This window comes from Mustela putorius, unplaced genomic scaffold, assembly GCF_011764305.1.
Source record: "Mustela putorius furo isolate JIRA1106 unplaced genomic scaffold, ASM1176430v1.1 tig00004039_pilon_pilon_pilon, whole genome shotgun sequence".
In the NCBI taxonomy this organism is placed as follows: domain Eukaryota; kingdom Metazoa; phylum Chordata; class Mammalia; order Carnivora; family Mustelidae; genus Mustela; species Mustela putorius.
In genome coordinates this window covers 4,071,525-4,142,941 of record NW_025422174.1, presented here as the reverse complement: position 1 = coordinate 4,142,941, position 71,417 = coordinate 4,071,525, and the positions used below count along the sequence as shown (strand labels likewise).

General features: G+C 45.0%; 1 protein-coding gene across 2 annotated transcripts; it reads left to right on the top strand.

The window, feature by feature from the left end:
- The first annotated feature begins 15,053 nt into the window (after positions 1 to 15,053).
- Positions 15,054 to 65,788, top strand: LCMT1 (leucine carboxyl methyltransferase 1). 2 transcript variants are annotated; one of them, XM_045072496.1, is made up of 11 exons: positions 15,062 to 15,387; positions 28,080 to 28,171; positions 30,816 to 30,937; positions 35,650 to 35,726; positions 37,656 to 37,717; positions 42,994 to 43,096; positions 53,867 to 53,987; positions 58,047 to 58,148; positions 59,273 to 59,364; positions 63,638 to 63,735; positions 65,569 to 65,788. In XM_045072496.1, the coding sequence occupies exons 1-11, from the start codon at positions 15,278 to 15,280 to the stop codon at positions 65,589 to 65,591; spliced, it is 1,002 nt and encodes a 333-aa protein (XP_044928431.1). In that variant the 5' UTR covers positions 15,062 to 15,277; the 3' UTR covers positions 65,592 to 65,788. The 2 variants fall into 2 exon arrangements, 1 of the variants encoding a protein (XP_044928431.1); XR_006604476.1 differs by lacking the exon at positions 59,273 to 59,364 and having other exon boundaries at positions 15,054 to 15,387.
- The last annotated feature ends 5,629 nt before the right edge of the window (positions 65,789 to 71,417 follow it).

Below are 71,417 nucleotides of genomic sequence, written 5' to 3'. Positions count from 1 at the left end.
CCCGGCCTCCATCTTGGGTCCGCGCTCCAGCCCCCGCGCCGCTGCCGCCGCCGCCCACACTCACCTCAGCTGCCCATCCGGGCGCCGCGGGCCGTCGACCTAGTTTCCCTCAAAAAGTCTCCGGGCGCCGCGGGCCGTCGACCTAGTTTCCCTCAAAAAGTCTCCGGTGTGCTATTCCCGAAGTGTGTGTGTGTGTGGGGGGGGGGTCGTTACCGGGTGGTCGCCGGCGGCTCGGGAGCGGGGGCCGCGCCTTCAACGCAGCTGCGATCCTAGCCCGCCCTCTGCTGGCATCTTCCACACGCCAGGGGCGCCGCGGCCGACTCGGGTCCGGACCGCCCTCTGCCGGCCGCGCGCAAACGCTTTCCTGTGGGGGTCGCACGCATGCGCACCAGCGGGGCGGGGAACCGTGGCCGCAGCGTGGAGGCCCCGCCCCCGCGCGGGGGCGCACCGAGCTCAGCCAGTGGCCACGAGCGGGCCCCTCTCGGTGAGGACGTTGTAGATGGTTCTGCGGCCGCCTGAGGCTGGCGGAAGGACGGCCACGGTGGCGGCTGCGCGCCCCGCTAGCGGAGTTCCTGCCTGCCATTCGGGGAGCTTTCCCGAGACCTGGGAGGCCTTTCACCGGCGCCCCGGCCCAGGTCTCGAGACTAGCGCTGCTCCGCCGCTCCGCCGGGGTCGTGCTGTCCGCGTCCGACGCCGGGTCGCCCGCTGCGGAAACGGGAAGGGGTAAAGGAGCCAGAGCCTTCTCCCGCCTCTCCGGGGTGGGAAGAGGGTCTCGGAGCTTAGCAGGGCGTTGACTGCGGGAAGGCTGAGCGGGGCTGGAGAACTGTTCAGGCCCTCCCTGCCGGTGCAGACGCTGCAGCGCCTGCTCCGGGCCGCCCGGCGTCGTCCGGGCCGCCGGAAAGCGGACTGCGTAAGGCGGCAGCGCCGGCCCGTCGGTGAGAAAGGAATGTCGTGGCTAGACCGGGGAGAGACAGCCTCGGCTTTGGAATGCGGCTTCTCTTCCCACCGCAGAGGGCTACTTTGGGTGGCTCGGAAATGGACGTGAGAAGCGACTAACGTGAGACCGTGATCAAAATGTGCCCTTGAACGTCGCCTCTTCCTAGCCGCGCGTTTCCGTGACGGTGGCGCCTACCTTTCACCTGCTCACCACGTTTCAGTGCAAAAGTGAATCCTTAATCTCCCGGCTCATCAACCCAAGTTGTGACTGAATTCTCTGTTGGTAGAGCCAGCTCTGTTTCAATACTGCCTTAGAAGGGCTCAATTCCTTTACAGTCCTCAGAGTCCATCGTCAATACATTACCCCGATTTCTGGTTTCTTTTCCAAAAAGGGCACAAAGTGTGTGTGGCGGTTTGACCGGAGGAAGTCGCAACCGACCTAAACACACGCACGCACTAATCTCTGATTTCTTTTATATTCTTTGCAAAGACTGTTTACAGCTTTCCTTGTTATTAAAGGTGCCAGGTGCGATGTATACTAAAAAGATAACTTCATTTAGTTTCCAGGGATCAAAGCAATGTGATTACAAATTCTCCAGTTTGATATTCTCTCCATCTTGAAGTATCTGTAGTCACATTGTGTTCCTGATCTCAAAAATTCTCACCAAATCAACCTGTTCTCCTCTTTTTCCCAAAGCCGGTCTTCCTTGGACGGTGTACGCCACCCCTTCTCACTTCCCTCCACCACTACTTTTGTAAGGTCTTGTATCTTCAATGTCCTTATCCAGCAGCTTCTTCCTTTTTGCTTTTCAACACACCGTTACCGCTGTCTTTTTTTTTTTTTTTTTTAATTTCAGTGCTACTATTCTCTCCAGGTACTGTATTATTAACTTTTCTTTCACACACATTTCTGAAAAGAAGGAGTCACTACCTTCATTTGCACTTTATCCCTTAGCTTAATCAGACTTCATAACAACAAAATGAACTTACACTTTAAGATCGACAGAGTTATAATTTCCGACCATTTTCTCCTTCCTCATTTTCTTGGCATATCCAACCCCTAGCCCCTTCTTAAAATCCTACTTCCCTTTATTTAAGGACAATTCCTGATTTCTACAAGCTACCTGATTTACTGGTCTTATTCCTTTGCTAGCTCCTCCTCTTCATCCCACAGTTCAACTCCTAATTGTCCTCAAACACATTCTTGCACTTTTTTTTTTAAGATTTTATTTATTTATTTGACAGAGATCACAAGTAGCTAGAGAGTCAGGCAGAGAGAGAGGGGGAAGCAGGCTCCCCGCCGTGCAGAGAGTCTGATGTGGGGCTCAATCTCAGGACCCTGAGATCATGACCTGAGCTGAAGGCAGAGGCTTAACCCACTGAGCCAGCCAGGTGCCCCCACATTCTTGCATTTTAAAAGTCTCCCAAAATTACTGGTTCTGACTTTTCCTCAGCTAAGATTCCTCATGTTCCACTTTCTTGCCAGTTCAAAATTTGCTCCAGTTCAAAATTTAAACATTTAAAATAATGCTTTCTTAAAATTCAGATTTCCCGATTTCTCTTAACATTATAATCTCTGTAGTAATTAAGAACAAGGACTTTGAAACAATACTGCTCTAGAAAGCTGTGTGACCTTGGACAAATCTCTTTGTACCTCAGTTTCCTCAGTTGTTGGAAAAAACAACGGTACCTATCTCATAGAGTCACTATGAGCATTAAACAAATTAGCAATTCTATAGAAATGCCATTGGTATTACTGCCATGTTATTTTTATCTTGCTAAGAACTTTTTAGCCATTTTAAAAAATATCCAAGGGCACGGGGCGCCCGAGTGGCTCAGCGGGTTAGGCCTCTGCCTCCAGCTCAGGTCATGATCTCAGGGTCCTGGGACTGAGCCCCACATCGGGCTCTCTGCTCAGCGGGGAGCCTGCTTCCTCCTCCCTCTCTGCCTGCTTGTCATCCCTCTCTGTCAAGTAAATAAATAAAAATTTAAAAAAAAAAAAAAACTTGTCTTTTTCCAGTTTGGATAATCTTTGCACAAATAAAATTTCAGAATTATCCTATTGACCTTTAAGTTCTGCTTGAAGTGAAAGACAATCAGCCAACTTGTTCTCATAATGATAATGATGGTGTTCCTTTCATGGAAGTCTCTTTTTATTTTAATGATTTTATGGTTTTAGAGCAGTTTTAGGTACAATAAAGGAAGGTATGGAAGGAGGCAAGAATGGAGATTTCCCCTCTACCCCCTGCCCACACATGCATGGCCTCCTTCTCCATTATCACTATTACTCACCAGAATGATATATTTGTTACCAGAGATGAACCTATATTGACACATCATAATCACCCAAAGTACATAGTTTACCTCAGGGTTCACCTTTGGTGATTTATATTCTGCTGGTTTGGACAAATGTATAATGATATATATCCATCATTATAATAACATACTAGTATTTTCACTGTCCAAAAAAATCTGTGCTGTGTATACTCATCCTTCCTTCTTCCTGACCTCTGGCAACCTCTGGCAACCACTGATCTTTCTATTGTCTCCACAGTTTGTCTTTTCTAGAATGTCATATAATTGAAATCATACAGTATGTCGCCTTTCAGATCGGCTTCTTTCACTCAATAATGTGCTCTAAGCTTCCTCCATGTCTTTTCAGGACTAGATGGTTCATGGTTTTTTAGTGCTGAATAATAATCCATTGTCCGGATGTACCACAATTTATTTATCCATTCATCTACTGAGGGATATCTCAGCTGCTTCCAGGTTTTGGAAATTATTAATAAAGCTGCTATAGGCATTCCTATGCAGGTTTTTTCCTGAACACAAGTTTTCAACTCATTTGGATAAATACCAAGGAGTGTGTGATTGCTGGATCATATGGTAAGAATATATTTAGTTTTGTCAGAAACTGCCAAATTGTCTTCCAAAGTGGCTGAACCATTTTGCATTCTAACCAGCAATATATGAGGGTTCCTATTGCTCCACATCCTTGTCAGCATTTGGTATTGTCAGTGTTCAGGGTTTTGGCCATACCGCTAGATACGTAGTGGTATCTCATTGTTGTTTCAGTTTGCATTTCGCTGGTCACATCTTTTCCAATGCCTGTTTGCCACTACATATCTTCTTTGGTGAGATACCTGTTAAGGTCTTTGTCCCATTTGTGTGTGTGTGTGTGTGTGTGTGTGTGTGTGTGCTGTTTGTTTACTTACTGTTGCATTTTAAGAATTCTTTGTATTCTTAAAATGTGCACTGTACATTTGTGAATGTACCATGTACAGTGTACTACACTGAATGTACTGTGTCCAGTGTACAGTTTACATTGTACACTGTAAAACTAGTGTGAATAGGAGCCAAAGATTCTTATACATTCCTTAAGGTAGAGAATAAAATATCAGTAAAATAACCAATTGCTTACTCCAATTTTCTTGGTGTTTTTAGAATTTCCACATCATTGCCTATTTTAAAAGATCTGGAACCAAGACTGACCCACTTTAGGGAGTCATCCTCAATAGGATAGATACAAAATAAAATATTGTTTTTATTTAAACAGGAAAAAAGAGCATCTATTTTTTCCAGTCAAAAAAATGCACGCATGGCAATAAAAAAAAAGAAACATTAAATTATAACAGAACATTAGCACAAAAGAATTTATGATGAAAAGCAACAAATATATAACCCTTTCTACTTCTAGGATCAATCCCCAGGGCCAACCTCTTTTACATGTTTTTGTTTGTTTGTGATTGTTTAAGCATTTCTAAATATGCTCGTATCAGCTTTACGCAGTATCTAATGACTCCTGGCTGTAAAAGGTAAGGATTAGGCTAACATCCACTTCAGCGTTTAATAGTTACAGCCATTTTAGCTTTTTTTGTTGGTTATCTTTGAAACTTTTAATAATATACTGTGAAACTCTAGATAATATTTCAACCTTAATTAGAAAGTATTTCAATTCTCCAGTTTTACTACTTCCATTCTTTCTTCTCACATTCCACTCACCTCCCTTCAACATAATAGTCAATAAGTCTATCCTAGTCTGTCCTCTGAGTACTCAAAGTTAGCAGCAAACTTCCAAGCTAAGAAGAGTGCCAAAATCACATTTTCTTCTTCACAAAACTTCTGTCAGAACCACTAGAAAGTCAAAGGAAAATGTGCAGAACATGAAGATCAAATGGATTCTCTTCCCTTACTATCAATTGCCCAAATATTTATGCTTCATATGTGAGCCACAAACCGCTTATACGGCTTTGTTTTTCCTAGAGTTTCAGATTGCCTCCCTCTCCCAACTGTGTATTTTACCTAATTTTTCCTATCAAGTCTTCATTTTCTCTACTCCTTTAGAGATTCTCTTTCTTCTGCTCCCTGGTACTTATCCCTAATCATCGAATGAAACTGGACTTTTGCCTCCCCTTAACCTAATTTTCTTTAACCCTGCTACCCACCTTTCCTTTTCTCTGCTGCATGGTTGGAGCCACTTTTTCTAGAATCCATTTCTACTTTTTTGGTTTATCTTCTTGTTTTTCTGGAGAATATCCTCAATAACTACTTATAAAAGAATCGGAGGGAAACTTTTATTTATTTATTTTTTCAAGATTTATTTACTTATTTTAGAGAGAGAATGCAAGAGCGGGGGCAGCGGAGTAAGGGGAGTAAAGGGAGAGAGAGTCTGAAGCAGACTCTGCGCTGAGCACACAGCCTGCCTTGGGGCTCAATCTCATGACCCTGAGATCTCAATTTGAGATGAAACCAAGACACGGACTGTGCCACTCAGGCGCCCTACTTTCAGTCTTTTAACATTTGCAAACATTTTCATTCAGCCTGGTCTGTATACCTGATTTACTTTCCTTGGAACTCTAAAGGCATTGTCTGGTGTACTCTAGTGTTCAGTGTTATTAATAAATTGGGTGTAAGTGTAGCCTTATTCTTGATAAATGACTAGTTTCTTAATTCTCTCATCACCAGAAGTTCATACATGTTTAATTTACTTTATTAGCTATAAGTCATCTCTGGGTTAAGGGCGCCTGGGTGGCTCAGTTGGTTAAGCAACTGCCTTCAGCTCAGGTCATGATCCTGGAGTCCCAGCATCAGGTCCCACACTGGGCTCCCTGCTAGGCGGGGAGTCTGCTTCTCCCTCTGACCCTCTCCCCTCTCATGCTTGCACATTCTCTCTCTCAAATAAATAATAAAATAAGTCATCTCTGGGTTGAAATATTTTATGAAAACAAGGGCTCCTAAGTGGCTCAGCTGATTAATGTTCAACTCTTTTTGATTTCGACTTAGGACTGTGAAAGCGAGCCCTGCCTGCGCTCTGAGCCCGGTACGGAGAATGCCCAAGATTCTCTATCTCTCCATCTACCACTGCCCCCTCCCCAACTTCCCCCACTCATGTCCATTCTCTCTCTAAAAAAAAAAAAATCTATCTATCTATCTACACACACACACACACACATATTTGAGTATGTTTTATATAATGAAAACATACTCAAATCACTTCCTATATAATCTTTCAGTGCATGTTTTTTATAATCAATTTATTCCTAAAAAAAGAACTTTTTAATAGAAATACTATAGGCACGAAACCAATTGAAAAATAAAAGTAATTTGCCTTTCCTTTCCCTTGACATCTTATTTCCCCTTTCCAGAGGCAGACTGTTATTCATTTCCAGAAGTTTGGGACTTTCTCTTTTATCTGAATGTTGTGACATTTCTAGGGATAAAAATTTAATAGCAAGCCATCAGGATCAGAATTGCAGATTTTTCTTTGTGAATTAATGTAAGCAATCAATGACTACAAATATCCTGTCGATAACACTTATGGAGACATTTATGGAGCTCCTGCTAGTATATAGGGCAGAGAATTGGTGTGATTTTTTGTTTGTTTGTGTTTTGAGCTTTTGTTTGCTTAGGTTTGGTTTGGTTAGAGTTTTACTGAGGTTAACTACACAAATTCAAAGTATGACTTACTAAGCTGTGACACATACATAAACCCACAGAACCATCACCACAATCAGGATAATAAATATATTCATCAACCACAAAAGTCGCCTCATAGCCAGCCCTTTGTAATTCATTTCCCCTGCCTCACTTATTCGTCCCATCCCCACGCAGCCACTGCTCTGCTTTCCGTCTACTGGTCTGCTTTCTATCACTATCAGGTAATTCCATTTTCTGGAACTTTATATAAGTGGAATAATACCCTTCTGTACTCTTTTTGTTTTATTTTTTCACTCAGCATTATTGAGATTCAACCATGTTTTTGTGTTTATCAATCATTCATTCCTTTTTAGTGCTGCTGTGGTATTGCATTGTATGATTACATTACAATTTATCCACTATCTGCTGATGGATATTTTATACACATTTTTTTGTCTTCTAATAAAGCTGCTGAATACTCAGACACTGTGATTTTGTTTCACTGGATTTGGTCTTTAGGTGGACTATAAAAAGACTATAGAGCAAGGGCCAGTAATTCAAATACCTACAGGAGTCAGACAGATAACCTAGGTAAGTACCGGGAAGCAGGGGAAACTCAAAATCAACAGTTTAAGCCTTACGGTGAATGACAAACTGACACTTGGCCTCCGTGTTGGGAGGGGTGGAGATTATGACTTATGGGGTAGCTCAAAGCCAGTTTAGACTGATTTAGACAGGCAGCTTATTCTCAGAGCCAACTGTTTCTTGCTATGTTGTCCAATGCTGCCAGGTTTTCTCCCCAACACCGCCTTTTTTCTTTTTCTTGTCTTCAGGAACAGTCACAAAACCAGATTTTATGTAAAGTTTCTTGATTTATTTTTTAAAATCTTTAAAATGGCACTATCTTCAGGGCACCTGGGTGGCTCAGTGGGTTAAAGCCTCTGCCTTCGGCTCAGGTCATGATCCCAGGGTCCTGGGATGAAGCCCCGCATCCGGGTCTCTGCTCAGCAAGGAGCCTGCTTCCTTTCCTCTCTCTCTGCCTGCCTCTCTGCCTACTTGTGATCTCTGTCTGTCAAATAAATAAAATCTTAAAAAAAAAAAAAAAACTACAGTCTTTTCAGTAGCATACAAAGTGGCTTTCATTTCCTATAGTGGGAGACTAAAGTAAGGTAAAGAGTAAACTCAGTCATAGTGGCTAAGCTACAAAGATTAAATTTGTAATCAAGACAAATATACTAAGCCAAGGTCAAGGCCCTGGTTGGGGGGAGGGGGAATGGGACTTAATACATTAGATGAGGATATTCCCAGACGTGGCCCAAAGTTTCATATTAAGATCTATTCCTCCCACGTTGTTCTGAGATAATGCAGAGATCTCTTCCCATCAAGGCAACAAATGACCTCCCTCAAAAGATTTGCTCTTGGATGTCTACTGTCCAGTAGGCCTTAATGATGTTCAGTCTCAATGTTCTAGATAGGATAACAGAGGAAAGGAACTATACCCCAAAGGAACTGTAATTAATATCTAGTCAGCATGAACTGAGACTGAATGTGTAGGATTGAACTTTGAGGGCACTTGATGAAAGGAGAGGAACATAAGGTGGATAACAGAGAAGTCATCAATGATGAAACAGAGAAGTTATCAATGATAAAAAGGAAAGGAACATAAAGCGGATAACAGAAAAGTTAGATTTGGGTGCAATCTCCCAGTACTCAAGATTTAACATCATCATAAGAACCCCAGGAGACCATGTGACTTACTATTAGGATAGTTTCTAGAAGCATGGAAAAGGTGATGGCCCAATACAACATGAGGTTAAAATACCAGAGTTGCCATGGGAGACAGTGGAACGAACAAAGAATTGAAAAGATCAGACAGTTGGTTATGCTGGAGACCATACACTATGTAAAGATGAAAAACATGCCAGATGATTCACTTACAGAAGGTCAGGAGGCTGTACCATATGTCAAGGACATAGAAATGTACTGTTGTGAGGGACACCTGTCTCATTAGGAGCTTCAGTGATGACTCTCTATGGGCCAGATCTGATGGCAAAGGAAGCCATTAAAGAACTGGGTTTACTGAGAGCAATAGGTAAAATATGACCCCAAAAATTATAGAGTCCAGATTATGGTGTTTAATGTTCAGAAGCCAAGTTAGACAATTATTGTAATATAAAGTCAGAGGAGCAATCCAAGGGAAGTGATCTACAAAGAATCACAGAGATAAGTAATAGAACATGGTGTCCCTAGGGGAAACATAGATGGATATCCAATGAGGGTACTACTACATCTGATGATACCGTTTCTGTCTTCAGATGAATTTAAAAAAATATATAGCCAGGAGACTGAGTCAATCACCCCAATCAACATCATGATTCCTTGCCGAGTTTCAAAACATGAATCTGTTTTTCTACCTGGAGCTTATTAACTCAAGAAGAGATCATGTCCCCATGAGGAGGGAACCTGCAACACTATGGGAAATGTACACAGTAATGATTTCTTCAGTATTTCCCCAAAGATTATTCCAAAACATCTGTACCTAAGACCATTTATTCAGACAACTATGCACTGGGAAAATGGGGATATGTAAATATTTCAAGGACTGTGACCACAGAGTCTGAATTGACAATGATACTTAGAGACCCAAAGAATCAACACGGTCCCTTTCTTAGAGTACGTGCATATTGGGGGGGTGGGGTGTGTGTCAGGTAATAAATGGAATCCTATCCGAAGTCCAGGCTACAGGAAGCCCACTGGTCTACAGACCCATGTGTGAGTTATTTCTTCTATCCTCAAATACATAATCAGAACATATATATTTCATAGATAATACAAACCCCTCATTGGGTCCTTGGCCTATGAAGTAACAGCTATGAGGAAGGCCAAATGGAAGCCTCTGAAATGCACCCTAGCCAAGAAACAAATTAAAAAACAACAACAACAACAAAAACACAACAGTATTGCTGGGGGGTGGGGACAGTGGAAAATAGAGCTATTCTTAAAGAGCTTAAGGATGCAAAGGTGGTGAACCCCAACCATACCTCCTGACTGAGGAGCTGAGCTCTGCACTGTTGGAAGGTACAGATCTCCAAAGGGAACACAGCAAGACTTCCCCTGAACTTATGAGCTATGGCTGCCAACCTGAGCTCTTTGTGTTCTTTGAATCCAGGAACCAGCAGGCAAAAATAGGAGTCACCATTCTGGCATGAGAAGGTTATACAACAGAGGCATGGAGGAATATGCTTGGCATTCAAGAGACCCAACTGGACACTTCTTGGTGTACCCTTCCCCAGTTTTGACCAGAAATGCACAAGTGTGGCAATTTCAGTCTAAAACGGGCATAGTGACCAGGAGTTCCTCCCCTTCAAGGATGAGGGTCTAGGTCATGTCACCAAGTAAGCCACTGGGACCAGGGAGGGTGATGACTGAGGGTAAGAGGAATCTAGAATAGACAGAGCAAGAGGGAGAAAATGAGTATCAGTTATAACCCTCAGACTAGCTGCAAGACCAGGAATTGTAGTTTGTTTCATCAACCTTCTTTTTTTTTAAAGTTTCCCAAAGAGAAAGGGGCCCACACTAACAATAATGTTGCTACTCCCAGAACATATATGAAGAAATATATCTGAACATAAAAAAGGGTAGACTGCAGTGGATACTGACCATAATATGCTACCCATATCCGTCTTGAGTGAAGGATCTGTTACCCTAACTTCTGGGAATGCTATGAGCTGCTTCAGAGATTGCCTCCAGTGCAGAGAGGCTTATTTCTTCCTGGGATGGCCCATACCCAGTGACTCATCAATACCAGGGTGTAAAAAGGCCTGTCCATCTCAGTCCAATTTGGGATAGCTCTGAGAGGCCATTCTAGCACAAGAACTCCCTATGATGTCACCTGAGGCTCACATTTGGCATGCATCCCATTTTATACATCCATATATATTTTTATAGAAATTAAAAATATTCTTTGTTTTCAAACAATATGCAGACATAAAAACATCACAGCATAGTAATAAATGTTAGAAACCAATATAGAAGATTATAGATACAGTTTGATACCAATTTTGACATTATTTGGGGGATTGTTTCTTAACGGCATATATACAGGGCTATGTATATATTCACACACACATACCTATAAATACTCACACAAAGGAAAAGACTGGGAGAAAAGGTATCAAAATGTTAACAGTGGATATTTCTGAATGCTAGAATTGCAGATCCTTCTAAACATCTTTAATACCTTTTCTAACTAAAAAAAAGTAACAGACACGTATGCGGTTACTAAAGAAAGAATCTTGCAGAAGAGTAACTAAACCTCTCTCACATTCCAGATGTCCAGATCCCTCTCCAGAGGAACCATTTTTACAGATTTCTTAGGTCTGACTCCAGAAATACTCTGTACCTATATATTAGCATGGAGGTTTGTAATCTCCCGTTTATACTTTCTTATTTCTTATACAGATAAGAGCATACTGTTAACATTGTCCTACATCTTCCTTTTCCCCTAACAACTGGACTTGGGATTATTTATCTCTATATATCTACAGTTGGCCCTCGAATATAGCACAGGTTTGAACTGTGTGGGTCCACTTAGGTGTGGATTTTTTTACAGTTCAGCACTATAAATGTATTTCTCTTTCTTATGATTTTCTTAATAACATTTTCTTTAGCTTACCTTATTGTAAGAATACAGTATATAATATACAGAGAATACACAATCTGTGTTATGTTCGTATTATCAGCCAGGCTTCCAGCTGGCAGCAGGCTATTAATAGTTAAGTTAGGGAGAGTCAAAATTTATATATGAATTTTTCACAGCATGAGAGGTCATACACCCAACCCCTATGTTGTTCAAGGATCAACTGTACTCTCTAATGGCTGAATAGAATTTCATTGTATGGATGTACCATGTAGACATTTAGGTTGTTTTTAGTCTTTTACTGTTATAACATTCTTATATATCCACCTTTTCAAGCATGGGGGGTACACCTGCAGGGTAAATAGAATTGCTCGATCAAAAGTTACATGTATTTTAAATGTGTCATTATTTTTAATTGCCCTTCAAGGAGAGAGTACCAATTTATATCCACAAGCTACAAAAACAAAAACATAAAAAGATTTTTATTTATTTATTTATTTGACAGAGATAGAGAGAGCACAATTAGGCAGAGAGGCAGGTGGGGGGTGGGGAGCAGACTCCCTGCTGAGCAGAGAGCCCGATGTGGGGCTCCATCCCAGGACGCTGAGATCATGACCTGAGCCGAAGGCAGAGGCTTAACCCATTGAGCCACCCAGGCGCCCCACCCCACTGACAATTTCAAGAGAAATTTAAGACTTCCGTAAGAATGTTTATTGTAGCCTATTCACAATGACCAAAAACTTGGATACAACGAAATGTCTAATCATCAGATGAACAGATGAACAAATCGTGGTATACGCACACTACATACAAAGGAGGAAACTACTTTATACTGACGAAGACTCCTTCCTTGACCAAACTCTAGCCAGACTGCTCTGAGCCCTCTTCTCAAGCCTGGTTCATCATATACAAACTTGAACAAACATTAACATAGTTTCTAACAGCTCCAGGTCCCACCCTGCAACACCAATCCCCCTTAGTGCCTGCCTGAGGAAGCTCAAGGCATCTACTCTTTGTTCAATCAACACTGAAAAGTCAGGCCCTTGTCTCCCAGTGAGAAAATACAAGTGGTTTCATATGGACCAATACCTATTCTACTTTTTGTGATGTGTTACTTCTCTGACATTATTTGTCCCTGGCCTTACTTCTTCATTCTCTCCTTAAAATGCCTTCTTACAAATCGAGGTGGAGTTTCATTCATGTGGGACTCTTTTCCTGATTGCTACAGTTATTACTGATTAAAATCTGTCCTCTCCACTTTAACCAGGATCAGGCTTTATCTTTGGTAAGTGCACACAACATGGATAAATCTCAAAGAACCCGCTGAGTGAAAGAAGACAAAGGAATTACACATGGCAAGATTCCATTCACACGTTGTTCAAGACTGGTCAAATCTGGGGCACCTGGGTGGCTCAGTGGGTTAAGCCACTGCCTTCGGCTCAGGCCATGATCTCAGGGTCCTGGGATCGAGTCCCGCATCGGGCTCTCTGCTCGGCGGGGAGCCTGCTTCCCTCTTTCTCTGCCTGCCTCTCTGCCTACTTGTGATCTCTCTCTGTCAAATAAATAAATAAAATCTTAAAAAAAAAAAAAAAAAAAAAGACCAGTCAAATCTAATCTACCGTAGATCCTGAAATCAGAAAATGACCAGCGGGGGTAAGGAGACTAACTACAAAGAGATACGAGGGTAACTTCTGGCGCTTCAGATCCCCAGTTGATGCACTTTTTTTAAGTAACCAAGTTTGTACAAACTGTTACCAACAGATATTAAATCCATTATTAACAACTTTTCAAGAAACATAACTGTAATATGCTACTGAAGAGTATTTTCTTTCTCTCTGATCATTTCAGTGGCACATCAGATTCCCTTAGCAAATAACAGTCAATAAGAGAAAAACTATTTCTGATTCAACAGTGCTACACATGGGGTCCACAGCCCCTACAAACTGGAGAAGAAGTGAAGTTGGGTCGAAGCCATTTACATTCACAAATATCACCACAGACTGTCCCCAAGTCTTCAAAACGTCTGTATTTATCTATTTTTTGAATCAACCACTACTAATGCCTCTAACATGTCATACATGGCACTAAGTCTTTTATTACTGTTAAATCCCATTTCATCTTTACCATCATCTATGACGTGGGATTATTCCCATCCCCATTTCCCCCATCAGGAAACGGAGATAAAGAAGTGCTTCGGTAACCCAGCTCTTCAGTGGCAGAGCTAGGATCAGCTTGGCACTGGACTCCATGGTTAAAACCACTTTGCTAAGTCCTCAAGTACCTACAGAAAGTGCAAGTCGTCACCCCAAACCTTGGTTTTCCCCACCCTACAGTCCCCACGTGGCCCCAGCCTCAAGGACAGTCAATTCTTTTAACAGCTCACACTCCCGTCCTGTTCTAATGGAACACACACCCACATCCACCATTTGTCTTAAGACTTCCGGTCGCCGCTGAAACAGGATTTCCAAACTTACAAACTCAAACACACCCTGTATTTCTCAGCACTCAAAGGAAAAACTGTAATTATGTATTTAACGGGTACTGACTTGCTTCCTGTCTCGTCCAAACACTGGTCAGACCTATCGATCATGTGTTCCCAATCACCACCCAATACCACCCAAAAGGAAAGGGCCCCACCGCAAAGGGCCCCACTACACCCCTGAGAACGGAGACTCCAGCGGCCTCCACCCAAGAGCTCTGGAAAGGACAGGCTCCGCGCACCAGTCTTACCCGGGCCCGGGCCCGCACTCCCTCCGAACCACCCGCCGCCCCGCCTCGATCGGCCTGATCTCAAGGTCACAGCGGGGATCCTGACCACCCCCAGGGGAATGTCATCTACTCAAGAGGGAGAACCCGAACTTCTCCCCCAGCAACACGACACTTAACTCCCTTCACGCCGGTCTTCCAGCAAGACCTTAGCCCCCAACAAGGCCGACACCCCGTCTGCCTGGCTCCGGGCGCACCCCCAGCCCCGCCATCCCCAGGCCCGGCGCACGGCACAGGGGAGACCATCAGCCGCTCCATAAAACAAAGCCCCGCTCCGGGCTCTTCACGGCAGCCAAAGGAGGGGCGCACGAGCGTGTTCCTGAGACACGGGCCCGCCTCCCAGCCAGGTCCCCGCTCCCAGAGGACGCCGGCCCCGAGCCCGCGCCCCGCAGGTATCTCTGAGCAAAGCAGCATCTTCACAAGCGCCGCGCACTCCCTCGTCGTCGGTATCGAGGAGAAAAGCAGGAGGCGAAAGAGGGCGTCCTCAGTCCGCTGTCCTTGCACGCGCGGGTTCCGGGGTGCTGATGCTGTGCCCCGCGGAGAGACGGAAGCGGGGTCCACCCACACCGAGCGGAACCGCCAGCTTCTGAGGCGCAGGTGAGAAGCGCTGGCTCCGCGGACGCAGCGGCGCCGCTCCCGTCAGCTACGCTAACAACCTTGCCGCTCATTGGCGCGTCTTCCCGGTCGCTGATTGGACAATTTCCCCTTCCGCCTGAGGGGGCTTCTGTGTTGTGTGGGTGGGAAGGCAAGGATTATCCAGTGACACGGAAGCCAGGCCGAGGAGGTTTAAAAAAAAAAAAAAAAAAAAACCCGGGCCAATAAGCTTCTGGATCGACGCGCCAATGAGCAAGAAGGTTTCTGGAATCTGACGTGAGTGACGTCATTGAGCCGCGCCAGCGGAGAGCGGTGGAACCCAGCCCATTTCTCCCGTCTTTTCGGCGTTTGCCTGGCTCCCTCGGCGTCTGGGGACCTCCGCTTCCATGTCCCCGGTGGGCACGGCATCGCGGAACCTCCACGCCCATGGCCACTAGCTTGAGGTCGCCCGCTTTCCCCTCATGTTCTTCCGCCTCGACAGGCACAGACGACGAGGGAGTGCGCGGCACTTGTGAAGATGCTTCTATGTGCAAGAGGTACCTGCGGGGCGCGGGCTCAGGGGCCGGTGTCCCCGCGGGGCGCGGACTCAGGGGCCGGTGTCCCCGCGGGGCGCGGGCTCAGGGGCCGGTGTCCCCGCGGGGCGCGGGCTCAGGGGCCGGTGTCCCCGCGGGGCGCGGGCTCAGGGGCCGGTGTCCCCGCGGGGCGCGGGCTCAGGGGCCGGTGTCCCCGCGGGGCGCGGGCTCAGGGGCCGGTGTCCCCGCGGGGTTGGGGCCTCGGTGGGAGGCGGGCCTGTGTCTCAGGAACACGCTCCTTCGCCAAAAGGTAGCCGTCCCCTCGTGCGCCCCTGGTTTCCAACCTGTGAAGAGCCCGGCGCGGGGGGCTTCATTTCTGGAGCGGCTAATTAATTATCTCACCTGTGCCGTGCGCCGGGCCTGGGGAGAGCGGGACTGGGGGTGCGGCGCGAACCAGGCAGACGGGGTGTCGGCCTTCTTGGGGCTAAGGTCTCGGTGGAAAACCGGCGTGAAAGGCGTATGTGTCGTGTTGACGGGGAAGAAGTTCGGGTTCTCCCTCTTGAGTAGATGACATTCCACTGGGGGTTGACAGGATCCCCATCGTGCACCTGACATCAGGCCAGTCAGGGCCCGGGGCGGGGGTGGGGGGCGGTCGGAGGGAGTGCGGGCCCAGGACCGGGTAATATTGGTGCCCAGAGCCAGTCCTTTCCAGAGCTCTTGGGTGAAAGTCCCCCGGGGTCTCCATTCTGAGGGGTGTAGCGGGGGCAGCGTGGTGAGCACAGATGGGTCCCATATAGGCAAGCGCGAGGCCGGAGTGTAGTTCCTGCAGCAGAAATTGGTGAGAGCGTACTTTGTGGCGGGCCCTTCCTTTTGGGTGGGTGGTGGGTGTTCAGTGATTGGGAACACATGGTAATTAGGACTGAGGTGTCTGAGGTTCTCACCCCCTCTTTGGACGACACAGGAAGCAAATAATCACCCGTGAAATCCGTCGTTAAGCTTTTTGTTTCGAGTGCTGAGAAGGACAGCCGTGCATTAGAGTTTGTCGTTTAGGGAATGATGTTTAACTGGAGAACAGAGGGCTAAGAGCAAAACACAGAGGCGCGGGGGTGGGCTGGGGTGCTGGTTTCGGTGAGAGCAGGAAGGAGTGTGCACTGTTAAAGGAACTGAGGGAATGTTCTTGGAATTGGGGCCAGGTGGGGATTGTAGGGTTGGGAAAACCAAGGTTTGGTGTTCAGACTTGCAGGTTTTGTAGGTGCCTGGAGACTAAGGATAGTGATTTAAAACGTGGAGTCCAGAGCCAAGCTGATCGTCGCGCTGCCACTTAGGAGCTGTGTGACTAAAGCACTCTTCATCTCAGTTTCCTGATCTATGAAATGGGGATGATAATAAGCCCACTTCATAGCTGATTGTAAAGATGAAATGATATTTAACATTAATAAAAGACTTAGAGCCATGTCTGTCGTGTAGTAGATGTTACTGGTGTTTGATTCAATAAATAAATACATACATAAGTACCGAAGACTTTAGGTTGTCTGTGGTGTATTTTTGAACTGAAATGGCTTCTACCCAACTTCATTTCTTCTCCAGTTCATAGGTGCTGTTGACGACATGTGTGGCACTGTTGAATCAGATGTAATTTGATTCCACACATCAAAATTGTTGAAATCAACAATTTTGTTGATTTGCTAAGGGAATCTGTTATTTGTAATGACTGTTATTTGCTAAGGGAATCTGATGTGCCACTGAAATGATCAGAGAGAAAGAAAATAGTTTTCAGTAGCATATTACAAGTATGTTTCTTGAGAAGTTGTTGATATTGATTTATTTAATTGTTGGTAACACTTTGTGCAAACTTGCTTACTTTAAAGAACGTAAATCAACTGTGGAGTAACTCAGATACAGCAAAAGGAGAGAGAAGTAGTGTTAAGTAGAGCTTGCCTATTCGGGACTCTCTGTGGGAAAGTTTTTATAATTTCTCTGTTCCTCTCTGCCTCAGTTTCCAATGCCGCCCCTGTGTCTGCAGACAGCTACACATTGTAGGGGAAGTTTGGGTTTGGAATCGCAGAGACTCTAAGGTACTCGTACCCAGGCCAAAGGGCACATCAGCAGAGCCTCTGGGGCTTTTTAAAGAAAAAAGAGGAGGATTCTTAGATCCTCCTCTAGACTCACTGAGTCAGAATCTTCTGGGATAGGTCCCGGGCTGTAAAGACCAGGTATGTTTGCGATGTGGATGCGTTTCATGACAGCTTTTTTGGCACTGGGCTTTCCTTCATTGGAACCACATGCAAGAAGATTGGGAAAATCCACAAGTTAACGTTTGAAACCATTTTGCAGGCCTCTGTCCTTCAAGTTCCATGATTTTGTGATCTGCATCTTCACTGTGGTGCGTTAAATGCTTAAACCTTGTCAGAGTCATGTTATTGATAACACAGGGATTCCTTGCATGAATCATGGACAGATCCCTTTCTGCCCCAGTCCTCTCTTTGGAGTGGGGATAAGAATGGTAACTAGCCTTTGGGCTGTAAGGACTAAATGAGAAATAGATCCATGGCAGTCGCACAGGATCTAGCACAAGTGAAGCCTTCCACAAGTTATTATGACTACTTTTGATTTCCCTCCATTTTTTTTCTGATTGAATTCTTTTTTTAAGAGATTGACGTCATGCATGTGACAGGGGATGGTTAGAGGGAGGGGGAAAGACTCTCAGGGAAAATCCACACTGAGTGTGGAGCCCAACATGGGGCTTGATCTTGTGACCCTCAAATCATGACCTGAGCCAAAATGAACAGTCAGATGCTCAAGCAACTGGGCCATCTGTGCGCCCCTTCACTTCCCTCCATCTGAATATCATTGGGATGACTCTGTCCTCGCTGTGGATCACACTGGTTCCTGCCTCAATAGATTATGGTGAAAAATCCCTAAAATAATGTTAAGAAACCCAGTTAGCCTCCCAGGAGACCTAAGGTGCTACAGGTTTGGTGTGTTTCCTCCTTCAGTACAGAGCCCTCCTGGGACCAACAGTGAACTGTCTTGAGATGGCTGCTGGGAAGATGAAATGTGAGGGGCTCCCCGCAGTGCCTGGCACACAGCAGGTGCACAAGACGGGTAGTTAGTGTCGGCACCATGTCACCTTCATGATGAACTAGTGCTCTCATTCCTACCATTCTACAGTTAGAACACTTCTCCTTGGACATATTGGGCTTATATAGTATTCTATTCTAATAATTCCATTACATTTTCCTCATCTCTCCTCTCCTTATCTTCCCCATCCTGCTCTTCCCCTAAGGCTAGTCCCTCTTTTTTTTTTTTTTTTTTTTTCCTGTGACCTCCACTCCCAACCCCTCCCCGTGTCCTGGGAAATTAGAAGTCCATAATCACCAGCCACCTCTGTTTCCTCAACCTCTCCGTAGCCATTTCATCCTACTCTGTGCTATGATCCCTGGGGGGGGGGGGGGTGGGCATCCATTCTTGATGACCCATAGGGTGTTCTCTGTATTCTCATACCCTGCATTGTTCAGGTCTGGGGGGTTCAAGATTGGTGTCCTCCTCCTTCTTGGTTCCCATGCCATTTCTTTGAGATCTGTGGTCCCCAGGGAGAGCACTCTGGCCTCCTCATCATTACTGTTTTCTCCCGACCACCTGCAGTTATTAAACTAATTCATGGAAGACTTGGGTGCTGGGCCCACAGTCTTCCACTCCTGATACAGGCCTCGGTGGCCTCCGTGTGCTCATGGAGGACCCAGCTTCCACACAGGGTACTCATTTTCTCAAAATCATTTTCTCAAATGCCTACTTTGGCGTGATCACTTCTGCCACCACTCCCAGCGTGGTGCCCTGGATTTCCACCCTGGTGCTGCACCACCTCGCACGTGAGCAGTGCTGCTCCTTTCAGCCCTGATCTCTTCTTTCCAGCGTGTTCCTTCTATCATTTCTGCTCTGCTATCTGCGTGCTCTTCCCGAGGACCTCCTTGAATTTTTCTGTCCTTTATTCTCCCTCAAGGCGCTCATCTCTCAGCTGAGCTTGACGTTCCCAGCCCATGATTCAGCGGTTGTCCTGGCAATGCTTCTACCACCCTTGTCTTTCGTCCGAGTAAACCCCAAACCCTGGGTAAACCAAAGCATCCATGTTCACCTCGAATCCTGATGGTGGGAATCACACAGCAGGGAAGCTCGGAATGACTGAGTTCTTGCGAACCAGCCTTACCTGTGCCCTCATGGAGCTCCCTCATTCTGTGGTTCTCCGGGCAGCTCCCTTTCCCACTCTCCGGAATCCTTCCAGCAGACTTTTCCCACCCTCCTCAACCCTGTGATTGACGCCGCCCTCGTCTTTCATTCTCTGTGTAGCATGGGCATTGGGATGGGTAGTGCTTCACAGAGAAGATGGGAACCTTCAGATTGGAACTCCGTGAGCATCCATCCAAGAAAGGGAACTGTCCTTTCCTCTTGTGACAGTGGTCAGCATCCTCCCCAGAGGTCACTGGGAGCACACCTGTCCTTAAGCACAGTGGGTTCGTTACTCATTGTGGGGGAGAGCCCACATATTGGGAACTGTGGCGCTGATCAGTGAGAAATGGGTGTTTGAAAGAAACGTACTGGATTTGGGCTTTGGGCGGATGTTTTTGGGAGTGTTCAAGGAAGCAGGGCTGTGCTCTGGACTGAAGGCTGACAGGAGGCGAGATAGTTCTAGGTTAGCTAGCTCTATCGGTCTTTTCTAGAAGAAGGTGTGAGCAGCGTGAACAGTGTCATTCACAAGGAAGGCGCTCCCTCGTATGAGCCGGGAAAGGGGATGATTGGTGTTTTGTGGTGGGCACAACAACCTGGCTTTGTGTGTTTGGACAAGAGAGGAGGTGGGCCTATTTTTCTCCCTTCTTCACCACAGCCAGGTCACCTCGTGTTGCTGTTCTGCAAGGTCCTTTGTGTCAAACAGTAGAAGCACGTGGCCTCTCTGTACGTGCCGGGCCGACTCCTACCAGCCGTGCAGCCTTGCTCATGGTGCCAGCCCACCTCCTCAATGTCAGCACTGCTCTTCCTTCTTGCCCAGTGGAGGAGGGAAGTCTTCACAAGACAAACAGGTGTTTGCCAGACAGGGGAAACTAGCCTGGACACTGAAGTCCAGGGCTGTGTCAGCGGCACTTGACGTTTTGTCAGGGAGCGGGTAGCAAGAGAGTGTTCCAGAGAGGCTGTCAGAGAGTGAAATGCGGGAGGACTGAGGGGTTCCAAGTCGGGGAGGTGACATGCTCTGGGTTTTCGACCATCCCCCAGGAGCCGTGTGGGAGCCACACTGGTGACAAAGGGCAAGTCTGTTCCCTTTTCCTTCCCTGTGGCCACACCCCTTGCTCAGGTCCCTTCTCCTGCCTGCTCTGTTGTAACATGTCCTCCTCGTCCTACCTGCTTCTCGTACAGCTCCCTCTCCCAACCACATGCTCCTGCTCTGGCGAGGGTAATCTTTTTGGAATCCCACATCTTCTTTTGTTACTGTGTTACTGGAAAGCTTTTTTTTTTTTTTTAAAGATTTTATTTATTTATTTGACAGAGAGAGATCACAGTAGGAGAGAGGAAGGGAAGAGATCACAGAGAGAGGAAGGGAAGCAGGCCCTCCGCTGAGCAGAGAGCCTGATGTGGGACTCGATCCCAGGACCCTGAGACCATGACCTGAGCCGAAGGCAGCAGCTTAACCCACTGAGCCACCCAGGCGCCCCTGGAAAGCTTTTGATTCCCCATTGGCTCCAAGGTGGAATCTGCACTGTGTGGTGTGACTCTCTTTGCTTTTCGTGATCCTCCCACGGTACCCTGGGTCTCCTGCTGCAGACTGGTGATCTGCATTTGGATGTCTCAGAGTTATCCCAAATCCAGTCTTTCCAAAACTATTCTCGAGATCCCTTTCACCACCACCCCCTCCGAGCTCTGTGAATGGAACCGCTGTGTCCTTCTTCTCCCACGTGCAAAAGGGAAGAGTTACCTTGGCACTCTGCTTTTACTTCCTTTCCCTCTTCTGTGATCGTTCACGCAGACCTGTGATTTTATCTGCTAAATATTTCCGGGATCTACCTCCTTTTCTCCACCTCTCCTTCTGCCCTCTCAGCCTGATTAGTGGCCATTTGTGGTCTGAGCCATGGTGCTAGTGTGATCGGTGAGCTTCCTGGTGCTCCTACCTCCCCCAAGGACATCTCCTCCTGCCTTTTCATGTGTTTATTGGGCATTCCCACATCTCTTGTGAACTGTTCATGTCTTTTGGCCATTTTTGTTGTTAATGTTTTTGGTTTTGACTTACTGGAGTTTGTTATATATTCTGGATAGGAATTCTTTGTCAGGTAGATGCATTGTAAATCTATATGGATAGGAAAATGAAAATTTTAAATATTTTACAGTAGCATCTAAGACAAACTGGTTGGCGTGACTGGATGGCTCAGTTGTGGAAGCATACCTGAGTTTTGATTTCATCTCAGGTGTGGAACTCAAGGTCATAAGTTCAAGCCCATGCTGGGTGTGGAGCCTGGATACAAAACAAAAAACAAAAAATAAGGAATGAATCTCATGGAGGACAAGAAACACCTTTATACAGAAAAGTATAAAACATTGTTGAGAGGAATTCACGAAGACCAAAATAATTGGGAGATAAGCTTTGTTCATGCATCAGAGGATTTGATGTTGTCGAGATTTCTGTTTTTCACAGCTTGATTCTTGCAAACAATGCAATCCCAGTCAAAATCTTGGCCCTTTTTTTTTCTTAGAAGAAATGAAGAAGTTGATTCTGAAATGTGTATGGAAAGGCAAAGGGTATGGAATAGCCAAAAAATTCTCCAAAAAAGAACATAGTTGAAGAAGTTACACTGCTTATTCTTGCTGAATTTTAAGACTGATAGTAAAGTCACAGTAATCAAAGTCTTTGACATAAAGTTGGATCAGTGAAACAGAATAGAGTCCAAAAATAGAGCAAGCACAACAAGTATTGTCAATTGATTTTTGCTCAGAGTGTTAAGTCAGTTAAGTGGGGGAAAGGGAAGTCTTTTTAATGAATAATTCTGCACGATATTCAGGCAGAAACAATATGGACCTTGACCCCTCCCTGATTCTGAGCACACACCTTAATTTGGGATAGATTATAAACCTAATTATAAAAACTAAAACCAGGGCAGCTGGGTGACCCAGACTCTTAAGAGTCCAACTCTTGATTTTGGACTCAGGTCGTGATATCAGGATCATGAGATCAAGGCCAGTGTCATGCCCTGTGTTGGGCTCCATGTTCAGCAGGGTGTCTGCTTGAGATTCTTTCCCTGTACCGCTCCCCCTGTGTGCACTCTCTCCCCCTCTCAAATAAATATTTAAAAAAGAAAAAAAAGCTAGAACCAGAAGACATTTGTATGAAAACATGGGAGAATATCTTGACAACCTTGAGGTAGGTAAATCTTTCATATACAGAACACCAGAAACACTAATTACAACAGAAAAATAGATACACTAAGAAAATTAACAAGCAAGACAGACTGGGAGAATATATTCAGAATACATGTTCTTATATGTTTAATTTTTTCTGAAGTATGTTGGCATTATTCATATCCGTGGCATCCCATTATTCTATCTATGCTAACTTTTTTTTTAATTGTTTGTTTAAGTCAGATATGCGACACTGTACCACGGGAAGTCTCTGATTGGCTTCTCCTTCTTATTCACTCTGTCGTAAATGTTGATTCCTTTTCAGTTGAAGTCTTGCCCAGACTATTCAGGGTCTCCTCGCACAGAGAAAGTCGATCTTAGATCCTATTAATCCTTGTGAAGTAGTTGGCTATTAGGTGAAGCTGGAAGACAGTACCAGTAGCTTTCTTTGAGAGGAGATGATAGCTTATGGGTCTTAGTTAATTGAGGCCCACCGTTGTTTTTTGGTTTTTAAAATATTTTATTTATTTATTTATTTAAGAGAGTGAGTGCGAGGGGAGGGGAGGGCAGAAGGAGAGGAGGAAGCAGACTCTGCTCTGAGTGTGGTCCCTGAATGCGGGGCTCTGTCTCACAACCCTGAGATCATGACCTGAGCCGAATCAAGAGTCACACTTAAATGCCTGAGCCACACAGGCGCCCCTGTTTTTCATGGGGTTTGTTTTGTTTTGTTTTGTTTTCCTTATATGATTAAACACTTAAGGCCTTGCGGATCTGCTGAGGAAAGCAACAGAGCTCATAAGAAGGGAAACAGACTTAAAGTCTGTGCAGGTGCAAAGTCTACTGCCCTTAAGACTTTGCTTCCTGCCTCCCATTTATAACCAAGAATAAAACCAATGGAAAATAGAAACCAAAAACTGAGACTAGTCCATGCAAAAGAACAAAGATAAAAATAAAAATGAGAGGTAAAGCAATATCTTAAAGGCCAGTATGCAGCTTGCAGTAAAATTCCAAACTTGAAAACTGATGCTAAGACTATTGGATTTATATTTGTAGTTGCAGGTATAAATACTGTAAGTACATGTTTATGTACATACATTGCTTATAAATACACATGTACACACATGCATACACACAGACATCATTTCAGCAACTGAAGTGTTGGGGGAGGGATCACAGTCCAAGTGGGTAAATTGGTTTGAAAGGCAATAGAATTAAGTTTCATCCAAGGTTGCACAGCTTGAGGAAACGACCTTGACCTCTGTCTCTAAAGCGGTGCCTTCCACATAGGGGGCTTCTGAGGGTGGTACGTGTTCCTATTTGTCCAGCATGTGGAATAATGCCTGCGTTGCAGCCAGCACTCATGAGTGCTGAGTAGAAGTGAAATGAAGGAGCCCCCGCCTCGACCCTCACTGTCTGAGACAGCAATGAGGGCCCCTTCTTCTTCCCTCAGATGAAGAAACACTGGCGGAGGGCAGGACAGTCCTGCCAATAGGGGAACGTCAGGCAGCACTGCTTGAATGGACAGGTGGCTGGAGCGGATCAGTGCTTCCCACGGGAGGAATGTGAGATGACTTTAGGTGGCACCCAGATAGATGTTTTATGTTTTAGAAGGTATTTATTACAGGGTGTGTTAGAAGAAAATACTACGCAGAGAGTGAGTTGACTTAAAGGAATGTTAAATGGAGCACGTGGTTTGTGAACGACATGAACATTTTAAAAGCAGTAGTTGATTCAGTGAAGACTGAGAAAGGTCTTTATAAATCTGAGATTTTGGGTTCTTTTCGATTTATTTATTTATTTATTAAAACTTTTTGAGAGAGAGAGAGAGAACCTGTAGGGAGGGAAGGGAAGAAGTCATTTAGCAGGCTCCGTGCCCAGTGTGGAGCCAGACGTGGGACTCAGTGTTAAGACTCTGAGGTCACAACCTGAGCCACAACCAAGAGTTGGTGGGCCAACAGTCTATGCCACCCAGGTGCCCCTAATTCATTCTTTTTGTGTCCTGCAGTCACTGGCACATCGTGTTAGAGTTGCCATTACCTTTCCATGTGGATGTGGTCAGTCTTCCCTTGTGGTGTGGCTGGACAACTGCACCTGCAGCCCCTGGCTGGTTCAGTCCACATACCATTTGTGGGCCATTTGAAGAAGGAGCACAAATCCTGATTGCTATTCAAGAACCATCCATCCATACCTTCTGATGAGATCAAGAAAGACTCAGTAACACAGCCTACGTCTCGTGGCTCCAGAGCATGGGAAAAAATCTCAGAGGCGATGATAGCCATCTCTTGAGAAAGGCAGCCTTGCTATTGCCCTTGGCAGCATGAAGGTCAATGTTGTGTGGAAAGGGAAGGCTTAACCAACTCTTACCAATCATGTCGAAAGGGAAAAAGACTTAAACCAACTGAAAGGGAGGATTTAACCAACTCTTAGCAATCATCTGAAGCCTTTCATTCTTTTCAAATAAGTCTAAACAGCTTTTTCATAAGCAGAAAACTAAGATTCTAAGCAATAAAAAAAAAAAACATTAACAAACTGGTGTGTTTCTTTTTTCAGTCTTACAACTGATGGTGTCTTAGAATGAAATGTAGCATATGGGTAGTGTAGAAAAAATTGTAAACAAATTAAAACACACACACACACACACACACAGAGAGATGAGATGTCTCTGCGGCTTCTCCTGTTTCTCTGCTGTTCTTCAGCCTCCCTGTCTAACTGCTGCTACTGGAACATCCAAGGCACTTCCTGCCCAGAGCATTTCTGTCTGCTACTCGTCCCGTCCAGAGTGCCTTCTGCACAGCTTTCTCCAATTCTGTGGGACCCTTTTCAGAGAGGCCTGCCCTCTGACCTTGTATGATGCAGGTCCTTCATCCCCCATGCTGTTGTCCTTCATCTGGCATAAGCTCTTACTTCTCTTTGTCTCTATCTCTTTCCAGTGTTCCTGCTGTATTCCCAATGCCTGGTACTTTGCAGACACTCAACAAGTATTGCTTGTCTGGATCAATAGGGCTGGCTGAGGTCAGATACAGAAGCTGCTCCGTGTCATCCAGGAGAGGGCAGTAGGAAGTCCAGGGAGGAGCTCCTAGAGGAAAGCAGCTTGGTCAGCTTTTCAGCAGGTAGAGCTGCTCATTGGTGGAGCAAGTGCTTTCTTTGTAGGGCGTGCTCAGGCGGTGGCTTGGTGTTGTTTGTAGGGTTCTTGCCCTGGATGTCAGCGTTGACCAGGTCATTGGGAAGGCCCCTTCCAACCTGACATCCATGTTTGAGAACTATTCTCACTGGTCTATGGGTCTTTCTCAACTGCAGATATGGCTCTTACCACTAGAGGGTACTAGATGATGCCTTTGAGGACAGTGCTCTTCATACCATGAACGGTGAGAACCCAATTTTCTCTCTTTTAATTATTGAAGTATAGTTAATCTGTATAACATTATGTCAGTTTCAGGTGTGCAGCATAGTGATTTGACACATCTATACGTTACTCAGCGCTCACTACGATTACAAATAGTCACCGTCTGTCACAGTACAGTGTTATTCCAGTATTACTGACGATATTCCTAACATACTTTTCATCTTTGTGAGTTATTTATATAAGCAGAAATATGTACTCTTATTCACCATCACCAGTTTCGCTCCCCCCACTTTCCCTCTAGCAATCTCTGGGTCGCTTTGTGTGTTGAAGAGTCTCTTTTGTTTTGTTTGGTTGGAGAAGAGATTTTTCATGGCACTTATACCCCGAATACATATTTCAATGACAGCTTCACAAAACAACCTTTAACTCTTAATGCATACTGATACTTTCTGTTTAACTCTTGTCGTCTGCATTTTATAAGCCCGGGATTCGCAGACTATTACATTGATTTTATGATATGGGTGGGTCACAATCTTTTGTTTGAAAAGCACTGTTTCAGACAATGGAGTATGTTCACCCTTGTAAAACTCTGTGGGTCAGTTTGCCTTGACAGTCTGGGCTTGTAGGTAATTGTGTCTCTTCGTGCGTACTTGATGTGTTTCTGTGTTGAGTTGCTGCCTTGTGTAGCCGAAGGTACGTGCTTCCTATGGGTCTTTGCTGCAGTGGGCACATGACCATCTGTGGGAGACTGGTGGGGACATGTACAGGATCAGCATAGACCATAGTCAGGGCAGGAGTAACCCTTGTCAGTGTATATAATGAGAACATATGATGTCTATCTGCTTCTGGAACTTAGAACCTGGTTGGGTGAAAACACACACACACACACACACACACACACACACACCCTACCCCTTTCATCTTACTCACCAAGTGAATAGAAATGAGATAATGTGCTCAGGATAGCACTTAGGATGTTTGAGGCTGTATGTAACAGAAGACCATCTGCATTTGATCTATTTATTACATTTAAGAAAAGATTTGTTTATTTGATAGAGTATTGGGCAGACAGAGAATCCTGAAGCAGATTCTCCACTGAGGATGGAATCTGATGCTGGGCTTGATGCCAGGACCCCGAGACATGACTTGAGCCAAAACCAAGAGTTGGCCGCTCAACTGGCTGAGCCACCCAGGAGCCCTTCCATTTAGTTTCAGTGATAAAGACATTTAACTTCCAGATAGCCATTGAGGGCAAGGGCCAAAATGGCTTCACGTGGCCTTAGGGATCCAGGCTCCTTCCACTACTTCTTGTTTTCCTAAGACTGGTTCCTTACAGTTGGCAGAAGACCTCCACTGGTAAGCTGGGCTTTTGCTTCTGGTTTAGAACACTAAACCCTTGGTTCCTTGTAATATAGACCGGGGAGAGTTTAGGCTACCATAGCATTTTCCAGGTTGTGTAGACCAGAGTTCAGGCTGCTGCACCAGTTTCTAGGTTGTAGCTGTTGTGTTTATTGGTTCCTGGTTTTCCCACTATGACCTTCCTGAGAGATGTGGAAGGACTGGTACCTAATACAGAGCTGGGGGAAAGGCTTACGTAGTCATTTGTGAGTTTTAGGAAACAATCTTGGATTTCCTTTCCTATGGACACAGAACTTGTGGTCAAGCAGAGTTGTCTGACTGGCTCTTGCCAGTGAGTTTGCTGAGGGAATAAATGGTGGCAGGTCTTCTAGGTGAGGTATGAGGTGAGGTGCTGTGCTGTGCAGGGTCCTGGGAAAGGAGTTGGGCACCTGAGCAAAGAGAGAGAAGAAATAGCTGCTGGGGAGGGGTGGGGCGATGAGGAGCACCGAGACAGACGACTGAGTCTGCTGAGATTCGTAAGGGAGTGTGAAACATTCCTGTGTTGGTCTTTGGAGGTAGCTGATTGTCCTTGACCTGGTTGCGGAGAATTGGGCTAGAACCTACTGACCTCGACTCACCTGCCTCCTTTCCTCCCTTCTAGGTTTGCAGTAAGCCTTGGCTACTGGCATGATCCATACATTCAGCACTTTGTAAGACTGTCTAAGGAGAGGAAGGCCCCCGAAATTAACAGAGGCAAGTGACCCCCTCCTTCCCAACGTCCCCTCATCAGCCCAGAGGCCTGAGGTTTTAGGGATTCATTCTTCAAAATTGAGGGTTCCAGCGTTCACTCTCTCCAGGGGCATATGAAAGTGCTCATTTCCCAACATCCTCACCAACTCCATGTATTAGGAACCTTTTCATTGATTTGTGAAAATCTGATTCATGAAAAATGGTATCTTAAGTAGTTTTATTTTATATTCCTCTTATTTTAGGAGTGAAGCTGAAAATCATTTTTATACGTTTCAGGCCATTTACATTATCTTTTACTGTGAACTGTCTGTTCAAGTAAGGAATTCCTTTCTTGGCCTTCTTAAAGTGATAGTAACACTGTTAGGCTCTGCAAGCCCTTTCTGTCAAGGCAGTGAAAGGATTTGAGAGAGGAGGGTGACTCATTCCCAATCAGATTGAGAAATTAGCCAAATGACCCCAAGTGCTTGGGCATGCAGGGAATCCTGGCCCTAAAGATGGAGCTTGTGGGTAGATTCTGTAGGAAATGCAAAGAAAGTTTAAAGTGGTGGTCCCTGACAGTAAGGACATGCACCTTACTTTGAGCTGAGGGCGAACCAGGCTTTAGAAAGATGGGGCCAGGCCTGCCTAAGAGGCCTGAAGCCTCCGTCCCGGGCTCCTGAGGCAGCTTTCCTAACCGGAGGCAGGGATGCCCCCTTGGAGCCCCGGGACCTGGGTTCCCCAGGCAGCATGTCAGCGGCCTGCCTTCCTTCTCTCTCTGCCTGGGCTGGCATCTCCATGTTGTGGCCCAGATAGGGTGTGATGAGCATCTTTAAAGTTTTTGTTTCAATATCCAGCCTGTTGTGGATGATATTCTGTAACATACATTAAAAATGATTTCCTAGAGTGGAGATGCAACATGGGGGGTTAGGAGGGTGGAAGAATAAATGAAACCAAATGGATCGGGAGGGAGACAAACCATAAGTGACTCTTAATCTCACAAAACAAACTGAGGGTTGCTGGCGGGTGGGGGGGGGTCGGAAGAGGGGGGTGGGGTTATGGACATTGGGGAGGGTGTATGCTATGGTGAGTGCTGTGAAGTGTGTAAACCTGGCGATTCACAGACCTGTACCCCTGGGGATAAAAATACATTATATGTTTATAAAAATAATAATAATAATAAATTATTTTTAAAACTCTCAAAAAAAAATTATTTCCTAGAAACATAAAATACAAGAGACACCTAAAATACAAGCTCAAATTATTTATTGGGAGAATCAATAGACCTAGAATTCCTGTATCACATTGTGGAATATTTCTTTTCCTTTTTTAAAGATTTTATTTATTTATTTGACAGACAGAGATCACAAGTAGGCAGAGAGGCAGGCAGAGAGAGAGGGAGGAAGCAGGCTCCCTGCTGAGCAGAGAGCCCCATGTGGGGCTTGATCCCAGGACCCTGAGATCATGACCTGAGCCGAAGGCAGAGGCTTTAACCCACTGAGCCACCCAGGTGCCCCAATATTATTTTTTAACATTGTGAAACATTTCTAAATGCTACTCAAATTTTGTTCTTAAAATAGTTAAAACTTAAGCAGCAGGGTTTGTTTTTTTTTTTTTTTTTAAAGATTTTATTTATTTATTTGTCAGAGTGAGCACAGGCAGACAGAGTGGCAGGCAGAGGCAGATGGAGAAGCAAGGAGCCAGATGTGGGACTCAATCCCAAGACACTGGGATCATGACCTGAGCCAAAGGCAGTGGCTTAACCAACTGAGCCACCCAGGCGTCCCAAGCAGCAGGGTTTTAGAACTCAGATTTTATCTTCCTTTTCCCCTCTTTTATTTCTCACCACCTTTGCTCCAGCTCACCACTCTGTAGCTGAACAAGTCCGTTTATTAGGCAACATTTACTTGTGCTTTCCCCTCTCCCAAGTGGTCTGTCAAGGCCGTTTTATTTATTTTTGTTATTTATTTTAAAGATTTTATTTATTTGAGAGAGAGAGAGAGAGAGAAAGAGTTGCAAAGCAGGGGCAATGGCAGACACAGGGAGCAGGAGAAGCAGACTCCCCACCGAGCAAGGAGCCCAAGGGGGGCTCTGTCCCAGTACCCTGGGATCATGACGTGAGCTGAGGACAGACTGTTAACTGACTGAGCCACCCAGGTACCCCTGTGAGGCCATTTTCTAAACAGAGGCTCTACCCACACAGGATGGAGATTGCAGAAACATGGTAAGAAATAAGACTTTCTTTTTTCCTCTGTCATTTGTCCTTCCCGTTTCCTGTCCTCCGAATATTATTTTCATCACGATCTTGGAATTTTGACATTTTGCAGACTCTTGAGTGGCTTGCACCTTAGCTGTAAAAAAGCACATTTCCCAGAGGAATATTTAGATCCAATGTCTTGCTATAATATGGTTGTCTCTCATATGTAAATTTAAGGGACATTTTATTTTTAAGATAGTTAATTACACCATTAAATAGATTGTACTTACTTTGGCTCTTGCCACTTTAAATTTTAAAAAAAGAGAGAATGTAAAAGTCCTGATTTCTCCCATGAGTCCACAGAAAAATCACTGACCTCAAAGAAGAGCAGCAGAGTCCTCCTGTGCTCTCCTCTGCAGGGATGCTTTCCGACCTCACTGAGTGAAGGCTTGTCTCTGTGTCTCTCTCTCTCAGGATATTTTGCTCGAGTCCATGGTGTCAGTCAGCTGATAAAGGCATTTCTGCGGAAGACAGAATGTCATTGTCAAATTATAAATCTTGGGGCTGGGATGGATACCACCTTCTGGAGACTAAAGGTAAATGAACATTTGCCCTCTTCTTTCCCGAATTGTTTCATTTGTAAAGGTGCCCGGCTGGTTGAAAATGTTAAAAATATATTCAGAGGGAATGCAGTGACTGCCTGTCTCATGCCCCTGTCCCTAGCTGCTTGGGCCTGCTGCCGCCTTTAGACACGTACTTGATGTCACCGGGGCCCTGGTGAAGGATGGGTGCCTGGCTTCTCATTCTTTCCTGTTACAAACTGGGCGTCAGATAAAAACCCTTGTAGATGTGTCCTCCGCACGTGTGAAAGACCCTGCCAGTGGGATTGTGAGCCCCAGAGCCTCTGTGTCTGCCGTGTTGATGATCATGAAGATTTTATTGTCATCGTGACAGTGTCTACAGTTTAGAGATGTGCAAGGCTGGTGATAGTGATATGACACAGAGGCCTTTCGTAGCTATTCCCTGATTTGATCCCTCACCTGCTCTGTTAACGAGCAAGCACAGGTATAACTACACTCACAGGAAACGAGACGGGTCCGGTTAGTGGCAGTACCAGGAGCGAATAGACTGCAGGTACCGCAAGTCCAGGTCGCTTCCCTGTTCTCTGTCCAGAGCCTTGTGCTTGCTCAGGGGGGTCTTTGTGGTCCGTCAGTCGGTGGTGCGTCTCTCCCTCAGTGACCATGGTGTGGTGGAAGGAGCTGGAGCAGAATGCAGGGACGGAATGTGTGCATGTGAGCAGAAGCCACTGGAGGAATGCCTCCTCTCGGCCCCACACCCTTTCGAATTGGTCCCGGGGTTTGGTTTCTTCCCCTGTCAGTAATGGGTTAATAATGAATAAATCTGACATTTTTCTTTCCTTTCAAGGTACTTGAGACTTAGGTACCCCTTCCAAGAAAATGGCTATCTGTCCGAAGTGAGGAAAGCAAATAGCACAGGGTAGGAAAGATACTGTGGAGGTGTTTTGTTTGATAATCATATTGCTCTAAAGGGGTTTGTTTGTTTTTTTAATTTAAGTTTCTTTAAAAAAAAAAAATGCTTGTTTGCATTTCAGAGCCTAGGTGGAAAAGGCCAGATTTTGCCTACCCACCTGTCTTTGTAAATAAAGTTTCATTGTAACACAGCCACTTAAGTCTTCTCTATGACTGCTTTAACAGCACGACAGGGGAGTTGAGTAGTTTGAGGAGAGGCCATCTGCCCTGCAAGGGCTAAAATACTTTCTGGTCATTTGCAGCAAGTTTGCTAATCCCAGAATTGAGAGATCTGTGCTTCTAGACAGTGTGGAGCAAATTTTGTCTACCAGTCTCATGGTCTCATGCACCTTCCACCCTGGGTGGTCCCCTGCTGCACCAGCAGAGGCTTAGCAGTGGGTCACAGGCTTTCTGCTTGCACCACGGTGGGAGCTTGTTCTGTGTGATCTCGGGCCCAAGACTGTGGGGACAGGGGCACCTGGGTGGCTCAGTGGGTTAAGCCGCTGCCTTCGGCTCAGGTCATGATCTCAGGGTCCTGGGATCGAGTCCCACATTGGGCTCTCTGCTCAGCAGGGGGCCTGCTTCCCTTCCTCTCTCTGTGATCTCTTCCCTTCCTCTCTCCTACTGTGATCTCTCTCTGTCAAATAAATAAATAAAAATCTTTAAAAAAAAAAAAAAAGACTGTGGGGACAGTTGAAGGCTCCTGCCTTCCGGCAGCAGGCAGCAGTAGGGCCTGGGAAAGCCAGTACCACCAAAGATAGAGAGTCATGGGGTAGTGAACCCCTTTAATGAACCTTGGCTTCTATGTGTCTCCCAATTTTTATTTCCACACAACCCAAGGATCAAGGACCCAGGGGATGGGTGTCACCTTGGGCAGCCTGTGCTGCAGTCAGCCCTGCAGGATCCCCTTTGAATCCAAGGGCTGTCCTTCCTCACGGCTGTCCCTGGAGCTGTCTGGGACTGAGGCCCCATCCTGCGTGTCCTCCACGCCTCCTGTGACATGCCAGCTCCTGAAAAATAGGAGTCAGATGCACTTAAGGAATCCCACAACCAAAACTTGAAATGTCACTGCCGCAGCCGTTTTGTTCCTTTGCCAAAGCCCAGAAAGAAGATGTCTGTTCCTTAGAGGCTCCAGGTGTGCCTCTGGATAGCTTTCCCTCCACAGTGACCCCTTACTCAGAATTCTTCTGAGGGTCAAGTATCTGATACCTGGGTACCTGATACATGACTCACTCCCATGATGACCCTGAGATCATGACCTGAACCAAAATCAAGAGTTGGCCACTCGCTCAACTGAGCCACCCAGACGCCCCGAGGGAACGCTCCTTATAATAAAGTAAGAAGTCCAGCACAGGACATAGGAGTGTATGCTGTCCTTCATTTGCTTTCAATCATTCTCATTTGTCTTGGAATTTTATTTTATTTTATTTTTTAAAGATTTTATTTGTTTATTTGACATAGAAAGAGATCACAAGTAGGTAGAGAGGCAGGCCGAGAGAGAGTGGGAAGCAGACTCCCCGCTGAGCAGAGAGCCCGACATGGGGCTTGATCCCAGGACCCTGAGACCACGACCTGAGCAGAAGGCAGAGAGGCTTAACCCACTGAGCCACCCAGGCGCCCTTGTCTTGGAATTTTAGACTCTCCTTAACCTTTCCTATCATGGGAGTAACATTCTGGAAGGGTGTTGTGGGGTATCCTAGCAGAAGTTACGTCCTCATCTTCCCTAAACATTTCCTCCCAGTAGCCTCAGCCGGCTCGTCCATCGCCACGTTCCGCACCAAATCAGGCATGCGTGGCAGCTGTGAGTGTGAACGGTGGGGATGGCCCGGCCTGTGTCTTCTGAAGCGCCAGGAAGCGGTCTTGTTCTCTGTCCTCCTGTCTCCCTCTCTCCCTGCCTCTCCCGCAAACCAGACCCCCTGAGATTTTCCACAAGGGTGGGCAGTAGCTGGACCTACAGTTCTGAGGCTCACCCTTCGGGGTCCCCCTCCTATTAGGAAATGCTTGCTTGTGATTTCTGTCCCCATCATGCTGACCCCGGGGTCAGTCTCTGCTTCCCGTTGCGGGTGACTGTCTGCATTCACGGTGCTCTTGCTGTGCAGCGGCTCACGTCAGAAACGGGGGTGTCCTCCCAGGCTGCAGTAGCGACACCGCGGCCAGACTCTGGACGCCAGCGCCTGGCTTTGCTTTCATCTTTTCCCCTTGAGCAAACTGGCTCTGTATTTCTGGAATAGAAGTACGGGTGGACACGGGTGTTCAGAGAATACATGGGGTGGGGGGTGCCGAACAAGTCAGCAGGTGCGGAGCACCTTGTTTCATGCTAGGCCGTAGGGTCGTGAGGAGCTGCTGCAGGCGACACACAGGGTGTGGTAGGAAGAGGCCAGAAAGGGGTGTCGCTGCAGCTGGGGGTTGAGGAGAGGATGCGTTCAAGAATAGTCATCAGAGGGGCGCCTGGGTGGCTCAGTGGGTTGAGGCCTCTGCCTTCGGCTCAGGCCATGATCCCAGGGTCCTGGGATTGAGCCCACATTGGGCTCTCTGCTCAGCGGGGAGCCTGCTTCCTCCCCTCTCTCTGCCTGCCTCTCTGCCTAGTTGTGATCTCTATCAAATAAATAAATAAAATCTTTTAAAAAAAGAATAGAATAGTCATCAGGGCTGAGTGACTGGCCATGGCAGACATGGAGAGAATGTGCTAAGATGGCCAGGGCGTGACCAGGCTGGGACACAGATGGGGGATCGGGGTCGTGAGTGTGTGTCTGTCTCTGTGTGGGTGTGTCTCTGTGTGAGTGTGTGTACCTGCATGTGTGTGTCTGTGTCTCTGTGTGGGTGTGTGTACCTGCATGTGTGTGTCTGTGTATCTTTGCATGTATATCCTAGCCTCTTTTGTCTCTGTGTGTCTCTGTGTGGGGTCTGTGTAGATGTGTTTCTTTGATTCAGTGTATGTGTTTGTGTGTTTCCGTTTGTGTGTCTGGCTTTCACACTTTCTTTACTGCAGCCCACAGTAGAAATAAACGTACAGCCCAGGACAGGCTGCACATCTGTGTACACATGTCAGTACATCATAAAAGCCCACCCATGCCGCTTACTCTGGCAGGTCCTGCTGTGAGTGCCGCTGGAGTATTTATTTCTACAGGACTCGTCACGGCCCTGTGAGGTGCTGTCCCTTCTCTACTGTGTGGATGGGGAAAGCTTGGCCCAGGGAGTTGAGTGACTTCCCAGCAGACAAGTGGCTGAGCTGGGATCTGAACCCCATTCCCCGGCTCCAGAGTGCCTGCCCTTTCCCCCACCACACTCTCCTCACAGGAAAAAGTAAATGTAGCACAAACAGTGCTTGCCCTCACCGTGGCGGGTGCTTTGTGATATTTGCTGTTGTGTCCTGTTTGATCACCCACTTGCTGGCCCCACCCCCACATCGGTTTCCTGAACCTCCCTGATCTGTCTCCGTCTGCTTTTTGGCAAAGTCCGTTAGGTCCTACTTCCCCAGGGCCTCTCAGTGCCTCCCTGTCTCCATGCCAGTGGCGGCTCCCCCAGTTCCGGCTCCCCATGACTTCCTCGCTGGACCTTCTTCCTGGACGGCTGTGAGCACCTCCTAACTTTCATCCTCCGTCCGTTCTCCACACGGAGACTGAAGTCACCTGAAACATGCATTTTTCACCATATCGTTCCTGATTTGGGCCCTGAAATACTCTGTTGCTGTTTGGGGCTTAGTACTCGGTGCATGAAGATGGTCAGTAAATGTATGAGGGGATATAGAATTAGGAAACTTACTGTGTATTTTTCCTCAGGATGAAGATCTTCTCCCAAGAAAATATTTTGAGGTTGACTTTCCGGTCATAGTCACGAGAAAGCTACACAGCATCAAGTAAGTGTGGCTTGGGCCAGACAACAGAGCTGGGTAGATTCAGAGGCAGCGGTTAGTAATGGGCTGGTCTGCATGCTGGGGACCTCATTTTAGGGGGCTCTTCTCTTGGACCCTCTCCCCACTTTCTTGCTGGCCCTGGCATCCTCATTCCAACCTGTGGAGCAGTCTTCCAAATGCAGTACACCCTCCGTCGTGACAGTTCTGTCCGTGAGCATCATTTGTCTGAACCTTGAAAAGAAATGACCTACAGTTTGATCATCTGAATTGTTCTGTGTGTTTTGTCTTCTTTGTTATCTCCAGGACATAGAGAGGTGCCCGGCCCAGAGGGACGCGTAGTAAATATTGTTTGAGTGAGTGATGAGGAGGCTAAACTTAGGCATTTACTGCATGTGAGATATTCTGGGTACCACCCTGAGGTCAGGTTTAAGAAGTTTGCAGAGCTGTTGAGGACGAGTCTGTGACTCTCTTGTGGGGTTTTTTTTTCTTTTTTCTTTCTTTCTTTCTTTTTTTTTTTTTTAATATCTTATTTATTTGACAGAGCAGAAGAGCAGGGAGAGTGAAAGAGGGAGAAGCAGGCTCCCTGCTGAGCAGAGAGCCCAATGCAGGACTCATTCCCAGGACCCTGGAATCATGACCTGAGTCGAAGTCAGTCGCTTAACCAACTGAGTCATCCAGTTGTCCGTGCTCAGAGCTCTTGTGGCATCATGCAAAATGGGATCGGGGGTCACTGAATGGGACCGTTCAATGCTCAGAGCAGACTCCTGAATCCCAGTGGGGAAACTGAGGCTCAGAGCAGTGAAGTGAATTTCCCTCAGGGCACCTGTGGAGGAAGGGGTGGAGTTGAGATTTAAACCCTGGCCTCAAGCCAAGGTCAGGGCTTCCTGGTTTTCTCTCTTAAATGATGGTTTTCTTTTTCTTTTTCTTTAAGATTTATTTGTTTGTTTGTTTGTTTGTTTGATAAGTAGAGATAACAAGTAGGCAGAGAGAGAGAGAGAGAGGAGGAAGCAGGCTCCCTGCTGAACAGAGAGCCCGATGCGGGACTCGATCCCAGGACTCTGAGATCATGACCCGAGCCGAAGGCAGTGGCTTAACCCACTGAGCCACCCAGGCGCCCCTAAAAAAAAAAAAAATTTTTAATGAACCTAAAAGTTTCAGTTCGTCCTTCAGAGATGTCTAGTTCTCATCATTTGGAAATATTTTTCAAGTATGAGACTGTTTTAGTTTATCCTATTAAACAGTCTTTCACTCTTTCCAAATACAAGATTCTGTTACAGTAAATATGCTTTTTAGTTGCCGCCTGGCATCTAAGACTGTGTATCTACAGAGGAGGATCCAGCTTGGTAGAACCCCGCATGAAATAAGAGTAAGTGGGCTCTCGCTTAAGCCCAGAGGTGGCTTCTAGGCTGGAAAAGGCGTTGACCTTTGTGTGTGGTTGTTGGGATAGAGGATTCAGGTCTTTCAGGTCTGATTTTTGGCATATCCTGGAGGAGAGGACTCACCACATAAATGTTACTGACTTCAGGTCTGTGTAAGAGTCGGTTTTCCAGATAACTGTGAGCAGTAAGAACTGGGTTATACATTTTGTTGGAGAAGAGGCAGGAAACTAGAGATGACTTGGAAAACACTGGAACATCGGGCAAATTCTCACTGACCTCTCTCGAGTGATTTCTGAGTGTTCACTATTTCCTGATGAGATTGAGAGTGGACATCCAATTCAGAGTGTCCTGCTTAGTGACCTTCCCTGAGCCCCGATCTGCCGAAGTGTGACTGCATGTGCCCAGGGCCAGATGTCACAGAGCAGAAGGCCCTGGCCAGTGAGTGGCCCTTGCTTTGAACAGGAGCATGTGTTGCTATTTCTGGAGAGGGTGTTTGCAGTTTTGCTGAATCTGAGCTCCTTGCCTCATTTCTGTCTTTCCTATCTTTCCACAGAGTCAAGCCTTTCTTATTACAACCCATCATAGAATTACATTCAGAGGACCCGCTTCAAATCGGCAAGTACCCTTCACCTACGTGTTACAGTGTAGAACTCCCTTTGCTTTCTTTCCCCTTTTCCTTTGAAAAGTGTGTGTGTGTGTGTGTGTGTCTGAGTCTGAGCCTGCATGTGTGCGCCCATGATGTCACAGGTGTATACTTCTCTGATACATCTACACTGCATCAAATTTACAGTGAAGGAATTTAAAACAGATGTGCATAGGTCTCTATTCTTCAGTCTTTACAGAATGTTTCTCAGTGATTTGCAGAAGAGGCAAAAATAGATTTTTTCCAAAGATTTTCTCCACTTCCAGTTTTACTTGGGAGCATCCATTCCGGCAGCATCGGACCCTCCGACCCATCCCCACCGCTCCCCCATGTCTGTACCTGACCTGCTCTGCTGATGAGGTCTCCTTCTTGGCCCTTCTGCTCAGGTTTTCGTCCTCACATTTTAATTACGAGTGTTGCCAGCAACACTCTGCTCACCTCTAAGCCTTTTGAACCCAGGGAAACCTCTTCCAGAATGTTCCATCGTTTTCAGTCTGTGTCTGATGGAGTAGTTCAAGGGACTTCTTAATTGTTGTCAGGAGACATGCCCAGAGAGGATGGTCTTTGTGGTTGGTGGACACAGATGACACAGGAAACATCAGACAACCAGACAGGCCTCTATGCAACCACAGTGCCATACTCGTGCTCCTAGTGAAGAAACTCCCACAGAAAGAACATCTCCCCTGTCCCTTGTTTCCCTCCTGTGAATTGTAAGTAGATCTTCTGCAGGCTTTGCCGTTTTTTGGCCTAGCTGTTTTCTCCACTGTAGCTGTCACAATTCTTTGCATATTGGGTGACTACTTGGATCAGGATGATTACTGGTAATAAAAGAGCTACCACTTTGCATTAGCTTTGATCCATCAGTGCAGGAATGTATGAAGTAGAAAGTAAACATGCTCCATAATCTGTCCCCCCACAGACAGCGTTCAAGGTGTTTCCTCCTGTGGATGAAGAGCACAGAGACAGATAAATATCACACATGAGAAAACACACACAGAAAGATAATCCAGTGCCTGGCATGTCCAGGGTTCCATACATTTTTGTCGAGAGACCATATATATACATTGAATGAATACATAGGTTGTAGTTCAGTATATATCTGTTGAATGAGTGAATCTGTATTTCTCAAAAATCAGTAAATTCAGGTGTCCTTTTAATAAAGTGAATCATTTATACGTCCTGTTTTGTAGCTAGCTCGCTCCTTCTGCAGCCTAGAGACCTGTGACTATCTTCATGTTGTCATCTGTAGGTCTGTCTCCTCATTTCTGATGGCTTTCTAGTTCTCCTCAGCGTGGAAATTCCATTTTCCTTAATGTATTCAGTACCGATGGTCCTTTAGATCACTGCGTGTTTTATGGTATTCTCTTAAGCAGTGCTGTAGAAAGCACATGTACACGTGCGTATGTGCGGGAACTGCTGGCTCAAGGAATTGTCCCTTGTGAATTCTAATAGCTACTGCCAAACCGTTCTTCGAGACCTTCTTTACTGGTTTGTATTTTCACTGAGAGTAGATGAGGGTTCTCTTTCCATACACCCTAACACTGGTTGTTACCATTTTTAAAATTCCATTTTAAAACCATCAAACCTATTAATTTAAAAAATGTTAAAGAACTTTGTGCTAATGGAGTATTCTTCCTTCCTTGTACTGGCCTGCTTGACTTCTTTGTAAATGTCCATTGGAAATGTTGCGGTTTCATTTTCTTTTCAATTTCTGGGAATCCTTTAGAACATAGGATATATTCTTTTTTTTTTTTTTTTTTTTTTAAGATTTTATTTACTTATTTGACAGAGATCACAGTTAGGCAGAGAGGCAGGCAGAGAGAGGGTTGGGGCAGGGGGAAGCAGGTTCCCTGCTGAAGCAGAGAGCTGGGTGCAGGGCTCAGTTCCAGGACCCTGGGATCATGACCTAAGCCAAAGGCAGAGGCTTTAACCCACTGAGTCACCCAGGCGCCCCAAAGATATATTCTTTGATCAAAGTCCCTTGTCAGCCTTTTTTGGGCAGATTTTTTTTTTAGTCTTCTGCTTGCTTTTCAACTGTGTGTTTGTGTCTCAGACACATTTTCTTGCCCTTTGCTTTGTAGTTTTTGATCTTGCCACCATATGGAGAAAGGAGAATTCGAATAAAAATAAGGGAAATATAAATATGAGTGAAGACCTGAGAAAAATCATAGGTGATCATAAAGCTGGCACAAATGTCATCGAAATACTACCCTGCATCATCTAACCTATGAGGCTCTGATTATAAGATTCACCACTATTGGGGCGCCTGGGTGGCTCAGTGGGTTAAGCCGCTGCCTTCGGCTCGGGTCATGATCTCAGGGTCCTGGGATCGAGTCCCGCATCGGGCTCTCTGCTCAGCAGGGAGCCTGCTTCCCTGTCTCTCTCTCTGCCTGCCTCTCCGTCTACTTGTGATTTCTCTCTGTCAAATAAATAAATAAAATCTTTAAAAAAAAAAAAAAAGATTCACCACTATTTCTTTATGATTAGGAAAGGCAAAGTGTTGGTAAACTGGAATGTGCTTGACTGTTCGATGCATCCTGATTTCAGGAATGTTAAAGTAGAAAAAATATGCATCTTGGAATTGACACTTTTGTTAAGCTGAATTACGCATGGAGTGGAAAATTCCAAGTACATAAATAGGCACACAGTGAAAACTCAGAAGGAGTAAATCAGGTTCTCTTACTCTGCCCTTAAATCCTCCTGCTGGTTGGGATCCACATGGTTAAGCAGGTCTATGTCTGCCTCCTGATTTTCCTTTTGACTATAGTAATTGTGAGCTGGCCACTTGTCGTGATGCAGCCTGAACATGCCACGCTTACTGTCACCTTCGGATCTTCCGCTTCCTTCCACCATGAGCCTGGAACTCTTTTTCCATAATTTTGCTTGCCAGTCTCCTTTAGATCACCTCTGTCTTAGCTTAGCTACTGCCTCCTCTGAGAAGGCCTCCATGACCACCAGGTGAAAGACTGAACCCTGTCCCTCCTACTCTTTTTATTTTTCATCACCTTTTATTTGCTTCATAGCACTTAATACTCTGATATCCTCTTAATTCTTCCTTTCTTTAATGATTCATTGTCTCTCTCCCTTCTCTGGGGCAGGTAAGCCTCATGAGAGATAGTGACCTGTCTGTCTCCAGTTCATCACTGTGTCCCCAGCATCTGGAACAGTGCCTGGCATGCAGAGATTGTTGATTGAATAAATACACACCTGAATGGCCAAACGAACGAATGTGTTGGTATTTTTGTAGTACATCTCAACTCTTTCCTTTTTCGAATGAGAGAGGGAATAACTCACTCCATGCACACTTTTTAGCAACATGTACATTATTTGCAAGAAGGTACACAAGTGTTTGGGAATCATTATTGGATCTCATAATAGGGCAGATGTGCCTTCATAGTCTTTATATTCCTTTTGCTGCTTGGGGATTGTGGCACCTAGAGCTCTGACTTTGGGTTTCCCTGCTTCCCTGATACCTAGCAGGCTCCTAGGAGGTATGTCTTTTAGCTCGTGGTGTGTAGCTTAGTGTATTTGTGTCAGCTAAATGGGGCTATCAGCATCATGAGGGTGTTCAGACACACTATGGTTTAGCCCCTTTCCCTTTTTCTACTGTGACCGCTCAGAGCCAAGAGAACCTGAGCTATTTATTGGCAACAATATAGGATGGCTGTTGGATATTCCAGTTCCTTCCATGGTTTATACCCTTGAGGGAGCTGAGCAAGCAGTGCTTCGCCTATACTACCAAGCAGTTTTCTTTTAATTACAATCCATTTTTAAAACTTTTAATTGACGATGTTTTTAGGCGTACATAAAAATAAGCCTGTGAATCTCTATGTATGCAACACCTAACTTTAACTATGACCAACTTCCTGTACCAGTGGTTCTAAAAGTGTAGTCCTAAACTAGAGGCATCAGCACTGCCTAAGCACTTGTCAGAGATACAGGTTTCTTTTTCTTTTCTTTTCTTTTTTTTTTTTTTTTTTAAGATTTTGTTTATTTATTTGACAGACAGAGATCACAAGTAGGCAGAGAGAGAGGAGGAAGCAGGCTCCCCGCTGAGCAGGTACCCCAATGCGGAGCTCGATCCCAAGACCCCGGGATCACAACACGAGCCGAAGGCAGAGGTTTTAACCCACTGAGCCACGCAGGCGCCCCGAGATACAGGTTTCTAACTTTTGAAAGAATTTGAAAAAATTTCTACTTTTTTTTTTTTTTAAAGATTTTATTTATTTATTTGACAGACAGAGATCACAAGTAGGCAGAGAGGCAGGCAGAGAGAGAGAGAAGAGTTAGCAGGCTCCCCACAGAGCAGAGAGCCCCATACGGGGCTCGATCCCAGGACTCTGTGATCATGACCTGAGCCAAAGGCAGAGGCTTTAACCCACTGAGCCACTCAGGCGCCCCCCAAAAAATTTCTACTTTTGAACAAACTGCTAAATCAGAAACTCATGGGGGTAGAGCCCATCAGTCTGTTTTAATAGGCCCTCTGGGTGATACTGATGGCTGCCAAAGCTTGAGAACCACTATATAGACCATTTCATCCAAACTCTGCTGGAGTATTTTTAAGCAAATGTTATAATTTTATTTTACTTCGCTATGGAAACACTATTCCTTTAATCACAATATCTCACAGATTGGCACAACGTTTAGAAGCAGCCAGCCAATTGGTACCATTGTTTACATAGGCTTATCCTTTGACCTCCTAATTCTACTCATAGAGACCTACTTGACAGTTGCTTCATAATGTCTATAAAAAGATGTTCACTGCAGTGCCTCAGATGGAGAAAACTTGGAAATACCGTATGTCCGATAGTGAGACATTGGTTGAGTAAGTTGTTTTATCCACTCTGGAATGCTAGGAAATCATTACAGAGAATGATGTCATTGATATTACCATTAAATAAGGAAAGCAGTTTTCAAAAAAAGAATTGGCCCTGTTTGGTTTTTTTCTGTGTGAGGTGTGTATGTATGTTTGTGTGAGAATGCGTTTATGTTATATATATGAGTTTGGGCACATAGAAAAAGGACCAGGATGTTCTACACAAAAATACTAATAGTTATCTCTGGAAGATGTGGTTTTAGTTCATTTCTACCCTCTTCATTCCTGATTTTTTCCCCTACAACGGAGCATGTATTTTTGTAATGGATAAAATCAATAAATTTACTTTAATTTTGAAAAAATCATATCCATTGAAATTATAATTTCTTGATGAATTTTTGTTGAAATGATCATCTCTTCTTGGATTTGCAGATGGACACCTGTTGGATTCAAAGAGATATGCTGTTATTGGAGCAGATCTCCGAGATTTACCTGAACTGGAAGAGAAACTAAAGAAATGTAACATGAATCCACAGTGAGATTTTTTTTTAACCTCTTAATGCATTTGTGACTTCTTGTTCATACGAGATAAGGCCAGTTGAAATTGCAGCATGATACCTCTGTCCATTTTTTATTCTGAGATATTATCTCATTGCTACTGAGAGTGGTTTTCGGAAGTATTTTTCGAAGCAAAGTTCTCAATCAAGCCCGTTTTCACATCAGAATAATGTGCATTGCTTTTGTAACATACTGATGCCTCACATCATAAAATTTGAGAGAAGATAATTATATGCATAGAAACATGTAATTGCAATATGCAAAGGATTAGAATGCAGAATATAGAAAGAAAAGCTACTATTAAAAAAAAGTAAATCCCATAGGAAAACAGGCAAAAGACAGATGACAAGATACCTCAAAGAAGGAATTGAATATTACATGAAAAGTTATTGAACCTCAGTATAATCAGATGGAACTCTATTTTACTCCAGCCACGTCAGCAAAAATATAAAAGTCTGACATTATCAGGTGCTGGCAAGGTTATATGAGAACAAGAATGGTCCTGCACAACTGATGCAAGTGAATTTGGGACAGTCATTATGAAGAACAGTCTGGAAGTATCTACTAAAATTGCAAGCATATGTGCCATGTGATGTAGTAGTTCATTCCACTTTTGGTTGTGTGTACCTCAGAAAGGTCTGCCTGTGCGGGGAGGATGTTCATCATGGGCACAGTTTTCAGTAGCAGAAAATCGGAACCATTCTAACTATCCATTAGGAGAGGAGTGAGTGAGCAGTATGTAAAAGGCATGACATAGATCAGCATGGAGAGAGCTCAAAAACACAATGTTGCATTAAATTTAAAAAGTCAAGTTGCAGAATAATATGTACAGTGTGATGATACCAAATGTGTAAAATCAAACCCTCAAAATACAGTACTTCCATGATTACATCTATGTATCACAAAAGTATTTCAAAAATGGGCCGGAAGGGTTCACATCAAATTCTTGGGAGCAGGTATATTTCAGGAACAGTGGACGAGGGTGAGATATGTGGTTTTAGCACACTGGTACTGGTCAAAAGGAGATTGGAATTTAATAGTAGTGGAGGGTAAAGTCATGTCTAGAAAGTTACTGTTAGTGAAGATGACACTTTCAACAATATTGGAGGTAAGTAACTCAAGAGAGAGGTTTAAGGGGAAGGTAGGAGAAACAGTTATTTAAAAAATAAATTGAAATCTGCCTCCTTAGCGCAGTAGGCAGCGCGTCAGTCTCATAAAAAATAAATTGAAGGCAAAGATTCAGTGGCCAGTGGGGAAGGTAGGAGAAACAGATAGTTAATTAAAAAATAAATTGAAGGCAAAGAATCAGCGGCCAGTGATCAAAGAGAGTAGCTGTTAGGGAAATCCCTGGTAGAGAAGAGGCTATCGAGTGGACACAGGACAAGAGCCTTGGAGGGAAGGGAAAGCTGTCCTTCTTCGAGAGGAGAGGAAGGCGGCTGAGGACAGGTCAAATACAGGGGAGTTTGGGCTGACGCAGGGGAGGAAGTGTGGGGACTTGAAGCTTGTCCTTTCGGGTACATCTTTTGTTAAAGTGGTGATGGCTGTCACCTCAGGGCTTTGAAGTTCTTGTTTACATGTTTAGCCTAGAATCGTAAACCACGTTGTCATCGTCGAGATGTGCATATCCACATTTGCAGTTTTTGGAATGGCACTCACATACCTAGTGCTTATCGTCTCTTTGTCTGTCTCGCTGAGTGTTCAGAGAGCAGGGTCAGTGCACTGTACATAATATGCCTCTTTTTTCCTTTGTGGAACACTTTAGATGGTTCCCAGATGGTAGCGAGCAAAGTGTTCTTCTTTCAGCAAAAGAGAAGTCTCAGTGTTCAAGGACACCTCTGGTTTTCTTGGGGGCATATTAACGAGTGATCAGTAGGTTGCTTCAAGCTGACGGTGCTCAACCTGGAGCCCTCTCAGAATGAGGCAAGCCCGAGTGTCGGAATCTCATCCTGGGCTCCAAGTGACCTCTCCTGCTTACAAGTATTTAGTAGGGGCAGTTTTTTTCTTAAACAAAACCCCCCCACCACCACCAAAAGCCTCTCTGAGCCTTAATTTCATTTGTCAACTGGGGTAAAAACCAGTCCACAAGATGGTCCTGAAGATTAAGTTAAGTCTGCTGTGAAAGTGGTTGAACAAAATTGACAAATAGACTACAGTCTCCTGTAGATTACTGCGGTCACCATGGTAACCAGTTGCCACCTACTGCCACTGTAGTAAGCCACCGTTGGAGCAAATCTGCTAAAAGATCAGGAAATAATCAGTTACAAATCAGGCTAGCTCTTGAAAGGGAAGTTTGCCTCACCTTTGGACATCTACAAAATGGATGAAGAGCAGTTGCTGTGACAAGTATTATTACGTATATAATTATCCGGAGCTTTGTTTGTGCTCCGTATTTTCCTTTACGACTGTCTTTGCTTTGCTTTCAGTTCTATTTTGAAAAGTATTAATCCAATTTTTAATATTACCAATGGCTGTGTCCTAGAACTACACTGAAAAATGTTAAACTTTCCATTTTCAAATAATTCAAATCTACAAAAAAGTTGCAAAAATCATACAGAAAATTCCCATATAGCCTTCTTTACGTGGCTTCCCCCTGTGGTAGTGTCTTAAGGACACTTTTGCATTAAAAAGGTTATTGGAGCTGTAGTTCTCTAACTATCAACCTGTTAATTGGAGTCTTAGAACTTTTCCCCCACTCATTCTCTTTTTCTCATCATTTCTGTTGATATAATCTGGGGTTTTAAAACTTAGGTTATTGCTATTTTTAAAAAATTATTTTTAATATTTTTCTTTCTGATTTTCAACATTGTTTGCAACTCAGACTTCATTGACTTTCCTCTGGATTTAGTGCCCTCGGTTTCTTTTTTTTTTTTTCTCTTAATATATTTTTTTATTTATTGGACAGATAGAGAGAGAGATCACAAGTAGGCAGAGGGGTGGGAACAGGCTCCCTGCTGAGCAGAGAGCCAGATGCGGACTCTGGGATCATGACCTGAGCCAAAGGCAGAGGCTTTAACCCACTGAGCCACCCAGGTGCCCCCCTCAGTTTCTTTATACTGTGATCCAGTTGGGTACAGAGAGCATTTGGATATATATTCTCAAATAACTTGAATTATATACCATTTCATGGTCAAAAAAAAAGGAAAGAAGGAAACCCATGAACGGTAATGATCTATACTTGGTACTGTGATTAGGTCAGAGCCCGCACTTGTTTGGTGGGGAGCCTTTCTGGTGATAAAGAGTGTACACCCTGAGCCCAGGTGTACAACTTCTATTCTGACAGTAACATATACCATGTGTTTTTCAACTGCTTTCTTGGGTATTCGAGTTCAGACAATGTATTCGTGTTCAGACAATGTATTCGTTTTGAGAACCCCCACCAGTAAAAATCGACAAATATAACCCACCTGTGGCATGCCTGGGTGGCTCAGTTGGTTGAGCATCTGACTCTTTTTTTTTTTTTTAAGATTTTATTTATTGATTTGACAGAGAGAGAGAGAGACAGTGACAGAGGGAACACAAGCAGAGGGAGTGGGAGAGGGAGAAGCAGGCTTCCCACTGAGCAGGGAGCCCAGTGTGGGGCTTGATCACAGAGACCTGGGATCATAACCTGAGCTGAAGGCAGACGCCCAAGCATCTGACTCTTGATTGTGGCTCAAGTCATGATCTCAGGGTCATAGGATCAAGCCCCATGGTGGGCTCTGTACTCAGCGGGAGCCTACTTGAGATGCTCTCTCTCCTTCTCCCTCTGTCCCTCCCCCATCCCCTGTGCACATGCTTTCTCTCTAAAATAAATAAATAAATCTTTAAAAAAATTTTTTTAGGAGAGCCTGAGTGGCTCAGTGGGTTAAAGCCTCTGCCTTCAGCTCAGGTCATGATCCCAGGGTCTTGGGATCGAGCCCCACATGGGGGAGGGTAGCGGTCTCTGCTCAGCGGGGAGCCTGCCACCTCCCCCCATCCCCACCCGCTGCTGCCTGCCTCTCTGCCTACTTGTGATATCTCTCTGTCGAGTAAATAAATAAAATCTTTAAAAAAAAATTTTTTTTTTAAAGTAACCCACTTGCTTTGTGAGAAAAATAGCAACCAGCCATGAGGAATAGCCATATTTAGGGGCCGAGAAAGAAAGTGGATACAGTAAAGGAGGGAGAGAAGGAGCAGTAAAAGAGCCAGGAATAAACCAGCAGAGCTCACATCATTCGGGGTTGTGTTCCCTTTTAAGAATTAAGGGTTTTAGAGATTTTTCTAGGAGTTTATTGCTTTTCTTATTTCATAATTTGTTCATTACTTCGTGTGTTGAATCAGAGTGCATACTAACCAATGTAATTTCCTTAAGATTGTTCGTGTTCTTGTCAATTCTTGATGGTAAAGACATATAAGAATTTGATTTGATTAAACAAGTATCATTATTTCTGCATTTGTCAGTCAGTTTTTAATGTGTAACAGAGTCTCTCCAACTCAGTGCTTTAGAAAACTTCCACTTTAGAACAGCTCACAACCTAGATACACAAGTTGCTCAAGGTTCTGTGTGAGTGGAGAGTTTGGGCTGGGCTTAGCCGGTTGGTACGTCTGCTGGGGCCAGGTATAGCTGATATCCCCTTAGGTTCACTATATGTGGACAGCAGGCAAATAGGATGCCTCATTGTATTGCACAGGGCCTCCCCTCCAGTTGCAAGCTAGCTTGGGTTCATACCCATGATGGTTTAGGTTTCCAGGCAAGAGAGCCAGGGCCCCTGTGCAAGTGATTTTCAAGCTTCTGCTTGCGTTAAGTTTGCTACTGTTCCCTTGGCTAAAGCGAGTTCTACAACTAACCCCGATACCTGGGGAAGGAAGAGTCTCTGCATCTGGAGTGAAAGAGTCTGCTGTGTCACCTTGTCACCATGTGCAGGTGTGGTGGGGGGGGGGTCTTATTTTCATTTAAATTAAGTTATTTAACAGACAGTGTGTTATGTGTTACTAGTTTCAGAGATGGAGGTCAGTGATTCATCAGTCTTCTGTAACACCCGGTGCTCATTACATCCCATGCCCTCCTTGGGGTCCATTCCCCAGTTACCCCCTCGCCCCACCTCCATCCCCTCCAGCACCCTCAGTTTGTTTCCTATGATTAAGAGTCTTTTAGGGTTTGTCTCTCTCTGGTTTCTTCTTACTTTATGTTTTCCTCTCTTCCTGTATGATCCTCATGATCCTTTCTTCCTCTCTTCCTGTATGATCCTTTGTTTCTTAAATTCCACATATGAGTGAGATCATATGGTAATTGTCTTTCTCTGATTGATCTAGTTCGCTTAGCATAATACCACTAATTCCAGGGCACCTGGATGGCATAGTCTGTTTAGCATCTGCCTTCAGCCCTGCCTTGGGAATCCCTGCTCAGTGGGGAGTCTGCTTCTCCCTCTGCCTCTCTGTTCCCCCTGCTTCTGTTTTTTCTCCCTCTCAAATAAATAAACTAACTATTTTTTTAAAATACCCTCTGGTTCAGCCACATTATTGCAAATAGCAAGATTTCATTTTTTTGATGGCTGAGTAGTGTGTGTGTGTTTGTCTGTCTGTCTGTCTTTCTGTGTTGTTTACATGACATCTTCTTTATCCATTCATCTGTCGGTGCACATCTGAGCTCTTTCCATAGAAAGAGCTATTGTGGCTATTGTGGACATTGCTGCTATAAATATTGGGATGCAGGTGCCCAGTTGGATCGCTACATTTGTATCTCTGGGGTAAATCCCCAGTAATGCAATTCCTGGGTTGTAGGGCAGCTCTACCTTCAACTTTCTGAGGAACCTCCATACTGTTTTCCAGAGTGCCTGCACCAGCTTGCATTCCCACTGACAGGGTAGGAGGGTTCCCCTTTCTCCACATCCTTGCCAACATCTGTCGTTTCCTGAGTGGTTAAGTTTAGCCTTTCTGACCAGTGTGACATGGTATCTCTTTGTGGTTTTGCTTTGTATTTCCCTGATGCCCAGTGATATGGACCATTTTTTCATGTGTCTGTTGGCCATTGGAATGTCTTCTTTGCAGAAACGTCTGTCCATGTCTTCTGCCTATTTCTCGATCAGATGATTCTTTGGGTGTTGAGTTTGGGAAGTTCTCTGTAGATTTTGGATACTGTCCCTTTATCTGACACGTCTTTTGCAAGTACCTTCTTCCATTCTGCCCGTTGTCTTTTGGTTTTGTCGACTATTCCCTTTGCTGTGCAAAATCTTTTTATCTTGATGAAGTCCCAGTAGTTCATTTCTGCCTTTAGTTCCCTTAGCTTTGGAGACGTGTCTGACAAGGCGTTGCTGCAGCTGAGGTCACGGAACTTGCTGCCTGTGTTCTCTACAATTTTGATAGATTCCTGTCTCGTGTAGGTCTTTCGTCCACTTTGAGACTATTTTTGTGTATGGTGTAAGGAAATAGTATAGTTTCATTCTTCTGCATGTAGCTGTCCAATATTCCCAGTACCATTTGTTGAAGAGACTCTTTTTTCCATTGGATATTCTTCCCTGCTTGGTCAAAGGTTAGTTGACCATAGAGTTGAGGGTCTATTTCCAGATTCTCTATTCTGTTTCATTGATCCATTTGTTTGTTTTTGTGCCAGTACTCTCTGAATGATTACAGCTTTGTAATAGAGCTCAAGATTGGGATTGTGATGCCACCAGCTTTGGTGATCTTTTTCAACACTCCTTTGGCTGTGTGGAGTCTTTTCTGGTTCCAGACAAGTTTGGGGATTATTTGTTCTATCTCTGTGAAAAAAAAGTTGATGGTATTTTGATAGGGATTGCGTTGACTATGTAGACTGCTCTAGGTAGCATAGACATTTTAACAATATGTGTTCTTCCAGTCCATGAGCGTGGAACATTTCTGCATTTCTTCGTGTCTTCCTCAGTTTCTTTCCTATAAGTGTTCTGCCGTTTTTGGAGTACAGATCCTTTACCTCTTTGGTTAGGTTTATTCCTAGGTATCTTATGGTTTTGGGTGCAATTGCAAATGGGATCAACTCCTTAGTTTCTCTTTTCTCTGTCTCCTTGTTAGTGTATAGAAATGCAACTGATTTCTGGGCATTGATTTTATATCCTGCTACTTTGCTGAATTCCTGTATGAGTTCTAGCAATTCTGGGGTGGAGTCTTTTGGGTTTTCCACATAGAGTATCATGTCCTCTTTGCCCTTTCTTTCTTTCTTTCTTTCTTACTTACTTTTTTAAAGATTTTATTTGTTTATTTGATAGAGAAATCACAAGTAGGCAGAGCATCAGACAGAGGGAGAGGGAGAAGCAGGTTCCCTGCTGAGCAGAGAGCATCAACAGGACTCGATCCCAGGACCCTGAGTTGAAGGCAGACACATAGCCAACTGAGCCTTGCCGGCACCCCTGCCTTTTATTCTTTCTGTTGTCTGTTGTCTGATTGCTGAGGCTAGGACTTGTAGTGCTATGTTGAACAGCAGTGGTGATACTGAACATCCCTGTTGTGTTCCTGACCTTAGGGGAAAAGGGAAAGGCTCTCTTTTTCCCCATTGAGAATGGTATTCACTGTGGGCGTTTCATAGATGGCTTTTATGATATTGAGGTACATTCCCATATGGGAATGTACCTCTCCCTACACTGTGAAATTTTGATCAAGAAAGGATGCCGTAGTTTGTCCTATGCTTTTTCTGCCTCTGTTGAGAGGATCATATGGTTCTTGTCCTTTCCTTCATCTATGTAGTCTATCCCTATTGATTGATTTGCAGACATCGAACCACCCTTGCATCCCAGGAATTAAATTCCACTGGTCGTGGTGAAGAATTGTCTTCACGTACTGTTGGATCCTATTAGCTAGTATTTTCGGGAGAATTTTTGCATCCGTGTTCATCCGGGACATTGCTCTGTAATTCTCCTTTTTGGTGAGGTCTCTGTCTGGTTTGGGGATCAAGGTAATGCTGGCCTCATAGAAAGAGTTTGGAAGGTTTCCTTCCATTTCTGGTGTTTGAAACAGCTTCGGAAGGTTGGGTATTAATTCTCGTGTAGCTCGTTGGTAGAATTTCCCCCTGGGAAGACTTCTGGCCCTGGACTTTGGTTTGTTGGGAGATTTTTGATTACTGCTTCAGTTTCTTTGCTGGTTATGGGTCTGTTTAGGTTTTCTATTTCTTCCTGGTTCAGTTTTGGTCGTGTATCTATCTCAGGGATGCATCTGTTTCTTCCGGATCGCCTAATTTGTTGGCATATAGATGCTCGTAATACATCCTTACGGGTGTTTTTGTATTTCTTTGGTGCGGTTGTGACGTCTCCTCTTTCATTCATGATTTTGTTTATTTGGGTCCTTGCTCTTTTTGTTTTTGATCAGTCTGTCCAGGGGATTATCGATCTTCCTAATTCTTTCAAGGAGCGAGCTCCTAGTCATTGATCTGTTCTACTGTCCTTTTGGTTTTATATATTGATTTCTGCTCTACTCTTGAGTGTAGGCTTTATTGGCTGTTCTTTCTCCAGTTTCTTTAGGTGTCAGGTTTGGTTGTGTATCTGAGATCTATCTTGTTTCTTGAGAAAGGCTTGTATTACTGGATACTTCCCTCTCTTTGTTGCATCCCCAGAATTTTGCACAGTTATGCTTTCATTTCCATTGGTTTCCCTGAAGTTGAAGATTCTGCTTTAGCCTCCATGTATTTGAGTTCTTTCCAACTTTCCTCTTGTGATTGAGTTCCAGTTTCCAACCATGGTGGTCTGAAAATAGGCAGGGAATGATCCCAGTCTTTTGGTACCAGTTGGGACCTGATCTGTGTCCCAGTAGGTGTTCTGTTCTGGAGAATGTTCCACGTGCACTCGAGAAGACTGTGTATTCTGTTGCCTTAGGGTGGAATGCTCTGACTGTATCTGTGAAGTCCATCCGGTGCAGTGTGTCATCCAGAGCCCTTGTTTCCTTGTTGATCTTCTGCTTAGACAGTCAGTCCTTGGCAGTGAGGGCGTGTTAAGGTCCCTGACGATGATTGTATTATCACCAGTGTGTTTCTTTAATTTTGTTATTAACTGGCTTATATAATTGGCTGATCCCATGTGAGGGGCATGAATATTTACGATGGTTAGATCTTCTTGTTGCATAGACCCTTTATGATATAGTGTCCTTCATCATCCATTATTGGTCTTTGGTTTCATCTCTATAGGTCTGATACAGGGATTGCTATCCTAGCTTTCTTTGGAGGTCCGTGAGCATGGTAAATGGTTTTCCACCCCCTCACTTTGAATCTGGAGGTGTCTTTGAGTCTAAGATGAGTCTCTTGCAGACAGAGATTATATCGATGGTCTTGCTTTTTTTTAAGATTTTATTTATTTATTTGACAGAGATCACAAGTAGGCAGAGAGGCAGGCAGAGAGAGAGGAGGAGGAGGCAGGCTCCCTGCTGAGCAGAGAGCCGGATGCGGATGCAGGGCTCAGTCCCAGGACCCTGGGATCGTGACCTGAGCCGAAGGCAGAGGCTTTAACCCACTGAGCCACCCGGGTGGCCCTCAATGGTCTTGCTTTTTTATCCAGTCTGGTATCGGTGAGCCCTCAGAGGAAAGCAGTCAATCACTCCTATCTCCCTGGTCTCCAACCACACTCCATCCTCATCCAGCCTGTGACCGAGCATTTCTATCTCAGGCACATGATCCCTTTCAAGTCTGCAAACTGTGCCGACTCCTGCAGTGTGCACCTGTGCCACGCCTCCCAGGGGAGGAAGGGGGTTCTTGTGGTGGTTCTGCTGCTTCCTGGGCCCCTAGTCCGGGAGCAGTCACCTAACCATGCCTTGGTTCCCAGCTTCTAGCAACCCCAAGCTGAGAACCCCCTCCTGGGCTCTCTGATTGCAGCCGTCTTCCCTGCTCCGATGCCCAGGAGCTCTGCCACACTCAGGCACCCCCAGTCTTTCTGGGACGCTGGGATCCTGAGACTACACTCTCCTACCCAGGATTCTGCCCTGCTTCACCACCGGAGCTCCTTTCAGGCAGGGACATCCTAGTGAGCCAGGACAGACGTCTGAAAGTTCCGATTTTGTGCTCTGCTGCTCTGTCACTTTGTGGTGCCGGTTTATGGAGGCTCCCCCAACCCCCACGGTTTATCTTCCGGTATGTTGCCTCGGATTCACTTCTCGGCACCTCCTACCTTGCAGAAAGGGGTCCCTTTCCTATTTGTAGAGTTGCAGCTATGCTTCGATCTCCGGTTGAGTTTGTGGGTGTTCAGAATGATGTGATAGCTCTCTAACTGAGTTCCTGGGACCAGCCAAAACCAAGGTCTCCTACTCCTCCACCATTTTGGACTATCGGGGGTAGGGGAAGGGGAGAATTTGTAGCTATGTCTACACAACACCACGTGCCTTTAACACTGTTTCAGAAGCGAGACAAATCCTTGCTCATTGCTCACCTTTTTACAGTCTGAAACTTTGGGTCACGATGGTGTTCTACATCTATTAGTACATTGACTGTTGATGTGCTTGTTCAGTGTCTTGTTTTCCTGGGGTGTGAAAAACAGAGTTTTACTGCCCCACCAGTACTGCCACATGGGTGCCATTAGAGAGTCCCATTTTTTTTAGTGTGTACTTGACATCTATCTATCTATCTTTCTTTCTTTCTTTCTTTCTTGGCGGGGAGAGCATGTGTGCAGGGGGAGGGGAGAATTTCCAGCAGACTCCCCACTGAGTGGGGAGCCCGATGTGGGCTTGATCTCACTACCCGGAGTTCATGACCTGAGCCGGGTGCTTACCCAGCGCAGCCACCCAGTCATCCCTAGAGAGTCGGTTTGATGAATACATGTGGATGTGCCTTTTTTCTTCTCTTAAGATTGCCAACACTCCTGATTGCCGAATGTGTGCTGGTTTATATGACTCCGGAGCAGTCGGCCAACCTTCTCAAGTGGGCAGCCAACAGTTTTGACCCCGCCATGTTCATAAACTATGAACAGGTAAGTGGGAGCATGAGACATTTGCTTTCTGCCTCTATTTCCGTGGTGGCTCAACACTCTCTGAGCAACCTCAGTATGTTTTCCCGCTTCCTCTTTTCCTTCTGCCTCTGCCCACTCACATACCTCCTTTTTCATTGATTCTGGCAATCCCCAGCATTCCTGATTTCTTTTTTTTTTTTTTTTTAATTTCACAGACAGATCAAAAGTAGGCTGAGAGGCAGGCAGAGAGAGAGGAAGGAAAGCAGGCTCCCTGCTGAGCAGAGAGCCTGATGCGGGGCTCCATCCCTGGGTCCTGGGATCATGACCTGAGCCGAAAGCAGAGGCTTTAACCCACTGAGCCACCCATGTGCCCCCTGATTTCTTGATTTCCAGCGAACTTACGGCCAGAGTCTGAAACTTCTGTCTTGGCCTTAATAGAAGTTTTCTGAGTTCTCCTTTTATCATTGTATTTACTGTAGATTCAGACCTTGGTGAAGGGAATTTGGGCTGTCCTATGGGTGGAGGGGTAGCCGACTCCGATTCCTTCAGAGGCAGGAGTGATGCACATGGATCAAGTTGGCCAGTATAAGGCAGGCAGGAGTGGTGAGGACTACAGTGAACCCGAATGTCCATGTCCCATCTGATGGGACGGTCCCCCGCTCGGTGCCAGTTGCTTGTTACTGTGTGGGTGTGTGAGTTAGAGTTGAGAACTCTTTTTCAGGACCTTGGTCCGAGACCAGTCTTGGTTTTATTTGAGAATAAAATTTCCTGATCTCTGAGATCACTGAGTTTGCACCACTCTTCTGCCTTAGCGGAAAGGGTTATGCTTTCGAGGTTTAAAATTACTCAGCTTGGGTCTGAATCCCGGCTCTCGCTCTTATGCCTGGCTCAGTGACCTTCAGCAGAATTGCATGGTGGTTGGGAGTCCATGCTCTGGAGGTAGACTGCTTAGCTGTGTGACCTGGACAAGTTGAATAATCTCTCTGTGCCTGTCTCCTTATCTGAAAAATGGGAATAATAACAGTCCTGACTTTGTAGGGTTGTAGTGAGGAGTGAGAGAGTTAATTTGTACAGGAGCGTTTATGGCACTGTTGGGCTGCAAGGCAGGCCTGAACTGTTCTGGATCTCTTGGAGCCTCAGGTCCTTGTTGTAGTTTTAAAGATTTTATTTATTTATTTACTTATTTGTCAGAGAGAGAGAGAGATCAAGAGTACAAGCAGGCATTGGCCTTATAACGGTTGCAGGCAGAGGCAGAGAGAAGCAGGCTCCCTGCTGAGCAAGGAGCCTGATGTGGGACTCAATCTTAGGACCCTGTGATGATGACCTGAGCTGAAGGCAGCAGCTTAACAGACTTGGCCACCCAGGCATCCCCCAGGGCCTTGTTTTTAAAGGGAAAAACTTCTCTGGATTATTAAGGGAACTCATGAGATGATGTGTAGCAATGGCGAATGACAAGCCCTGAATACACGGTAGCTATTTTTTTTTTTAAGATTTTATTTATTTATTTGACAGACAGATCACAAGTAGGCACAGAGGCAGGCAGAGAGAGAGAAGAGGAAGCATGCTTCCTGCTCAGCAGAGAGCCCAATGCGGGGCTCGATCCCAGGACCCTGAGATCATGACCTGAGGCGAAGGCAGTGGCTTTAACCCACTGAACCACCCAGGCGCCCCCACGCATGGTAGCTATTTTTATTGCTTTTATTTTGCTTTTACTGGTTTTACTTTTTTTTTTTTTTTTAGTCTCATTTTATTTTTAAATTTTATTACAGACAAGAGCAGTCAAGGCCTTGCCCACTACAACATACCTACGGACAGATCTAAGGCTAGACCTGGTTCACTGTTTTGCCACCCTGTGCCATGTTCTTGTATAGGCCAGGTTCTTACAGAGGTGTTTCTTGGTTGAGTTTTCTTCCTTACCTCTTTTTAATTGGGGGCACTCCTCAGACTCAGTCTGCAGTCCTCATGAATGGGTATAACAGTAGCCAGCCTCATTTGTCTTTTCTGTAGATCCTGGGAATCTGTCTTTGCTTGCAGGATACTATGCCTGGGGAAAATGAATTCTGCTTGACACACATTGTGAGTGTTCATCTGGGTTTGTCTACCTTGTTTCATTCATGTTTTCTCTCTTTTTTAAGATTTTATTTATTTATTTGACAGAGATCACAAGTAGGCAGAGAGTCAGGCAGAGAGAGAGAGGAGGAAGCAGGCTCCCTGCTGAGCAGAGGCCCTATGCGGGGCTCAAACCCAAGACCCTGGGATTATGACCTGAGCCGAAGGCAGAGGCTTTAACCCACTGAGCCGCCCAGGTGCCCCTCACTCGTGTTTTGTCTTATTCAACAGGGTATGAATGTAAAATTTGACCACAGATCCTGTCACTTTGGGCAGGCCTGGAGAGGTGCCATTGTCAACTCCATTGTCCAAGCCATCCCTAAACTGACGCGGTTCCCACCTCCCATCCTCTTTTTGTGAATAATAAACATTTAACTTAATTTTCTAACAAATACAAACTCATTGGCATACTCACGTGTATTAAATATTCCCATGCCTTCCATGACTTTCTGATCAGTAGTTTAAAATGACAAAAACCGCATAAATGATGAGCCTGTCAGTACTGATACAAGAAGATAGCAACTTTGTAAAATTTGCTGACTAGATAGCAGGCACATCCCACAAGTTTTGCATGTGTTAACTTACTTGATTATCACAATAGCCCCCCAGGTTTTGTGGGTAAGTTGGCCGAAGCACAGAGAATTAGACAGTTTGCCCACAGCCACCCAGCCTCACAGCTAGAAAGTGTCAGGCCATTGGGCGCCTGGGTGGCTCAGTGGGTTAAGCCGCTGCCTTCGGCTCAGGTCATGATCTCAGGGTCCTGGGATCGAGTCCCGCATCGGGCTCTCTGCTCAGCAGGGAGCCTGCTTCCTCCCCTCTCTCTCTCTCTGCCTGCCTCTCTGCCTACTTGTGATCTCTCTCTGTCAAATAAATAAATAAAATATTTAAAAAAAAAAAAAAAAAAAAAAAAAAAAAAAAGAAAGTGTCAGGCCACGATTCCAACCCAGAGAGTGAAAGGATGAAGTGTGTGCTCACAGACACACTTCGATCCTGAAAAAATAGTGGGCAGTGACCATTAGTGCCCCATGACCCTCACACATCCAGCAAAAGAGAGTAATACTGGTTCTTGTCTGGCAACGTTGTCATGGAACTCTGAGAATCATTCTATATATTAAAGCAATGAAGTTTAGATACTTTATTTGTGACAGGGTAATAGCATATACCTTATGATAATATACACTGTATTCTGTTTTGTGGCATTTGTGTGTATATACACTTTAATAGTCTTTTAAACTGGTTTAAAATTGTTCTTAAGAAGTAACACTACATGCAAAATTTTTTTTAAAAATCAAATACTACAAAAGGATGGACAGGGAAAGGCAAGCCTCTCTCCTACCCTGGACTTTTGCCCTGTAACATGGGAAGCGAAATGGCCAGATTCCAGAATTATTTTGTGCATATATAAATGTAGACAAAGGTTTTTTTTTTTCCTTAAAGGTGGATAGGAGCATATTCTACGCATTCCTCTGTACCTTACCTTTCAAGAGTTTGTTACCTATGAAATCATTCCATATCTGCGTCTGTGTCTATATCTACATGTACTACCTCTTTTTTTTCTGTTTTCATGGCCATGCAATATTCCATGAAATGACCATGCTGGAATTTCTTTGACCCCAGGTGAAGGGCATTTAAATCCTTCCCAGGTCCTTCCTGTTACACGTAATGCTGCCATAAACATTCTCGCACCCTTGCGGGCACGCATGAGTAAACCCACAGAACAGTGTGCTGGCAGTGGCGTGGCCACCTCCCAGGCTGAGCGCCGCCCATCCAGTTGCCCTTCAAGAGGCTGTCACAGTGTACGCCCTTGTCACCTCTGCATGCTGTGCCTGCACCCAGTTCTGTGACCTGCCCTGGGTATCAACAGATGTCGGCCTTGACTGGTTAGAAATAGGGTGCTGATGTCTTAGTTTGCATATTCAGGAAGCAGAGAAACCCTTCTGGCTGTGTCCACCCTCCTCTTTCCCTTCCCAGGTGAACATGGATGACCGGTTTGGACAGATCATGATCGAGAACCTACGGAGGCGACAATGTGACCTGGCAGGAGTGCAGACCTGCAAGTCGTTAGAGTCACAGGTCAGAGAGTGGGGACTCTGTTGCCCTGAGCCACCCAGGGAAGGGCATCTTCCCTTCGCACATCTGAGAAGCTGGGGCTACACGGGGGCCACTAGTTCATCATGCTAGGGAAGGCCAAGTCCTCAGTGTGGAAAATACATGTGGACATTTTCTATACCCCAGCATTTAAAACTTTCATCATACAGATTTTCTAACAGTATGAAAGTACAGGGAATGATAAAAGGAACACCCTTTTTCCCATCAGCCCGCTTCAGTAATTCACATTTTGTCCAAATTGTTTTATTTATCCCCAGTTTGTGTTGGTGTTGTCATGGGAATATTTTAAGGCAAATCCCAGGTAAAATATCATTCTACCCATAAACATTTCAGTATGAATTTCGTGCCAGTAAGGACTTTCTTACCCATGGGATCACAGATCAACCAGATCTCCTTCATAGCACCCTGCCCAGTGTGTGTTCAGATCTCCTAAATTGTTAAAAAAAAAAAAAAATTATATAGCTGGTGTGTTTGAAACAGTATCCAAACATGGTCCAACCTTTGTACTTGACATTTCCCTTAAGTTTCTCAGAATCTAATAAACCTTTTTGTTAAAGATTTATTTGAGAGAGAGACAGAGACAGCACGAGCAGGAAGGGTGGGTGGGGGGAGAGAGAAGCTCAAGCAGACTCCACACTGAGCATGGAACCTGAGTCGGGGCTCCGTCCCAGAACCCTTGAGATCATGGTCTGAGCTGAAACCAAGGGTCAGACACTTAACTGACTCGCCACCCAGGCACCCCGCCGGAATCTAGTAGATTTTTCTAAATATCTTTTTTTTTCCTGCCTCCATAAAATAGGTTAGATTTTACAGGTCTTCGTCACATTACCACTCGAATGCTTTCAAAACTATTGCTCCTGGAGAAGTTTCTGTACTTCTCTTTAAATATACCTAGGGGACCTCTCTCCCATTGTAACAGTGCATGTTTGGTGTAGAAAATTGCAAAGTAAAGAGAAGGAAGGTAGGGGCCAAGATAGGCTTTCAAAAGAGGAGTCATCTAAGAGAAATTTTCATGTGCTTGAAGAGTGTCTTGGATGTGTACGCCAGTGCCTTGTACCTTCTCCGTTTCTCTCCACCACACATTCTAGAAAGAACGGCTCCTGTCGAATGGGTGGGAAACGGCGTCAGCAGTCGACATGATGGAACTGTACAGCAGATTGCCTCAAGCTGAAGTGAGCAGGTGCGGGATCAGCAGTAGTTAGCCTCACGGCGGACAGTTATGAATTAAAGGCATAACTCTCTTTAATGTAAAAAAACAGCAACAACAAATCCTCAAACTCTAACTAGACTTACTTTGAAAGAAGTTAATCTGCTATTACAGACTAAACATTGATAGCACCTTGAGAGTAACTTATTAGCCACTTGCTGAGATAGGGTCCATGACAACACAGATTATTTTAGTCAGAATAAGCAATCGCACCTGTAACATTCCCAGAGCACCCTCTGGAAGTGGAAATTTTGCACAATCCCTGTGTTTTGGAGGAGGAGCAGAATGATGTTGTCCAAGGGCTTCCAAAGGGTCTGCTCGCAGATTTTTTTTTTTTTTTAAGATTTATTTATTTATTTGACAGAGAGAGAGGGAGATCATAAGTAGGCAGTTAGGCAGGCAGGGGGAAGGGGAAGCAAGCTCCCCACTAAGCAGAGAGCCCCATGCGGGGCTCAATCCCAGAACCCCGAGATCATGACCTGAGCCAAAGGCAGAGGCTTACCCCACTGAGCCATCCAGGTGCCCCTTGCTCACAGATTCTTAAGCAGACTTCTCCCCTCATTATAAAATAAACTGTTCAAAATTTTAATTTAATTATAAAATAAATTGTTTGAAAACACATTTTAAGCTGCGTTTGACATGCAGAAATTGCTGTTGTTAATAAGTTGGGGTGTGTTTTTCTGTGTGTAAAAAGAGGTGAATATTTATTGATATATAGGTTCCTGGGTTTTGAATCAGTAGATTCATAATACATGCATTGGTCTATAAATCACCCTCCTCTTTTAGAAACTTAACAATTGATTTTATTTCTCTTCACATACCAGTATATACCCACATATAGAAGGTTTCCAGGTCCTGTTCAATGATGCTTAGTATTTATATTGATATGTGGGTGAAGTAATTAGTGATAATTTTATAGTAGTTAAAAATTTGCATCTAGAGCTGGGCGTTTAGTTGTGCCTTATTGTTTATTTTTGTTGTGCGTTAATTTCCCTGTTGCAAACAGCACTGTATTTATCTCTGGGCACTGTTAGTGCGAGCTTTAATTAAGTTCTTATTTTATTGTTACTTTATGCTCCCTGGTTTGTGTTTCCTCTTGCCTGTGGGAACCTACAGGTGTAGGTCTCTTACAGGATAATTAGAATTTTAAACCTTGCTTCTCCACAGAAGTTGTTATTAATTTTTAGAAGAACCACTACTTTTTCCAAATACTTATATCAAGACCTTGAAGGTTTGTGAAAGAGATGTCTCCATGTGATCAGGTCTCTGTTTTCTGAAATCTTTCAGATTTTTCCTTGCTCCCAAGTTGACTTTCAAGGTGACTACTTTGAATAGCCCTGGTCAGGCATCTAAAATGGAAATGCTCTGGCAGCTCGTCTGGATGCCCCGGGAGGAGTCTCTAACTGTCAGTAGCCATCACAGGAACCCATTTTTTCTAGGCCATCATTTGTCTCGTGTTTCCATGGCCTTGTATAGCTAGCACTGTGTATCCCTGCCAGAGGTGGGATGGGCTTTGGTCCGTCTGCCCAAGGCCACAGAGCCCTCCCAGGTCTGAATACCTGGTAGTTTGTGTCTACATTTGCCAAGGGCTTCTGCTGGATACTATGTATAAAAAAATCTAAGGCAAGCCTGTTTCTTTAACAAATACAGAGCGCCAGCTATGCACCATGTACTTTCCTAAGCACAAGGCATACAACAGAGATCACAACAGAGATCAAAACAGACCAAAAGATATGCCTGCCTTGGAGTTCACGGTCGAGGGAACGGCTTCACAATCTAGTATCCTAAGAACTGAACTTGGTGCTAAGCATCCTGGAGCCTTCATTATGGTGTTGGTGTTTTGTAGAACTTGGTGTTAGGCAAATCTGCCTTGTGTGACTTCTGGTAAGAGGAGGTAGGAAGCAAGCCAAGTACGGTATGCTTAGTCACTCTCAGTTCAGATGTGATCCTTAGGCCTGCCCACCAGGACAGGAACAAAAACACAACACACAGAAACACATGTAGCAAATGCACATACGTAAGCACTTCTCCCCACCGCCAGCCGGGACTAATGGCAGTACCTGCGTGTTGGCAGTCACTGTTGTGAATGGTGAGCATATGGATCATTTTAAATTTTCTTAATACTTTTTGGAAATGCCTGGAATTGCCCACAGTGTGCCCATATTTTAACAGAAACAAATGTATTAATCTATTTTACATGTTTTGCATATTTGTGTGTGCGTATGTTTTAAAGCTTACATTTTTAAATGCTTTTTTGAAAAAAATTCATACCAGCACATTATAAAAGAAAATGTACAGAATAAAGTAAGGTAGAGTAAAAAGAAAAACCAGCCCTCCAATCCTGTTTCCCTCCCTCCCGGACTACTACATCCTCTCAAGAGACAAGCACCATTACCAGTTTCAACTGTATTCTTACAGAGGAGAGTTATGTGTATACACGCATGTGTATTCTTACAGAGGAGACTTATGTGTATACACGCATGTGTATTCTTACAGAGGAGACTTATGTGTATACACGCATGTGTATTCTTACAGAGGAGACTTATGTGTATACACGCATGTGTATCCCCCACTGTCCCTTTTGTAGATAATAGTGTGCCCTGCACATTATTGACTACACAGCTTCCATTTTGAACTCCATGATGAGCGGTAGAGGCTGTTCTGTGTCGATACATATAGACTTTCCCATTCTTTTGGATAGCTACATATCCTATTGTGTGAATGTGCTTTAATTTATTTAACCCAGCTCTTCTTGCTTAAGGTTTTATGCTATGATGCTGCAGTGAATATTCTGGAATATACATCTTTGTACTCATAGGGTAAAAAAAAAGTTTTTTAGATTTTATTTATTTATTTGAGCGTGAGAAAGAGCAAGAGAGAGACCATGAGCAGGGGAGGGGCAAAAGAAGAGGAAGAAGCAGACTCCCTGCTGAACAGGGAGCCAGAGCCCATGCGGGGCTTGATCTCAGGACCCCAAGATCATGACCTGAGCTGCAGGCAGACACTTAACCAACAGAGCCACCCAGGCACCCCTCACAGGGCAAAATCTTAAAGGCAGAATTGCTGAGTGGGGCACCTGGGTGGTTCAGTTGTTAAGTGTCTTCCTGAAGGTCAGGTCATGATCCCAGGGTCCTGAGATTGAGACCCTAATCAGGCTCCCTGCTCAGTAGGAAGCTTGCTTCTCCCTCTCCTACTCCCTTTGCTTGTGTTCCTTCTCTTTCTGTGTCCCTCTCTGTCAAATAAATAAGCAAAATATTTTTTTAAAAGGCAGAATTGCTGGGGGGGGCGCCTGGGTGGCTTAGTGGGTTAAAGCCTCTGCCTTTGGCTCGGATCACGATCCTGGGGTCCTGGGATCGAGCCCTGCATTGGGCTCTCTGCTCAGCAGGGAGCCTGCTTCCCCCCCCCCCTCTTTGCCTGCCTCTCTGCCTACTTGTAATCTCTATCTGATAAATAAATTTTTAAAAATCTATAAAAAAATTAAAAAGGCAGAATTGCTTGGTAAGAGGGTGTGCATTTTCAGCATTGATAGAGGAGATCAAGTTGCTGGACAGAGAGGTTGTACCGTTTTGTAATCTGACTGGTAAACACAGAACAGCGAGTATCTTTCCCCCATGTCCTTGCTAAAGTGCGTATCAGCCTTCTTTTGATCTTCATCAATCTGATAGTTGAAAAAGTATCTCATATTTTAATGAGATTGAGAGCGTCTTGTTTTTCTTTTCTGGTGAATATGTCTTTTACCTGTCTTTTAAGCCTGAGTTTTTAAAAAGTTTTTCTCATGAAGTTTAACAACTCTTTACAGAGAAAGGAAATCTACCCTTTGTCATTTGTGTTGCAGTTTTTTTTTTCTAGTTTGTCATTTATCTTTTGACTTTATTTATGGTATTTTTTTTTAAGATTTTATTTATTTATTTGACAGAGAGAGATCACAAGTAGACAGAGAGGCAGGCAGAGAGAGATAGAGGGAAGCAGGCTCCCTGCTAAGCAGAAAGCCCGATGCGGGACTCGATCCCAGGACCCTGAGATCATGACCTGAGCCGAAGGCAGCGGCTTAACCCACTGAGCCACCCAGATGCCCCAGTTTATGGTATTTTTTTTAAATAAAGATCACATCATAGGTACTGTATTACACCATGCTTCTTTCCTCTTAGTATAAGATGAGCACCTTTCCATATCCATGAACTTCGGCTCGTCATCTTCATTTATAATTGTAGAACTTGATGTTGCCCTACTTTTGTTCTCCCCACAGAATAGAGTCACTTGAATTCCTGGATGAAATGGAGCTTCTCGAACAGCTCATGCAGCATTACTGCCTTTGTTGGGCAACCAAAGGAGGACATGAACTCGGTACATGATTTTACTTCTGTTGATTTGCCCTAGAAATGGGGACCTTTTGACTCCAAAGCGCCGTGAGACATACCTGGAAAGAACTGGCGTATCAGACACGTGTGTCCATGAGCAGTAGGTGGAAAATGAGCTGTCATATCCTCTATTTTTATAGCACAGAAAGCAGGTGAATTGTTCAGACAATTCCATAGACAAACCCATAGCCCTTTAGAGGTATCCTCTGCCATTTCCTCTGTTGGAAGGGAAAACACCGTCAGAGTTTAGAGCAATCATCTTAATAAAAGTAACCAGTGTTTGTCTTTTGAATCACCTTATAACCAGGTTTACTAGAGGTCAGGCACGCAAATTGTCCTGCATGTCTCCAGCAAACCCATGGAACTGCGGGTCGAGTTTCTCCCCTTACCTTCTGTGATGAAGGTGACGTCCCCTCGCCTGGCAGAGGGAGGCTGTGGCGTGAGCCTGGATCCTTGTTCAGTGTTACTCGTTTCTTCAGTCTTGACCTCGTTGCTCCTTTCCAACTGCCCTACGTGGGTCTTGCTTCCTCCAGGATCCTCTCTTGAGCATTTCCCCGGCCCCGTGGAGACCATTTTAGATCCCAGTGTAGCCTCAACTGGAGTGGCCCCCCTTCAGGTGTCCCGTGGGCACTGCCCTGCAGACTAGCCCAAAGACATACAGCCTTAGGCAGGGAGTCCAGACAAAATACAGAACATGACACAGCAGGGGCGGCTCCTTGCAAACATTCCATGCTGACACGAGGCTGTTAATTATCCCCCTGGGGCTTAGTGTTCCAGTAGTTTATAGATTTACCCAGCAGTTCAGCCCACAAAATCCTTTTAAATTTGTCTTTTTATTTGAAAGAATTTTTTAGTGGGGTTTTATACTGTTGTCTGCCCCCCCCTCCAGTTTTTAAAACGTCATTTTTTTTTTCTTTTTTTAAGATTTTATTTGACACAGAGAGACACAGCGAGAGAGGGAACACAAGCGGGGGGGTGGGAGAGGGAGAAGCAGGCTTCCTGCCAAGGAGGGAGCCCCATGCAGGGCTCGATCCCAGGCATCTGGGATCATGACCTGAGCTGAAGGCAGATGCTTAATGGCTGAGCCACCCAGGCGCCCCAAACTGTCATTCTTAATAGAGACTTTGGAAACATCTAAAAAGACCAGTGAAGAAAAAAGAAATCAGCTGCATGTCACTCAGAGATGACCTCTGGTAACTTTTTCCTTCCACTCTTTTTCTAGCAATGTTTTGTTTTTAGCAGAATTGAATTTCTGTGCTTATGTATTTGGAGTCCTGATCTTTTCCACTTGGTATCATAACAGCCTTTTTCCCTCGCAGTGAGAAAATCTCATGAGAATAATTTTCTTGGCTTATAAAGCTTCTGTCATGACACTATGCCTGAATCGACTCAACTTTGCCACACTTCTGGAAATGTAGTCTGTTTATAATTCTATTAAGCTGATTCTTGTTTTTATAAATTAACAACACCCAACAACACCCATTTTTGTGTCGGGGGCTGCTTTGTGGCAGCTGTATGTGCGAGGTGCAGATCGTCCTGTCTCCGCATTTGCTCAGGGTCCGTTGCGAAGTGGGTAGACTTCCAGTCCTAACCGCAGAGCCCATAAACGGTGGCAGTGCTTTCTGAATCCCTTCAAAATCCCTGTAAACACAGCCTCGTCCAACTGCTTGCTTCCTTGTGGATGATCTCCTCTTACACTCGGGAGCGCAGAGCTGCGGCGAGGAGGTATCCAGCAGGGCCTCATTCTCCCACTTCTGTCTGCCTGTGCTGCTCTCTGGTGTGCATCTCTTAACAGCATCTGTGTGCTTCCTTCCCTCAGGTTTGAAGGAAATCACTTACTGATCTGTTGGAGGCCCATGCTGAGCTGGCAGCTGAAGTCACTGACCTTCCCAGAGTCGCTGGGCTGCATTTCCCGGGTGGTGGCCAGACCTGGCCCGTCAGCCTCATCCCACACCCTGAGAAGCCTCAGCTCCTCGGGCTGCCACACCCCTTTCTGTGCCCGTTGACTTATGGTTGAAATAAATCTCATTTGTTGCCAATCGCCCGCGCGTTGGTCCTCCGCCGCTCCCCACTGCCCTGGGTGGGCTCTGGTTTACCTCCACATCAGCTGATACCAAAGATCCCAAATCTTCCTCCAGCCTTGGCTTGCTCCCTATGAGTCAGTCTGAGCTCAAGCCCTGGTGTCCACATGAGCGTTTACCTTGACCCAGGCCTCCACCCAAGGCCAGAGCTCTTCTCCGCTCCTGTCTCTGCCCTGGCCGGGACCTGCCCTGGTCGGGACGAGGTCCTTCTTAGTTTATTGCAGCCGGCTGAATGATGACCCCTAAAATGTCTGCTCCTGTCCCTCAAACCTTTGAATGTGTTACCTCATACGGCGAAGGAGGTCTGCAGGTGTGATTAAGCTAAGGACCTTGAGATGGGGCGATTATCCCAGGGTATCCGGTAGGCCCAGTGCAATCGCAGGGTCCTTACAAGGAGAGGCGGGGGGAGGAGGACAAGGAGGTGTGCTGACGGACTTAGAGAGGAACAGTGCATGTTGGAAATGGCAAAGGGGCCAAACCAGCCATGCAGGTGGCCACCGGATGCTGGGAAGAGCTAGAGAACAGACTCTTGGGGCCTCCAGAGGGAACCAGCATTACCAACAACTTGAGACCACTGAAATGGATTCCAAGTTTCTGGCCTCTTGAACCATAAGAGAATGTTAGTGTTTTAAGCCAAAAGGTTTGTGCTGATCTGTTACAGGAGTCACAGGATACTAATGGAGTTGGACAGATGCATGGGGTCCAGGACGCTTATCCTGCAATTCTGAAACGTAAGGCCCGTCTACCACGATGACCCTTCTGGTTATTGGGTAGGGCTGGTCCCTGCCTGGGTGGGATGGCAGTGAGGACAGCCCTGGCCCTCTCCCCTCCCAAAGAGAGGACAGCCCCTTCTCCCATCAAGCGGAATCCTCGGTCAGTATTCTAAAGAGTGGGACATCATGCCCGTTGGTGGGGTTGACTGATACTGTGTGAAATAACAATGAATTGCCCTGTGAAAAAGTTACTTCCTTTTCAGAGATCTTTCGAGTATTAAGAAGTTCAAGGAGAAGCTCTCAGGCTGGTACTGGTAGGCCTTTAACACTTCTGTAACATTCACTAATCCAGTGGTTTTGAAACCGTGGGATCAAGCCAGTAGTGGACGGTGAATCCATTTAGTGGATCAAATCCACTATTTTAGAAAAATATAGAATAGAAAATATTTTAGCACATAACTAGTAGGAAGGGTGAGTATTGCTTTTTAATACTTATTTCATTTTTATGTATATAGATATATACCATGTTAGATTGTTCCTGATGTTTTGGTTTTGGTTTTCATCAGAGGTTAAGGTTGGAGTGTTCGAACTTCGCTTACTGAGGCAGCAGCAGAATCTGGCTAGAATTGAAAACCTTGCTTTGCTTCCATTATATTTCTTTTTTCCCTAGTATTTCTTTTTGTGGATTACCTTTTGTTCAAGGCAAATGATGCACCATTCCTGTTGACAGTTGTGTTATGTGATTCCCCTTAAAGTACCTGCCAATTTCATCTTATGGGGATTCCATTTAAAGACAGTTACTGGGGGGCGCCTGGGTGGCTCAGTTGGTTGGACGACTGACTTCAGCTCAGGTCATGATCCTGGAGTTCCGGGATCAAGTCCCGCATCGGGCTCCCAGCTCCATGGGGAGTCTGCTTCTCCCTCTGACCTCCTCGCTCATGTTCTCTCTCACTGTCTCTCTCTCAAATAAATAAATAAAATCTTAAAAAAAAAAAAAAAGACAGTTACTGGGAAATACTAGCAGATGCAGTCCAGGGATGTTGCAGATATCGCAGAGGAGATATTTTGGAAATGCTGAAGTTGAGAAGCACGACATGGGGGAGAGGTGGCTCCAGCATCTCGCGGTTTCTCACAGGAGCGCAGAGGGCTGCCAGGGGCAGAGGGTCCCCCTTTCTTGGGGAGTCGGCCTTCATGTCCTGTCCCTGCCACCCTTCTCCAGATCTCCGACTGAGACAGCTTTCAGAAACGTGTCGGCTTTTCGGGCTGGAACTTGAACCTCACTTTCCGCAGCAGTTCTTGCCACTCACCGCCTCTTCTAAAACCTCTTGTCATTTCTACACACACAGCTTAACTCAGAAAGGACATCAGTGACATCAAAACCACCATACTCAGTGACCGCTTCTCAGTGCTTGACTGTCTCAACTTCTTGGCAACTTGTGACATGGGTGACCAGCTCTCTCCTTGAGGGGTGATCTCGTGGCCCCTCCCTTGACCTCCTAGACACCCTTCCATTGACCCGTCCGTCCTTTTTCCTCCTCTTTGTGCCCAGTGCTTCCTCTTCCTGGAAGCCCAGGATCTGGTGTTCATGGGTCACCATAGGCTTCTTCCTCCCTCCACCTCCCTCCTTCGACGTTTTAGTTACCCATTCATCTGTCAAAGGACATTTGGGTGTTTCTGATTCTGAGTACCGTGAATAATGCTGCTGTGAACATTGGCGTACAAACACCTGTTTGAGTTCCTGCTTTCAATTCTCTTTAGTATATATCCCCAGAGTGGAATTTTGAGTTTATATGGCAATTCTGCTTTTAATTTTTTGAGGAACTTCTGTACTGTTTTCCATTTTCCATTCTCATCAGTTAAGGTAAAGGTTGCAGTTTCTCCACAACCTCACAATACCTGTTATTTTCTGGGTCAGTTTGTTTCACAAACTGGTATTCTAATGGGTGTGAAGAAGAATCTCAAGGTAATTTTGTGGTTCCCTAATGGTTGGTGACCTTGGGCATCTTTTCAAATACTTGTTAGCCATTTGTATAGTTTTAGACCTCAAGTTTTAGACTTGAGGTCTTTCTTACATTTTGGAGAAGACACAGTGAAACATGACTTGCCATCCCGCGTGGCAAACATGCGGGACAGCCACGGATTCATGTAACTGAAGTAGCCTGGCCATTGCAGCTGGTCAAGGAGGCTTTCCTGAGGCAGTAGGACACAAAGAGGTGAGGGAACAGCGCCTTGGCTAGATGATCAGCCGTGTGGGAGGGAGCATGTCAGCCTGCCAGCCGGGGTCACTGATAGATCATATATTTGTGTTTCTAATTGCTTTACTGTATTAACTCCTCTTGTCCTGATGACATGTCTATGCCACATTCTGTTTTCATCCTCATTTTAGATGAAGAAATAAGGGCACACGGAGATTGGGCAATTTGTCCAAAGTCATACAGCCTAATTACTCATGGGAGTAGATGTGAAGCCAGGCAGTTTGGCTCTAGGACTTGTGCTTTTATTTTTTTCCTGTTTGTTTTGTTCTGTTAATTTTTTTTTAGACACAGACAGAGAGAGATCACAAGTAGGTAGAGAGGCAGAGAAAGAGGGGAAGCAGGCTCCCTGCTGAGCAGAGAGCCTGATGCAGGGCTCGATTCCAGGACCCTGAGATCATGACCTGAGCCGAAGGCAGACATTTAACTGACTAACCCACCCAGGTGCTGCTAGAACTTGTGCTTTTCACTGCTGCACTGCATGTAACCCCCCCTACCCTTGCCCCTAACAGTGCAGGCCCTAACATTGCTTAAGGGTGTGGTTGTCCTGTCTCACTCACTCATCTACTCCTGATCAATTTTGGCTCATTTCTAACTTTGGGGCTGTTCTAGATGTCAATGATGAAGAGTGGCTCTTTTTCTCCAAAGTTACAGGTTTTTTTCAGCTTCTGAATATTTAGTAGCAGAAATGGCTACTAACCATGAACAGTAAACAAACAGAAAACAAAACCCAAACCCACCAAAACGCAAGTGGGTTTTGAATGATATTGAAGAATATCATTAAAGACCCTGATTTGGGGGCGCCTGGGTGGCTCAGAGGGTTAAAGCCTCTGCCTTCGGCTCAGGTCATGATCCCAGTGTCCTGGGATCGAGCCCCGCATCGGGCTGTCTCCTTGTTGGGGAGCCTGCTTCCTCCTCTCTCTCTCTCTCTCTGCCTGCCTCTCTGCCTACTTGTGATCTCTCTCTGTCGAATAAATAAAATCTTAAAAAAAAAAAAAAATGATTACAACGGTAATCTTTAAAAAAAAAAAGACCCTGATTTGCTCTCTGTGCTGACTTCTAATCTTTTGTATGTTACCTTATAATCATAAAGTAGCTACTAGACTGCCAGGCATCACAGCTGCATTCTTGGTAGTAAAAAAGATGGGTCTTTTCTTCAGTAGTCTCTATCTGCTTATCCAGAATAAAATTATTCTCAAATGTTCTTCAATATACTTTCCCCTTCTATCTTATATTAGGAACTGGGTAGGATTGTCAAATAAGATATAGGGTGCCTAGTTAAATTTAAATTTCAGGTAAACACCACAGAATTCCTTTTTTTTTTTTTAAGAGTTTATTTATTTATTTGAAAGACAGAGATCACAAGTAGGCAGAGAGGCAGGCAGAGAGAGAGGAGGAAGCAGGCTCCCCGCTGAGCAGAGAGCCTGACGTGGGGTTCAATCCCAGGACCCTAGGATCATGACGTGAGCCGAAGGCAGAGGCTTTAACCCACTGAGCCACCCAGGTGCCCTTACACCACAGAATTTTTAAAATATAAGTAACGTTATATGGGCCATACTTAACAGAAAAGGTTATATATTGCTTATTTGAAATTCAGCTTTACCTGGGTGTCCCTTATTTTTATTTGCTAAATCTGGCCACCCTGGAACTTGGTCTACTTGCAAGAGGGGCTGGCAAGCAATGTCTGGATTTCTGGCTTTGGTAATCCAAGATGGGCAAGAGAGAAGGAGAATGGAAAGCTTTTAGGTCATTTGCTGTACTGCACAGAGAATATGTTTATGTAATGTCAGAAAATCTACAAAGTTCAAAGCAGAATCAAACTATATTTTAATTTTAGAGTTGTTTTACTTTCTTTTGAAAGGGGGGAAGGTATAGATGGTTATGAACAAAATGCCTGCCATGGGCCAAGTATTTTTTTTTCTTTTTTGTGTCCCTCCTTGTTCCATGAAAGGGATTGAGAGGGTTGACAGAACATCAACAGAAAAGGCAAAAATAAATACTTCAGGGAGTGAAACATGAGCTCAACAAATTACATAAGACCCTGAGTTGTGCATATTTTATTGTTCACACAAAGTGGGTTGTAAATCTGACTCGCCTGAGTCCTCACAGGGATGAAAACATGCTTCAGTTTCCATAAAATCACAGCCACCCTCCATGCTCAAGAGAGGCACAATTCCTCCTCCATGGAGACTCGAGAAGCTTCTCCAGAGCATCCTCAGTGAAATAGCTGTGAGTGCTAGGGGACTGGGTGTGCAGCTGCTGCCCCAGGACCCTTTGACATGAGCCTGTGCCTTAATACGAAGTTCAGTGGGGCCAAAATGGTGCAGTCTAATTCTATATCTCTGGGGCGCTAGATCAATTCAAGAGTAGAAGTTCAACAATCTGGGGGACAGTGAGAGAGGCCTGCAGAACTGATGTGCCTAAAAATTGTCCCTGAACGCTGGACATTTTAGACAAGATTCCCCGCCAGTGAGTTTGAGGTCAGAACCCCCAGCGAATACCTGGAGGTCAAATTGATCGAGTGGTCCAGATTCGAATGCTTTTCAGAGCCAGCCGGTGGAGGGGTTAAGGGCTTCCTAAGAAAGTGTAAGAGCCTGTACAAGGTGCAGAGCTTCATTCCAA

Excerpts from the sequence above, each read along its gene's own strand:
- LCMT1 (XM_045072496.1), top strand. The coding sequence starts at position 15,278 with ATGGCCACTAGCTTGAGGTCGCCCGCTTTCCCCTCATGTTCTTCCGCC. Across the intron at positions 35,727-37,655 it reads AGAAAGCTACACAGCATCAA|AGTCAAGCCTTTCTTATTAC; the intron begins GTAAGTGTGGCT and ends ATCTTTCCACAG. Across the intron at positions 53,988-58,046 it reads TGTTCATAAACTATGAACAG|GTGAACATGGATGACCGGTT; the intron begins GTAAGTGGGAGC and ends TTCCCTTCCCAG.